The 72,089-nt window shown below is 34.9% G+C and overlaps 1 pseudogene; it reads left to right on the plus strand.

Annotated features, from left to right (window-relative positions):
* Window positions 1–17,670: 17,670 nt before the first annotated feature.
* On the plus strand, window positions 17,671–18,233 carry LOC123953324 (annotated as a pseudogene).
* Window positions 18,234–72,089: the final 53,856 nt, after the last annotated feature.

The following is a 72,089-nucleotide window of genomic DNA, read 5'->3' on the forward strand; positions in this document are numbered from 1 at the left end:
CCAAGGACTGAACTCTCAGCTCAGTGTTACCTTGAACTGGTCTCGGGCTGGGTGAGCTCGGAGCACGGCTAGAGGCTGGGGATACGGGAGTCATTGGGTGCTGTCCTCTGGGGGCGCACTGAGGAGTGGGACCCCGGGCTTTCGGCTCCTCCGGACCGGAGACTGGGAGGCCGCCATTTTCATTCCCGTCCTCCGGAACTCTACGGAAAGCATTCAGGGAACAAAAGCTCCCAAAAGCAATCCCGAGCAGATTACTTAGACTGGCCCCCGGTAAGGGCGGTGCAATCCCACCTTGGGCAAAGACACTTGAGAGTCACTACAACAGGCCCCTCCCCCAGAAGATCAACAAAATATCCAGCCAGGATGAAGTTCATCTATCAAGGAAAGCAGGTTCAATTCCTAAGACAGCAGTAGAATTCCAGAGGAGGAGAAAGCAAAGCATGGAACTCATGGCTTTCTCCCCATGATTCTTTAGTCTTGGGGTAAATTCAAATTTTTATTTCTTTCTTTTTTCTTCTTCTGCTAAATTTTTTAATACTTTTACCCTTTTCTTTTCTAACATTTTTGACTAGTTTATCTAAATATATATTTTTTCTTTCTTTTTTATATTTTTTCTTTGTTTTATTTTTTAAAGTTTTTTCCTTTCTTTTCTGAACCTCTTTTTATCCCCTTTGTACCCCCCACAATTTGGGGTCTCTTCTGATTGGGTTACAGCGCATTTTTCTGGGGTCTTTGTCACCCTTTTAGTATTTTATTTGATCCTTCATATCCTCTTAGCTGGACAAAATGACAAGGTGGAAAAAATCACCACAAACAAAAGAACAAGAGGCAGTACCAAAGGCTAGGGACATAATCAACACAGACATTGGTAATATGTCAGATCAAGAGTTCAGAATGATGATTCTGAAGGTTCTAGCCGGGCTCGAAAAAGGCATGGAAGATATTAGAGAAACCCTCTCTGGAGATATAAAAGCCCTTTCTGGAGCAATTAAAGAACTAAAATCTAACCAAGTAGAAATCAAAAAAGCTATTAATGAGGTGCAATCAAAAATGGAGGCTCTCACTGCTAGGATAAATGAGGCAGAAGAAAGAATTAGTGATATAGAAGACCAAATGACAGAGAATAAAGAAGCCGAGCAAAAGAGGGACAAACAGCTACTGGACCACGAGGGGAGAATTTGAGAGATAAGTGACACCATAAGACAAAACAACATTAGAATAATTGGGATTCCAGAAGAAGAAGAAAGAGAGAGGGGAGCAGAAGGTCTATTGGAAAGAATTATTGGAGAGAATTTCCCTAATATGGCAAAGGGAACAAGCATCAAAATCCAGGAGATGCAGAGAACCCCCCTCAAAGTCAACAAGAATAGGTCCACACCCCATCACCTAATAGTAAAATTTACAAGTCTTAGTGACAAAGAGAAAATCCTGAAAGCAGCCCGGGAAAAGTCTATAACATACAATGGTAAAAATTTTAGATTGGCAGCAGACTTATCCACAGAGACCTGGCAGGCCTGAAAGAGCTGGCATGATATATTCAGAGCACTAAATGAGAAAAAGAGCAGCCAAGAATACTCTGTCCAGCTAGGCTATCATTGAAAATAGAAGGAGAGATAAAAAGCTTCAGGACAAACAAAAACTGAAAGAATTTGCAATCAACAAACCAGCTCTACAGGAAATATTGAAAGGGGTCCTCTAAGCAAAGAGAGAGCCTAAAAGTAGTAGATCAGAAAGGTAGAGAGACAATACACAGTAACAGTCACCTTACAGGCTAATAATGGCACTAAATTCATATCTCTCAATAGTTACCCTGAATGTTAATGGGCTAAATGCCCCAATCAAAAGACACAGGGTATCAGAATGGATAAAAAAACAAAACCCATCAGTATGTTGCCTACAAGAAACTCATTTTAGATGTGAAGAAACCTCCAGATTTAAAGTGAGGGGGTGGAAAACAATTTACCATGCTAATGGGCATCAGAAGAAAGCTGGGGTGGCAATCCTTATATCAGATCAATTAGATTTTAAGCCAAAGACTATAATAAGAGATGAGGAAGGACACTATATCCTACTCAAAGGGTCTGTCCAACAAGAAGATCTAACAATTTTAAATATCTATGCCCCTAACGTGGGAGCAGCCAACTATATAAACCAATTAATAACAAAATCAAAGAAACACATCAATAATAATACAATAATAGTAGGGGACTTGAACACTCCCCTCACTGAAATGGACAGATCATTCAAGCAAAAGATCAACAAGGAAATAAAGGCCTTAAATGACACACTGGACCAGATGGACATCACAGATATATTCAGAACATTTCATCCCAAAGCAACAGAATACACATTCTTCTCTAGTGCACATGGAACATTCTCCAGAGTAGATCACATCCTGGGTCACAAATCAGGTCTCAACCGGTATCAAAAGATTAGGATCATTCCCTGCATATTTTCAGACCACAATGCTCTGAAGCTAGAACTCAATCACAAGAGGAAAGCTGGAAAGAACCCAAATACATGGAGTTTAAACAGCATCCTTCTAAAAAATGAATGGGTTAACCAGGAAATTAAAGAAGAATTGAAAAAATTCATGGAAACAAATGATAATGAAAACACAATGGTTCAAAATCTGTGAGACACAGCAAAGGCAGTCCTGAGAGGAAAATATATACTGGTACAAGCCTTTCTCAAGAAACAAGAAAGGTCTCAAGTACACAACCTAACCCTACACGTAAAGGAGATGGAGAAAGAACAAGAAAGAAACTCTAAACCCAGCAGGAGAAGAGAAATCATAACGATCAGAGCAGAAATCAATGAAATAGAAACCAAAAAAACAATAGAAAAAAATCAATGAAACTAGGAGCTGGTTCTTTGAAATAATCAATAAGATTGATAAATCCCTGGCCAGACTCATCAAAAAGAAAAGAGAAAGGACCCAAATAAATAAAATCATGAATGAAAGAGGAGAGATCACAACTAACATCAAAGAAATACAGACAATTATAAGAAGATACTATGAGCAACTCTACGCCAACAAATTTGACAATCTGGAAAAATGGATGCATTTCTAGAGACATATAAACTACCACAACTGAACCAGGAAGAAATAAAAAACCTGAACAGGCCCATAACCAGTAAGGAGATTGAAACAGTCATCAAAAATCTCTAAGCAAACAAAAGCCCAGGGCCAGATGGCTTCCCAGGGGAATTCTACGAAACATTTAAAGAAGAACTCATTCCTATTCTCCTGAAACTGTTCCAAAAAATAGAAATGGAAGGAAAACTTCCAAACTCATTTTAGGAGGCCAGCATCACCTTGATCCCAAAACCAGACAAGGATCCCACCAAAAAAGAGAACTACAGACCAATATCCTTGGTGAACACAGATGCAAAAATTCTCACCAAAATACTAGCCAATAGGATTCAACAGTACATGAAAAGGATTATTCACCACGATCAAGTAGGATTTATTCCAGGGCTGCAGGTTTGGTTCAACATCCACAAATCAATCAATGTGATAGAACACATTAATAAAAGAAAGAACAAGAACCATATGATACTCTCAATAGATGCTGAAAAAGCATTTGACAACGTAGAGCATCCCTTCCTGATCAAAACTCTTCAAAGTGTAGGGATAGAGGGCACATACCTCAATATTATCAAAGCCATCTATGAAAAACCCACCACAAATATCATTCTCAATGGAGAAAAACTGAAAGCTTTTCCGCTAAGGTCAGGAACACGGCAGGGATGTCCAATATCACCACTGCTATTCAACATAGAACTAGAAGTCCTAGCCTCAGCAATCAGACAACAAAAAGAAATTAAAGGCATCCAAATTGGTAAAGAAGAAGTCAAACTATCACTCTTCGCAGATGATATGATACTATATGTGGAAAACCCAAAAGACTCCACTCCAAAACTGCTAGAACTTGTACAGGAATTCAGTAAAGTGTCAGGATATAAAATCAATGCACATAAATCAGCTGCATTTCTGTACACCAACAACAAGACAGAAGAAAGAGAAATTAAGGAGTCAATCCCATTTACAATTACACCCAAAACCACAAGATACCTAGGAATAAGGCTAACCAAAGAGGCAAAGAATCTATACTCAGAAAACTATAAAGTACTCATGAAAGAAATTGAGGAAGACACAAAGAAATGGAAAAATGTTCCATGCTCCTGGATTGGAAGAATAAATATTGTGAAAATGTCTATGCTACCTAAAACAATCTACACATATAAGGCAATCCCTATCAAAATCCCATTCTTTTTTTTCAAAGAAATGGAACAAATAATCCTAAAATTTATATGGAACCATAAAAGACCTCGAATAGCCAAAGGAATATTGAAAAAGAAAGCCAAAGTGGGTGGCATCACAATTCCGGACTTCAAGCTCTATTACAAAGATGTCATCATCAAGACAGCACGGTACTGTCACAAAAACAGACACATAGATCAATGGAACAGAAGAGAGAGCCCAGAAATAGACCCTCAACTCTATGGTCAACTAATCTTCGACAAAGCAGGAAAGAATGTCCGATGGAAAAAAGAGAGCCTCTTCTATAAATGGTGCTAGGAAAATTGGACAGCCACATGCAGAAAAATGAAATTGGACCACTTCCTTACACCACACACGAAAATAGACTCAAAATGGATGAAGGACCTCAATGTGAGAAAGGAATCCATCAAAATCCTTGAGGAGAAGGCAGGCAGCAACCTCTTCGACCTCAGCCGTAGCAACATCTTCCTAGGAACATCGGCAAAGGCAAGGGAAGCAAGGGCAAAAATGACCTATTGGGATTTCATCAAGATCAAAAGCTTTTGCACAGCAAAGGAAACAGTTAACAAAACCAAAAGACAACTGACAGAATGGGAGAAGATATTTGCAAACGACATATCAGATAAAGGGCTAGTATCCAAAATTTATAATAAACTTAGCAAACTCTACATCCAAAGAACAAACAATCCAATCAAGAAACGGGCAGAGGACATGAACAGACATTTCTACAAAGAAGACATCCAGATGGCCAACAGACCCATGAAAAAGTGCTCCACGTCACTTGGCATCAGGGAAATACAAATCAAAACCACAATGAGCTATCAGCTCACACCAGTCAGAATGGCTAAAATTAACAAGTCAGGAAATGACAGATGCTGGCGAGGATTTGGAGAAAGGGGAACCCTCCTCCACTGTTGGTGGGAATGCAAGCTGGTACAACCACTCTGGAAAACAGCATGGAGGTTCCTCAAAATGTTGAAAATAGAACTATCCTATGACCCAGCAATTGCATTACTGGGTATTTACCCTAAAGATACAAATGCAGTGATCTGAAGGGGCACGTGTACCCAAATGTTTATAGCAGCAATGTCTACAATAGCCAAACTATGGAAAGAACCTAGATGTCCATCAACAGATGAATGGATAAAGAAGAGGTGGTATATATACACAATGGAATACTATGCAGCCATCAAAAGAAATGAAATTTTGCCATTTGAGACGATATGGATGGAACTAGAGGGTATCATGCTTAGTGAAATAAGTCAATCAGAGAAAGACAACTATCATATGATCTCCCTGATATGAGGATGTGGAGATGCAACATGGGGGGTTAGGGGGATAGGAGAAGAATAAATGAAACAAGATGGCATTGGGAGGGAGACAAACCATAAATGACCCTTTTTTTTTTTTAAGATTTTATTTATTCATTTGACAGAGGGAGAGATCACAAGTAGGCAGAGAGGCAGGCAGAGAGAGAGGAGGAAGCAGTCTCCCTGCAGAGCAGAGAGCCCGATGCGGGGCTCGATCCCAGGACCCTGAGAACATGACCTGAGCCGAAGGCAGCGGCTTAATCCACTGAGCCACCCAGGCGCCCCCATAAATGACTCTTAATCTCATAAAACAAACCGGGGGTTGCTGGGGGGAGTTGGGGGTGGGAGAGGGGGAGGGGGTTATGGACATTGGGGAGGGTATGTGCTATCGTGAGTGCTGTGAAGTGTGTAAACCTGGCGATTCACAGACCTGTACCCCTGGGGATAAAAATACATTATATGTTTATATAAAACAAAAAAATTGGAAGTGGAGGCAAACCATAAGAGACTATGGACTCTGAAAAACAACCTGAGGGTTTTGAAGGGTCGGGGGTGGGAGGTTGGGGAAACAGGTGGTGGGTAATAGGGAGGGCACGTATTGCATGGAGCACTGGGTGTTGTGCAAAAACAATGAATACTGTTACGCTGAATAAAAGAAATAAATTTAAAAAAATAAAAATAAATAAAAATAAAAATTTTTTAAAAAGGGATTTTATAAAAGCAAAATAGGTTTATTATTTATCCATGTTATTATCATTTCTGATGCTCTTCATTCCTTGTGTAGTTCCATATGTCCATCTGGTATCATTTACCTTGTGTCTGAAGGACAACTTTTGACATTTCTTCTACTGTTCTCTTTCCCTAATCCATTCTTTCAGCTACTGTATCTAACAAAGACTTTACCCACCTTTTTTTTATATATATATTTTTTTTCCTGTGCATCAAATTCAGGGTTGACACCATATTTCATATATTAAAGGTTTTGCTCTGCTGTCTTCTCTGAAGCACTGTTTCAGAAATGTGCTGTCACCTTTATCTTTGTTTCTCTTTACATAACATGTTTTTCTTCTTTGGCTGCTTTTAAGATTTTCTCTTAGTACTAGTTTAAAACAATTTGATAATATGTCTTGGTGTAATTTCTTCATTACACTTACACTTTAGGTTCTTGGAGTTTCTCAGATCTTGAAAATTTTTAATTATTATTTTTTCAAGAATTTTTTTCCTTCCTTCCCAATTTGAGGAGTCTGGTTACACTTATAATAGATTACTAATGTTGTTTCATGATTCACTGATACTTTGTGTATGTGTGTTTGTATACTTTATATAGTATCTTGTATTATACATCAAAATCATATATAAACAATATTTTCCTTTTGTTCTCTTTGTTTTGGATAACTTACATTTCTATCATTTCAAGTTCATTAATATTTTGTTTTATAATATTTAACCTCCTAATATTCCCATCTCATGTGTTTTTCTTATTATACTTTTCATCCCTAGGTGTGTGAATATTTATTTATAAGTTATAACTCTTTTAATATCTTTGTTGCTTAACTCTAAGATCTGCGTCAGTAGTGGGAAGGCATCTATTAATTAATTTGTCTTTCAATAATAGATCATATAGTCATGCTTCTTTGCATACCTGGCACTTTTTGATTGGATGCCATATTTACATTTTACCCTTTTGTATTCCTATATTTATTCTTGAACTTCGTCCTAGACACACTTGTATTACTAGGAATCACTTTGGTCCTTTGGGAATATTGCTTTAATGATTGTTCAAGCAGGACAAGTGCTATGTTTATTCTACTGTTAATTATTCCCTCTGAGTACTCTTCCCCATACTCTGTGAATTAATGGGTTTTCCAGCATGGTTAGTAAAATAAACACATAGAAATAGAAATAGAAATAAAACAAACATGGGATGATTTTTTTTTTTTTTAGGTTCTTAGTGAATATCAGGTACTGTTTCCTTGTATCCTTTATCATTTTCTGCATGGTCTCAAGTAGCTGCCTCATGATTATGTGTTGATCAATCTTCTTATCATTACTCTATGCAAATCTTTTGCATGTCTCCAGAGTTCTTGCACTCTGTGTAGCTTTCTTTTCTAGTACTTTGTTCTATAAACTCTAGCTGCTCTTTCTTTCATAGCTTCTCACATGCTCTTCCTAATTCAAGGTATCTGCTTGATCTGTCCATATTCCCTCATTGCATTGTGGCTTGAAAACTTTTAAGGCTGTAAACTGTGGCAGTCAGGCAGTCCTTCTAATTTTTTATTTCTTCTCATTTGGTTCCCATCTTGTAGATCACTATAATTTTATTTCATGATGTCCAGTGTCTTAATTTTTTTTCAAATATATAAATAAGTCCTATCTCTCTATTCCGACATGGTCAGAAGAAGGATTCTTTGAGCTCTTCTTGATTCCATACTAGATTCAACAGCTATGTTAACTGTCTCCCCTTCTCCAAAAGTTTAACATATCTCTGTGTCCTGCCTACTGAGTTTCAAGCTCACTTTATTGGTTGCTAATCTATGCTGCCCTGTAGGTATTCAAAAACGGTTTAGTAGAAAATCCAGTAACTTCTCATCACCACCTCTCACCTTTACATCTTAGAGATAGTGCTCTTGTCAAGAACATAGTTATAATAAATTGCTATGGGAACAGTGTGACTGACCTCTTCACACAGTTATTCCTGTATGAATAAAGATTTCCCTGAGATAATCAGAAATTCCACATTGCAAGGTTCCTGGACATTGTCATAGGATGTCTGCTTTTCGTCCTCTGATATGGGAAACAGTTTCACAATGCCTCTTTTGATCATTTTAAAGTGATTGCCTTTGCCATTTTACTTTGGGATGTTTTGCTATTTCAATTCTCTTCATATATATATATATATATATATATATATATATTTATTCTGTCAAATCTCACATCATATATATATACATATATATATAATGAGATTACTTTGTTCTGATTACTCAACTGGCAAAATAGATTAATATTTCTTTTATAGGAATATTTCAATAATGGTCTATAAGAACCACTGAATTCAGAGAATACTGAACATTTAGTTTTATGAAATAATTAAAACATAAGTGATTTGAAATAACTACTCCTGGTTTCAAACATAGATTTTTTACCAAGCTGGGTGAATTTGGAAGTGATTTAACCTTAGTAAGACTCAGTTTTTTCTTCCATTTAATGAGAACAATAATAATTGCTTCTTAGTTTTACTTTAGTAATACAAACAATCATGCAAACTCTTGCTAGGAATTAGTAGTAGGAATAATGACAATAATTATATTAGTATAATCATCATTATCAAGGTATTTAATGATATTATTATAATTTAATAATAAATAGAATAAAATTTCATCTCATACTTATATCCCTTCCTCATAGTAAGAAAATAGATGTAGGGTTTTGTAGTCTAACAAGGATACTTAAAATTAGGCTCAGTAGTGACTGGTGAATGATTCTTTGCTTTCCTTTAAATAACTTATTCTTGATACCGGACAGATGTGACAGATTATATTGGAAAACATACGTCATTAACCGGATAGTGAAGTTTCTTATAAAACTATTCAGGAAACCCCAGGTGAATTTCTCACTTTTCCACCACTTCCTGAGCTCACCATATATCTGCTAAATTAACAGCACCCTAATAGAATTTCTGATTTTCCCAAGGTGAATGGTGATAACTTACACTCCAATGTCTCAGTTTTTATCCTGAGCTGAAGGCAACACAGATCTTATTAAGATCAGAACTCCAAACTGGGAAAAAATAATCAAACCCTAGAACAAAAAAATATATACATATCTGACTTTCTAATCTCTTCTGTTTTGTTTTGGCTTCATGCATTCAACCTCATTCTGTCACTGGCACTGACTTTCATACTGAGTTCTGTCATAGCAGTGACCTCCAACTAAAATATGTTTGGTTAAGGTCACTGTGTGTGTGTGTGTGTGTGTGTGTGTGTGTGTGTGTGTTTCTTTAATACATCTGTTTGCCTATAGAGAGTATTTTAAAATTATCTTTGGAAAAATATTTATTCATATGGTGACCCTATTAAATACACTTCTCGTGCTTATCTTTTGAATAATTTATTTACCTGTTCAATTGATAAATGTCTTAAGAAATAATGCATCAGTTTGCTGAATGGTTTTGACTCTTATGTATTGAAACAAAAAAAAAGGCAGGTCTTTGGCATTCTACTATGGGAACATTCAGTATATTCTTTATATATGAAGTTCAAAATAATTTATTTCAAATAGATCTTAACAGTGTGGGGTGTGTTAAGATCCACCCCATTATATTTGCTGTACATGCATGCAGTTATAAAAATAAATCTATTGTTAGGAACCCCACTATTAAAAAAACAAGTTGGAGTCAAATCATGTTGATAAATATGTTATTTGAATTTGGTAAACTTATAATTTTCAATTTGTTTTTTCCAATGCATATGATTGATCTGCAGATCAGTAGGAAGAAACCACTTATGTGCATGCATTATGGCATGCATGCATTATGGCATGCATACATATACACTTTTGCACACACAACTCAACTTATTTCAACTCATTTCTTACTGCATAACAAACCACCTGAAAGCACAGAGAATTTCATTTTAATGGTAATTATTTCTTTGATCATGATTCCATTGGTTGATCTTTTGGATTGGGTCCAACTGAATCATTCTTCTGCTGATATCAACCGTGGTCACTCAGAAGTTCATAGTCATCTGACTGATCCCAAGATTATCCACTTATATATATAGCATTTGTGTTACTTGTAGGCTGACAACGTCTCTCTATAAGATTTCTCATCTTCATAGAAGTTAGCTTGAGTTTTTTTTTTTTCCCTTTTTTATTAATTTTTTCAGCGTAACAGTATTCATTCTTTTTGCACAACACCCAGTGCTCCATGCAAAACGTGCCCTCCCCATCACCCACCACCTGTTCCCCCAACCTCCCACCCCTGACCCTTGAGTTTCTTACATTTCAATTTTAGAACATCAAAATGAGTAGAGAAGAATCTGCAATATCTCTTGGACATTGCACATTGTCACATCTGCAAATCTTTTTAATAAAAGCAAAACAAGTACACAACCAATTCAGATTGGAGGGATGGAAAATAAATTCTACCTCTTAATTGAAATAGCATAAGCACATTGCAAAGATGCATCTGTACAAAGATAGAAAATATTATCACAGTGGCATTTGCAAACAGCCTACCATATCTGCTATAATTCTGTATTTGTTTATGCTTTAGCCAATGACATGGGAGTTAATTAAACCAAAGTAGGTTCAAGGTAGGATCATTACTATTCCCAGCTTTTCTTTTTAGATGACTGCTTAAGGACTATGATTGTGTATTCTCACAGTTAAATTAGGAAGATCATGCATTTATGCTAGGCCTCCACCTCCCCTGCCCCAAGGTTACATCAACATTCTGTTAGAACCTACCTTAACAAATTACATTCTTCTGTTTAAGAAAATATTTCCAGATGTCCATTTTCTTAACTTAACTTGTTTGATTTTCCCAAAGTAAGAAACCAAAGGGAGAAAGAATAGTCAGTACCCAGGTGTACCTAAATCATGTGACACCACGTTCCCCATGTCCAGAATTCCGTAATCTTGCAGTCCAAAATTTTAACTTGGATTATGAGAAGCATTACTTTTTTGCTGTCCTGATTTTCATGATTTTTTTTTTAGATATATATACCAATTAAGTATGAATCATTTGTTTTCAGGATTACAACTATATGAAATACTTCAATGATTCTATTACAGATGTTTTTTTTCTGGACTTAATTTTTACTAGACTCAATTAAATTTTACAAAGATATAGCATATATTAAAAAATATTGTTTGTCTTTTCTCAATGTTAATGTTAAGATCTGTACTTCAATCTGTGACTAGAATTCAACACAATTTTAACAAACTTTGTTCTTCAATAAATAAATCATCATTAAAAAATAAATTTTAACTCTCCAGGGTTGTGGACATTGGGGAGTGTATGTGATATGGTGAGTGTCGTGAAACATGTAAGCCTGATGATTCATAGACCTGTACCCCTGGGGCAAATAATACATTAAATGTTAATAAAAATATAAAGAATAAACCATGAAACCTTCTATTAGGGAAAGAATATTGAGCCAAAGGATTCAACACAGAAGGGTAGATACTGGAAGATTCTACTTATTGCAAGATCAAATACAGGCAAAGGTAATCAATGGTGATAGAAGGTCAGAATAGTGATTACCTCTGACAAGAGGTATGGAGGGATAAGTGGGCGGGGCATGGAGGATATTGACTGGGAAGGGATAAATTTGGGGGTTGTTGGCAGTGTTCTATATCTTTAGGTGGGTGATGGTTAAAAAGATATATACAAACATAAAATATGCATATACATTAGATAAATCCATATAGAAAAGATAATTGAGCTTTACATTAACAATGAGTGTATTTTACTATATGTATGTCAATGAAATTCTTAAGGTATTTAAAAACCATAAAATGGATATTACCAATTTGAAAAAAAAAGTAGATACATTTTTAAAATTTTGAAAAAATGAATTTTAATTTTTATTAAAATTGTACATACTGGTATATTCATTAGACTATATGATTAAATAACAATACATATGAAAAGGGACGACTTATTTTTGTATCACTTTTATTTGAATGCTAAAGTAAGAGTAAGCTTTATTGCTGAATGTTAAAATACCACTATTTACCAAAACAATGTGTTTGATTTCCTTATCTAGACATACCCTTTGCTATATTTAGTAATAAGCCACGTTTTCAACATAAGTGTTTGAAAATGGAAATGGAAATAGATTTCAATGAAGAAGCCATAATATAAAATGTCGTTTGGATTTCAGGAGGTCCACAAAAAGTCATGTTATCCACAATGTGGCTTAAATATACTCTAGGAATTAATGAATTTCTTCACTATTTTATTCAGCAGATTCTAGCTAAAAAACTACAGTGTGCCAAAACTCTTCTTGCTTTGACCTAAAACTATGAAAGAGACAGGCAAGATGGTAGCAAGATATTCAGTAGTGGGTTAGAGTAATGATCAAACTTTGTGATTCTGACCCTGAATATTTTGCCATTTCGTTTGTAGATACTGATACAGGGCCCAAGTCAAATGTTTTTCAGAATTGCTTATGATAAAGAAGTATCAAAATTTCAATCTGCTTATGTAAACTTAACTATTAGTATAATTTAGAGGCATCACATATTTTTTATAATTTTTTCCTAAAGACATATAAAACATTATATCCAAGAAGTTATTCAGAGATTCAGAGATGTCATCTAGCTTCCATTATTCTTATGAAGATAGTGATACACAAAGTAACTATTACAGAGTGGAAATTTTTGCAAAGTAGGTTGTGGAAGACTGAATTTTTTAAAAAGTTTTTTTAAAGATTTTATTTATTTATTTTATTTATTTGACAGAGAGAGAGGGCACAAGTAGGAGGAACAGTGCCACAGGGAGAGGGAGAGGCTGACTTCCTGCTGAGCATAGAGCCCAATGTAGGGTTCCATCCCAGGACCCTAGGATCATGACAGAAGGCAGATGTTTAAACAACTGAGCCATCCAGGCATCCCTAGGACCCTAAATTCTAATTTCCAGTTTTGTTTTATTTTGAAGATAGTATAGGAATGGCTATCAGCTCATGAGTATATATTATGCACCATACCCTCTGCTTTATTTTTTACCTTTATTATTTTACTTATTATAGCAACCATATGTTTGAATAGCTTTATCCTGAATTTATAGATAAGAAAACTAGATTCAATGAAGTTATTTAATACTTATGAAACTTCAAAAAGAAAATCTAAGTCTTTCAGACACTAAAGTTCAGCCCTTAATCACTTGACTACACTGCCTGATAGGTCATTCTGCCTGATTTTCTGAGAGAAAAGAGGAACAACAAGGCAGTTTAAGTTTCAGTCATCGTGAAGTTGATATTTTCTTCTCCTTGTATTCTACTCTAGACAGGACACTTTAAAATATCTGTTCTAGAATTTAAGACTGTACTATCACATTTCTACTTATTCTGCTTTGTTTTTGGAAATACATAGCAAAATATGTATCTTTGCTCTAATAATGCTGGTCATTTTTCTTCCCTGAACAAAAATAAATATCAGTCTAAGTTGATGATTTAGATTGTACCTAGAATTTGCTTCCTACATTTCCTTTGATAATGTAAGCCCACATTTCATTGAAAATATCAAATTTCCTTCTTATAAGCTTAGTATTTTTTTCCTCTAACATTGAGGTACCTTTTAAAAGAAATATTACCTTGAAATTCTTACTCATTTCAAATAATATAAATCTTATTGCCCTAAATGCTTTTATATAACAGAGGATCTAAATTTTAAATATGAGTCTTTTATCTTATTTTTTAATTTCAATCCATTACCAGTTAAATATACTTTCTTATTTGAGATACAAATGCTTTTAACTGTGTAGGATAGTGAGAAATAGCTGTATTTCACTTCCAAGGCCAAGGTAGACGAGGCAGGGACTGCCCACAGGAGCAGCACAGTGTAATGGTTGTTTTGGGGTTTGAAGCATTTTGTCATGTTACAGAAAGTGTTCACCAAGAAATGTGTACTACCAAAGAGGTCGGGTGCACATACACTCATATAGGAAACCACTACCCTAAGTCCTTTCTGAAAAAATGAGAGCACTGGATGGGGCGCCTGGGTGGCTCAGTGGATTAAGCCGCTGCCTTCGGCTCAGGTCATGATCTCAGGGTCCTGGGATCGAGCCCCGCATTGGGCTCTCTGCTCTGCAGGGAGCCTGCTTCCTCCTCTCTCTCTGCCTCCCTCTCTGCCTACTTGTGACCTCTCTCTCTGTCAAATAAATAAATAAAATCTTTAAAAAAAAAAAATGAGAGCACTGGAATTCATTAGGTCATAGATGATTGGTACAGGATTGGGTTCTTTAGCCATCGACCGCTTGCTTTAGAGTGTCCAGGAAACTATGAAGTACCTGAAATGACAGTACTACCTGTGAGTCTTTTGAAATGGATAATGAAAAACTAAATGAACGGGAAATGAGAATGAGTTAGTTATTGGTAGTGGGAGCAATGGATAAATGCCATCCATAGAGGGGGCAGCATTTAGAACTCTAGTGTAAGCAGGAATCTGGAGTCCATGGCAGGTGTCATAGAAGATCTCAGAGGAGCTGCATTATCAACTTGTACACTAGAATAGGGAAAAACATAGTATATCCTGCTGGACCAACCTAACCAACAAGGAGTATTGCCAAAACTGCTTTAGATTTTGTATTCTTCCTTTCTGACAAGCCTAACCCTGAGGTAACTGCAACTGTCTTCATTCCTTTTTAGATTTTTCAATTCACAAAACCCTACCATAAATCCAGGTAATTACCATCTGAGCAAACTAAAAGTGCTTGTTTAGCATCAGAGCCAATAAAGACTAGATTAGGAGTCAAGGGAAAGGGATGAATATTAACACTGCAAGGTCTGCAGTTAAATGGAGTTTGAGAGAGGGCATTTGAGCATAAGTTTCAAAATAAGTGTACAAATGATCAATTCAGCAGCGCCAAATACACAATATTAATTTTATGTTGAATACCATAGCCTCTTGGGGTGGGGGATAGTTTTTAAAATCATGTAAAATTCTAGACAATTGTTAGCTTGATCATTGATCAATTATATTTAAATTATCCTTTAAACATTTTTTATCAAATTTAATTCTAAAAAAGGGACTTACCAATATTTATTTTAGAAATTTAGAAAGTAATTATTACAATCTGTCTGTTCATATTTATAATCAAAATAGTGTATTTAAATTCAGAAATATCACATAATGCATCTTAAACTTGATATGTAACAGTTAATCCTATATTTCTCTAATAAATAGAAATCTTTCTGCATATTTAATTTTAATATAATGCATAAAAATTGCTAAATGGCAAAACAAATGAATAAGGTAGTTTTAAATTACTTATTTGAATTGTCATGTAAAGTCTGTGAAATAATATTGTCTATTTCACCTACCATGTGCCAGAAAAAGTAATTACATTTTTGAAAAGGTCCTCAGTTCATGTTACATATTCATAATGTGGACAACTATGGAAAAACTGATAGTTCAACATGTAAATTTCAATGTCATTCACATGTGAATTTCTGTAAAATGAAGAATAAATGTCATTGAAGCACTAGAGTAATACTGCATAAATCAACTTCTTTATCTTAACTCTTGTTGCAATATAGGCTTAACAGAGAAGCCAGTTTTCAAGGTAATATAGAACTCTGCAAATACCAACATATTCTCTTTGATTTATATATTCCATGTTTTACTAGTGATTCAGAAAAGTATGTTAGTATGGGTTATCAAATGAATATATGTAATTAAATTGATTTTAATAGAGTAAGAATAAAGCAAAAATGAAACCTTTTTCTGAAAGCCCACTGTTAACAATAACAGTAAGTCATATTAAATAATAAAAGAATCTCAAAATCAAGGTTTGGGCTAGAGGTTACTAATTTTTAAAATCATTAAAGACAAAAGGGGTCCTTGAAGCTGAAAGGGTACAGGGTGAGATGACCCAAAATGTGCCACTTTGGCATAAAGATTATTTCAAAGCTAAAAGTAATAATAATAAAAAACAAAAACAAAAAAAAAGAAAAAAAACAGATGCAGGAAAAGCTCTCTGCCTCCTCCTATCTAAATTTACATTGGAAAGGAGAACCTGTACAAGGAAAAGAAATATTAACTATTAACAGACCAACTTTACAAAATGAACTTACCTGCATGACAGAGCAATCTTGTCTTTCTCCAAAGACCACTTTTCACCTTCTTGCTAATGAGTTTTCTCCCTTAATGTCCTCAGGCCCCCAGCCCTCAGCTCAGATAAGCTTCAAATTGCCTCACTGTCTTTGGAGTTTCATGCTTATATTGATTCACCATATTTTCTCCTGTTAATCTGTCTCATGTCAATTTGATTGTAAGACCAGCTGTAGGGACCATAGGGCAGAGGACAGTCTTCCTCCCCAACAAAGCCATACACATTGATGTCATTCTTTAAGAAGATTAAATGCACTGAAGAGAGCAAATATCCTGAGTTGGAGCCTGAGGGGCACTGATATGCAGGAAAATTAATCTATAAATACTGATCACCTCAAGTGAGTGGAAGAATCCCAAAATACAATACCCCTTACAAATGTCAAAACAGAAAAGTCCTTCCAGGAGGGAATAGTCAACAGTGTCATTTACTGGAAAAAGATTAAATAACATGATGATGAAGAATACTTAGAAATCTAATGTATAATACTCTATGTCAACTATACTTCCATTAGAAATACTTAAAACTTTGGAAATCAGTTGTGATCTCAGTTATAGACAAATTATTTTAGATTGACAGATAAGTGGAAACTCTGTGAGGGGAGAAGCAGGCATTTGGCATTAAAACAAACAAATACAATGAAAAAATGAAAAACAAACAAATACAAAGAAAAGGAAGCCCTGAGGAAAAAAAAGAAGCAAACTCAATGATACACAGAGAGACATATGACCTCTTCCTCTTCACTTATGAAATTATGCTGTTTTAGAACTCTGAGCACTACCTTCTTAGGTGAACAGATATTCGCATATGGTTAGTGGCTAAGCAATAAACTCTAAAGTGACACATACGGATGTGGAAATGTTGGGGATCAGAGCTGACAGCCAGGAAATAATTCTTGAAATATTTTCAGTGTAAAAATGTGGTTTTATTAAAGCATGGGGACAGGACCCATGAGCAGAAATAGCTGCACTGGGGTTGTGACTATATACTTTCAACTTGGGAGAGGGTTAGGGACAGCACAAGCCTCCAAGATATTTTGGAAACAAGATTTCCAGGATCCTGAGGGGGCTAGCCATTGTTAGGAAAAGGTCATTTATTATTGCTTAGTAAAATCTCAGTCAAGATACTTCAGATGTATATCATTGGGCCATATGCTTGGAGGATGATTGCTAACATATAGGTTGGGGGATAGAGATAAAGGAAGTTTCCAGAGGAATTTTTACGTTTAAAGTAAACTTACTCTTTCCGGTAGCGGAGTCTGGAGAAGACACGCAGAAATGGCACCTCGCAAGGGGAAGGAAAAGAAGGAAGAACAGGTCATCAGTCTTGGACCTCAGGTAGCAGAAGGAGAAAATGTATTTGGTGTCTGCCACATCTTTGCATCCTTCAATGACACTTTTGTCCATGTCACCGATCTTTCTGGCAAGGAAACCATCTGCCGAGTGACTGGTGGAATGAAGGTGAAGGCTGATAGAGATGAGTCCTCTCCCTACGCTGCTATGTTGGCTGCCCAGGATGTAGCCCAGAGGTGTAAGGAGCTGGGCATCACTGCCCTTCACATCAAACTACGGGCCACAGGAGGAAATAGAACCAAGACCCCTGGACCGGGGCCCAATCAGCCCTCAGAGCCCTTGCCCTCTCAGGAATGAAGATTGGGCGCATTGAGGATGTCAGCCCCATCCCCTCTGATAGCACCCGCAGGAAGAGGGGTCGCCGTGGTCGCCGTCTGTGAACAGGATTCCTCAAATTACTGTTTTCTGTTAATAAATTGCCTTTGTGTAAGCTAAAAATAAAATAAAATAAAGTAAACTTACTAAGGATCCTGGGGAGTGGGGCTAAAACTGCCTTTTGCCGTTAGCAAAGTGTCAATATTGAGGCAGCTGAGTTTCTAAAGGAAGTTCACTCTACCAGTTTGTCAATAGGCTGTAACCAGTAAGGATTTTTTGTTGTTGTTCTCTTGCCTTTGTTTTCCACATCACATGCCATATTTGTTTTTTCACTGCTGTATCACAAATAATTTACCTAATTTGAGGCCTATATTATATTTTTAGTATGGCTGAGTAAATTAATTTCCTTAACCTAGCTTATGGCTTCTCTATTAAGTATTACTTCACCTTAGTAGAAACAATACTTAATTTACTGTACTAATAATTTCGTATCAGATGCAAATTTGCTCAAGTCCTGGTAACAGAGATCCAAAATTAATACTACCTACTATGGTAGGGGGTTATATTTTTCTTACATTAAAAACAAAAAAGCACAAGAAATATAAACCAGGTTTGCAGCTCAGAGATAATATTCATGTTTCTGATAAAAAATAGTATAGAATTGTTTTTCATAGAAGGTATATCAGTAATCACAACCCCTCTTTAGTTAAGATACATTTCTGCCCATTTGCTCCCCTTCTTTTACATTTTTGATGCCACCATTTACTGAGTTTTAGATTGTATATTCATTAACAAATTATAACAGCTGTAGTTTTGTAGTACTTTCCCTTTTATATAAAGGGATATACTGTTGACACAATCATCAAATTACAAAATTAGAGTTTTATAAATCTGAGTGTTTATTTACCTTTACTAGTGTTTTTGATTTTGACAGTGTTGCTATAATTTTATAAATGTTATAATGTTACATATCTATGCCATATTTTCACAATGGTGCTAAGTCAGTTAATGAGAAGAGTCTGTTGAAAACACAGTGCTGGGAAAACTGGATATACACTTGCAAAAGACTGAAGTGTATACCTTTATCAAACACTATATGTAAAAAAAAATTCAAAATGGAGCAAATAGGGAAATTTAAGAACTAAAGTAATAAAAGTCATCAAGAAAACATGGGGTGAATATTCACAACCTTTTGAGAGTGCCTTCTTAAATATAATCCCAATAACACAAACTAATAAAATAACTGCTAAATTTGAGTCCACCAAAATTGAATGGTGGATAATGATATTTTAAAATTATATTACATAATGTAAATTGGTATACATTTCAGATCTACAGAATCCCTACATATCGATACAGCACAGTAGACTTGCTGTCTCTTAATCTTCTTGTACAAAATACTGAATTTTACATGTTTTTCATGTTTAAGTTGTTGTTTGTTTATTTTTTAATTTGAAAAATATGTACATGTCTTTAGGAACATTCTAGATTTAGAAAATCAATCCAGTGGTTCCCCGCCAAATCACACACTAAGATGACCAAAACTTTGTTCCATTCAATCTATCTTCTCAAGGGAACAAAATGTATATAGTTATTTCTGCTGCCTTTCTATGCTTCTTATTGTTATTTATGTGATTCTTTGGAAAATGATGCCTATATATAATAACAAAAACTTTAAACCCTGTTTTGTATGTAATACTTGAAAATAATTGTGTTTATTCCATGATTAACAAGCTGAGAAGAGACACAGAATATTTAAAAAATGATCATTTTAATACATTTGCCAGTGCTGACTGCTTCTTTATTTCAATATTACCCAGTGGCAGATTAACAGGGATTAGAAATGAACACATTGGTTCTCAGGATACGATGAATGACAAGGGCATGCTCTCAGAACTACACGAAATAATCTCTACATGAATTTCATGCTTGAAAAATGGAAAGTTTGATGGAAAGTCATAGCTTTTAAGCAAATTTTTAAAAATTAGAAGATAATCTTCAGAGGAATTAGAACAAGTCATTTAGAAAGGCTGCTGGGCAATTATGAATATATGTGCAACTACAATGCTTTGGCATCTGTTTGGAAAACAGATTCCTTACTTGGCATCCAGGCCTTCTGTTGTCAAGCATGCCTAATATTATAAATCCTCATTTGTGAGTATGGCTATTTAAAGAGGTTAAAATATGGAAATGACTTGAAAATCACCATTTAGGTCCTGCTTTGCAGAAGAATTAAAATTATAAACATGGCCACATTAGTGTTTTCTGTCTCATTGTTTGGTTTTAAAACAAAGTATGTGTTGTAGGGACATGTGGGCAATATGTAAAAGATTAAGCTATAAAAAGATACTGATTAGAGATACTTTTTTTGTAAAGGTGATTTAAATATTACTAATGCTACTCTGAAAGCTGTTAAAAATTAACATAGGATATTTATTTGCCAATCAATGGGTCACATTAAAATTATATAGTGAGGCGATGATAGTAAAGATTGCTGCTATACTAATAATGTAAGGGATGGCCAGTTAGGAAAATAGAGAGAGAGAGAGAGAAAGAGAGAGAGTCATTCAAAGAAATAAACCCAAAGTAACTATTTCCCATCATTTTTGTAAATTAAATCTGTAACTTCTGATCATTTAGTCTCAGTGGTTCAAAAATCGTCTTGTTTTGGCTCATTTTTATTAGCTGGTTCATCAATATCAGCTACTCTTGTTTTACACCATACTATTATGTAAAACAGTGGACATGGATAGACCTACTTTTATTATGTTTATTAAGATTGAATGCCACTAGACAGGTATGAGGCCTTCAGTTAATTTTTTTTTTTTAAGTTTTGAATCAAGTAAGGTAACTTTGTAAATAAGACATTGAAAATAAGACCAACTAACTACTGATAACTAAATTACTAAACTAACCATTTAAAAATGTTTAATTATGTTGAATAAAAATAGCTTCCTCACTTTATGGGTGGTTTCTCCCACCTGTTATTCTTGGGGTCTTCATTTTCATAGTAAGACTGGTGGTTCAAGGCATTTCATACACAAGTAAAGTTAGGCACATTGGTGCATTGCTTCAGATGTCATGTCTTCACATATGTGTGTTCTAAGTTGGAAGGAAGAGGGTAGCACTAAAAGTTTTGTTTCATTTGTTTTTCCCCTCTCTTATATTGTCAAAAATTTTTACTGAAGGAAATGTTAATTGGAAAAAAAAAATATATAGACCTTTTCTTTTCACTCAATGGCCAAGCTTAATCCCATCACTGGCAAAATATATGTGTGTTGGGAAATGTGTAAATAACTCTAAGCTGTTCCTGAAGATCATCTAGCAGTTCCATCAAACCCAGAATGTCACTTATCTATCACCTCAGTATTCTAGTTATAGCATTCAATAGAGCAAACTTGAATTCTTCAAATTTAAAGCCATGTTTTCTTCATTGTTTTATCTCAAGCACTTGGCATACTGCTGCCTTATAAACTATAAACATAAATATGTGTATGCATGCATGTATACACACAATTATACTAAATAAACATTAATAGGTATATACACATGCATAGAGGAAATATATATTAATAAATATAATGTACAAACACTCCATCTTTGTTGTTGTGCTTCAGTATTATGTAGGCTAATTTAGGCCTTTTGCTTGTAAGCTTTACAATCAGTTTGTCAGTACCTCCAAAATAGCTTGATTGCACTTTCATTGTAAAGAATCAGTTACTTTTAACTATTATGTGAAACCTATAAAATTGCTGAAATTTGGTTGACAAAAATGTAATGTTATTGTAGTTCATCTTAATGGAATTTAAAACTTCCTAATCTTAAGATATAAGTTGTGCAGTCAGTACATTTTAAAATGGAAATTGAAGAAAAAGAAGTAGAGTTACCTATAGAAGACTTTGAAACAAATTGTTAGTATGCCCTAACTTGAACCTAATCTATTCACTGCTAACTCAGCACTTCCACAAAATTAATCTTCTCAACCACCAGTCTATCCACTTTTTGAACAAAGAGGATTGGCTGTTTATCCTTTATTAAGTTTTGATACCTTAGAGTTACAATGATAAATAATAAATGTCTTTATGAATCTCACAATATAATATTCTGCCATATGGTTAATACATTGCTCTTGTAAAGAAGAGACTCAAAAGATCCTGCCTACTGAAAACTAATGTATTCTTTTTACCACTTTTGTACTCACTTCTTGTCTTTATTTAAAAAAAAAATGAATTTTTCAGAAAATGTATGTTGAAAACCTAAAGTCCATATTCATATCTTGAATAAGAGTATCCCTTTTATGAATATCAGTAAGCTGATTTTTTTAGAAATAACATTACATTCTTTATCCTGTTTCATAAAAGCTACATTTTTAGTGGTGTTATGTTAGCTTTTGCTTTCTTTTCATTTTATTGTTTTTAAGACTGAGATTCTCATTATCTGCTAGTTCATCTGACTCTATAGATTATTAAGGGATTTCCTAACATCCTTGAATTAAAATCCTAATTTTACATTGTATTAAAATCTCTCTAGAATTTCATGCAGACATGACTGGAAATTTTTCTAATTCTTAGAAAAATAAGCTAGTTCTAATAATATCACATGTAACTATTTTTCCACTTATTTTCCTTTGTTCTTATTATTTTGTGAAGAAATATATGCCTAAGCATATTAACTAGTATCTTTTTGTTCTTAGAAAAGACAGTGTTTTTCAACATTTGCATGAAGTAACTTTATATAAATTGCTCATAACATGATAGGGAAAAAGGTATTTTCATTAAGTTTTATTTGTACAACAGGTTTATTCACATTTTGTCTTATAATTTATCTTGCTTGGGAACAGCATAATTGTCTTATTATTGCTTAATTTGAGAATCAACTGGAATTTAACTTTTATCTTATTTATATACATGCAAAGCATATTACAGTAGGAATCTACTGTAATATGCTTTGCATGTATATAATATCTATAGTCACATTGGCCTGAAAATCCTCTTGTCCCAAATAATAGAACATCTATTTGTTTAATAATGATTTATATGTATCATGTTTAATTTCCTTAAGTTTAATGCATTAAAGAAGTGATGGAAATAATATGATTGTTGTGACATCTAACATGACAAAATATCAAATGATATCCTGCCAAAACAGGTGCAATATAAGAAAGCTTAAAGTCCAAACTCAGGCAATTTAAGATATGGATGTTATTAAGAAGGAAAAAAAAGAAAGAAAGAAAGAAAGAAAGAAAGAAAGAAAGAAAGAAAAGAAAAGAAAAGAAAAGAAAAGAAAAGAAAAGAAAAGAAAAGGTGGGAGGGAAGGGAGGGGGAAAAAGGAGCATTATTTCACTTCCAAATAGTGATTTCTTGTCAATTTAGTTGAGGAATCAGGACATATAATTCCTATCAGTATTTAAGTACTTCTTTTGGATATCTCTGTAGTAAAATTAAAAAAAAAAAAAAACCTTGGGATTTAACACACATATGTACACAGACACATGCACATACCACATATACACACATATCCTAGCATTTAAAATAAGTTTAGTGAAATCTATTACATTATCAATAAGTATATATACCACCAAAGGATAATTAGTTTATCCTAATACTAATTGTATAGTATTCTAAACAAATCTCCACTTTAAGTTAGTTTATTCTGTGTTTAGAGTATTTCTCAGATTTTTTTTCTCTTGTTTTTCACCATTAAAAAAAAAATTGATTTTCAAGATGGTGGCAGAGTAGAAGTACCCAAGCCTCCTCTCATCCAAAGAGCACAAGTAAGTAACTATCAAATCATCCTAACTACCTCAGAAATAGACATAAAGACTGACAGAACAAACTCTACAACTAAAGCAAAAGAAAAGGTCACATTGAAGATGGTAGGATGCATGGAGATGTAGTTAGGGGAGAAATGGATGTCAGGTGCTACAGAGGGGAGGGAGCCACGGTCATAAAAGAAAGTGAGAAAGAGAAGATCACACAAGGGAACAAACAAGGAGATCATTTCCCAAAAACCATTGGCTTGGAAAGTAAGAGGGATTGAATTTCATGAATTCTTACAACCAGTGGAGTAAGCCTGGAGTTTTAATGGTCAGTAGGCTTGGGCAAATGGATTCGGGAGGGCACTATGCAGCTCTTGGGGAGGTAAGGCAACCCAAAGGCAGACAGCATGGAAACAGTGATCTGAAAAAACACCTGGGGCACATAGAAAAGAGATTATTCACTAACCCAGGCAGCATTCATGGAGATGCCTCCCCAGGAACCTAGGAGCAGGCTGGTCCTATTTCCCTCCCATGCCTCTTAGCATAACACAGGGCCATCTAAGGGAAACAGCTTAGCACAGACACTGGGTTATTGACTTGCTTATACCAAATCCCACTTCCCTGAGCTCCCAAGGAACTGATCTGAGTCAAGGTTGCCTCAGTCCCAGTATGGCGGACACCTCCCCGAGAAGACCAGCACAGACTCTTGTCCACACCATGTCTCCTGACCAGAGAGTTCTGTAGGGCCTTAGGTTTGGTAGAGTTGGTGTCAGGTCTCATATCATAAGCAGACCAGAGCATATCTAGCTAAATTAACCAGATTCAGGCCAGGGGCTCAACACTGCCCACAACTGACAAGAAGAGCCTTTACAGATAACTGATCTGAAGGCTAGAGCAGCCAAAACATAGTAGCAGAGCACACACAGCATGTGCCAGAGATGATTCCTGAAGTGCCAGGCCCTAGGCACTACAAGGCCTTTCTTAATTAGACTATTACTTTCCAGAGCAGGTGATATAACTGGGTTTACTAACACAAAGAAGAAGGCAGAGATTTAGACAAAATGGCAAGATGGAGGATTTTATTACATATGAAAGAATAAGATAAGGCCACAACCAGATGGTTAAGCAAAGCATATATAAGTAACATCCCTGATGGAGAATTTAAAGCAACGATCATAAGGATACTCACTGGGCTTGAGAAAAGAATAGAAGACATCAATGAGATCATTACCACAGAGATAAAAGAATTAAAAAAAAAAAGAATCAGAGACAAAGAAGGCAGTAAATGAGACTGGAAACAGGCTTGAAGCAATGAACAGCAGGTTGGAAGAAGCAGAACAAATTAGTACCATGGAACACAAAATAATGGGAAATAATGAAGCTGAACAAAAGAAGGAAAAAATTATGCAATATGAGAATATACTTAGGGAACTCAGTGACTTCATCAAAGGTAATAAAATTTATATTGTAGATGTCCCAGAAGAAGAGAGAGAAAGGAAGCAGAAATTTTGTTTCAAAAAATAGCAGAAAACATCCTTAACCTGGGGAAGGAAAAAAAAGGATTTTCCAATCCAGGAAACAAGGAAAACCCCCATCAAAATCCGTGAAAGCAGACCAACCTTAGGGCTTTTGGGTGGGTCATTCGGTTAAGCATCTGACTTTGGATTAGGTTATAACCTGAGGGTCCTGGGGTTGAGCCTCACATTATACTTCACACTCAGTGAGGAGTCTGCTTCTTCCTCTCCCTCTGCTTCTCCCTCCACTCATGCTTTCTCTTTCTCTCTCAGATAAATAAATAAAAATCTTTTTTCTTTTTTAAAGACCAAACTCAATACATATTGTAATTACAATCACATAATATAATAATAAAAAATCTTGGGGCACTTGGGTGGCTCAATGGGTTAAGCCTCTGCTTTCGGCTCAGGTCATGATCTCATGAGATCTCATGGGATCTCATGGGATCGAGCCCCGCATCAGGCTCTCTGCTCAATGGGGAGCCTGCTTCTCCCTCTCTCTGCCTGCCTCTCTGCCTACTTGTGATCTCTCACTCTCTGTTAAATAAATAAATAAATAAATAAATAAATAAATAAATAAATAATTTTTAAAAAATCTGGAAAACTGCAAGGCAAAAGACATTCTTATCTTACAAGGGAAAGCCCATAAATCTAGTTGGAGATGTTTCAATGGAAATTTGGCAAACTGGGAGAGATGGTATGATATATTCAAAGTACTGAATTTGAAAAATCTGCAACCAATAATACTCTATCCAGCAAGGCTCTCATTCAGAATGGAAGAGATAAAGTATTTCCCAGACAAACAAAAACTAAAGGAGTTGTAACCACTAAGCCAGCCCTGTAAGAGACACTCAAGGAGACTCTTTGAATGGAAAGGAAGGACCAATATTGACAAAGGGAAGAAGAGATTAGAGAAAATCTCCAGAAATGATGACAAAACAAGTAGTAAAATGGCAATAAATGTGTCTATCAATAATTACTTTGAATGTATCTGGATTAAATATTCCAATCAAAAGACACAGGTTGTCAGAATGGATGAAAAACAGGACCCATCTATATTCTGCCTATGAGAAACTCATTTTAGACCTAAAGACCTAGATTAGAAAATGAGGTAGTGAAGAAACATTTTTCATACAAATGGAAGTAAAAAAAAAAAGCTGGAATAGCAATACTTATAGCAGACAAGCTAGATTTCAAAACAAAAACTATAATAAGAAGCAAAGAAAACCATTATATAATTATGCAGGGGACAATCCAAAAAGAAGATATAGTAATTATAATTATTTATGCACCAAACATGGGAGTAACCATATACATAAGAGAATTAATAACAAATATAAAGGACTAATTGATAAAAACACAATAACAGTAGGGGACGTTACCACCTCATTTATATCAATGGCAAATCAGTCTAAGCAGAAAATAAATTAGCAAACGATGGCTTTAAGAGATGCACTGGGCCTGATGGACTTAACGATATATGCAAAACATTCCATCCTAAACACCAGAAGACATGGTTTTTTTCAAGTACCCATGGGACATTCTCCAGAACAGATTACATAATGGGTCACAAATGACGCCTCAACAAATACAAAGAGATTGAGATCATCCCTTGACTCATTTCAGGCCATAATACTATGAAACTTGAAGTCAGCCACAAGAACAAATTTTGAAAGACCACAAATACATGGAAGTTAAACATGCTACTAAAGAATGAATGTGTCAACTAGGAAATCAAAGGAAAATTTAAAAAAACAAATAAACAAACAAAAAACAGCAAACATGGAAACAAATGAAAATGAAAACACAATGATCCAAAACCTCAGGCATACAGTAAAAGTGGTCAAAAGAGGGAAATTTTTAACAATGCAGATCTACCTTAAGAAGCAAGAAAATTTTTAAATTAACAACCTAACCTTACAACTAAAGGAGTTAGGAAAACAAACAAACAAAACCCAAAGACAACAGAAGAAAGGGGGAAAAAAATAAAGCAGAAATAAATAATATAAAAACTAAAAGTAAAAACAAAAAACCCCACAAAAGAACAGATCAGTGAAACCAGGAGTTGTTTTTTTAAAAAAAATTAAACTGATAAACCCCTAAGCAGACTTATCAAAAAGAAAAGTAAAGGACCCAAATTAAAAAATCACAAATGAAAGAGTAGAAATAATAACCAACACCACAGAAATACAAACAATTACAATAGAATATTATGAGAAAACTATATGTCAACAAACTGGACAACCTGGAAGAAATTAATAAATTCCTAGAAACATATAAACTACCAAAACTGAACCAAGAAGAAATAGAAAACTTGAACAGACCAAAAACCAGCAAAGAAATTGAATCAGTTATCAGAAAATTCACAAGAAACAAAATTCTAGGGCAGATGGCTTCACAGGTGAATTCTACCACATATTTAAATAAATTGCCACCTTCTTTTTCTTTTTTCTCAAACTATTCCAGAAAATACAAGAGGAAAGAAAACTTCCAAACTTATTTGATGAGGCCAGGATTTCCCTGATACCAAAACCTGACAAAGACTCCTCCAAAAAGGAATTCTATAGGCCAATGTCTTTGATGAACATGAATGCAAAAACTTTCAGTAAAATACGAGCAAACTGAATCCAATGATACATTAAAAAATAATTCACCATAATCAGGTGAGATTCATTCCTGGGTTGCCTGGGTAGTTCGATATTTGTACTTCAGTCAATGTAATACATCACATTTTAAAAGAAAGAATAAGAATCATATAATCATTTCAATAGATGTTAAAAAGCATTTGAAAAGGTACAATATCCATTCATGATTAAAACCCTCAACAAATGTGGTTGGAGAGAAAAATATCACAACATAATAAAGGTCATATATGAAGAACCCACAGCTAATATAATCCTCAAAGCGGGAAAACTGAGAGATTTTTCTCTGTGGTCAAGAACAAGGCAGGGATATCCATTCTCACCACTTTTATTCAACATAGTATTGGAAATCCTAACCACAACAAGGAGACAACAAAAATAAATAAAAGCCATCCAAATCAGTAAGGGAGAAGTAAACTTTCATTATTTTCAGATGACATGATGTTCTGTATAGAAAACCTGAAAGCCTCCACCAAAAACCTGCCAGAACTGATAAATGAATTCAGTAAAGTTGCAAGATAAAAATCAATGTATAGAAATCTATTGCATTTCTATATACCAATAATGAAACAGCAGAAAGAGAAATTAAGAAATCCATACCACTTGCAAATGCACCAAAAACCAATAAGATACTTAGGAATAAACCTAACCAAAGAGGTAATAAATCTGTACTCTAAAAATTATAAAACACTGATAAAACAAATTGAAGATGACACAAAGAAATGGAAAGACATTCCACGCTCATGCATGGAAAAACAAATATTGTTAAAAATACCTAAACAATTGGGGCACCTGGGTGGCTCAGTGGGTTAAAGCCTCTGCCTTTGGCTCAGGTCATGATCCCAGGGTCCTGGGATAGAGCCCCACTTCAGGCTCTCTGCTCAGCAGGGAGCCTGCTTCCCTTCCTCTCTCTCTGGCTGCCTCTCTGCCTACCTGTGATCTCTATCTGTCAAATAAATAAATAAAATCTTTAAAAAAAAATACCTAAACAACCAAAAGCACTCCACAAATTTAATGCAGTATTTATCAAAATAGCAACATCAGTTTTCACAGGGCTAGAACAATCAATCTTCAAATTTGTATGGAAACACAGAAGATTGTGAAGAGTCAAAATGATCTTGATAAAGAAAAGCAAAGCTGGAAGGATCACAATTTTTGACTTCAAGTTACATTACAAAGATGAAGTGATCAAGATATTATGTGAGTGGCACACGAATAGACACATATATCAATGGAACAGAATAGAAAACCCAGAAGTAAACCCACACCTATATGGTCAATTAATCTTTGGCAGAGCAGGAAAGAATGTCCAATGGAAAAAGACAAATGGTATTGGGAAAACTGGACATCAATGTGTAAAAGAATAAAATGGGATCCCTTTCTTAGACCATACACAAAAATAAATTCAAAATGGATGAAAGACCTAAATGTGAGACAAGAAACCATTAAAGTCTTAGACAAGAACATAGGCAGTGACGTCTCTGATATTGGATATAGCAACTTCCTTGTAGATATGTCTCCTGAGGCAACAGAAATAAAACCAAAAATAAACTCCTGGGGCTTCATCAAAATAAAAGCATTCTGTACAATGAAGGAAACAATCGACAAAATTAAAAGGCAACTGATGGAAAGGGAGAATATATTTGCAAATGATAGATATAAAAAAGGGTTAGTATCCAAAATACATAAAGAACTTATAAAACTCAACACCCAAAAAACAAGCCAATTAAAAGATGGGCAGAAGACATGAATAGACATTTTTCCAAATAAAACATACAGATGGCCAACACACACAAGAAGAGATGCTCAATGTCACTGACTATTAGAATAATGCAAACCAAAAGTACATTGAGATATCATCTTACACTTGTCAGAGTGGCTAAAATAAAAAACACAAGAAACAAAGTGTGTTGGTGAGGATGTGGAGAAAAAGGAACACTCTTGCACTGTTGGTGAGAATGCAAACTGTTTAAGCCACTCTGGAAAACAGTATGCAGGTTCCTCATAAAGTTAAAAACAGAACTACCCTAAGACTCAGCAATGGCATTACTATGTATTTACCCCCAAAATACAAAAATGCTAATTCAAAGGGGTATATGCACCCCTATGTTTATAGTAGCATTATCAACAATAGCCAAATTATGGAAAGAGTCCAAATGTCCATCAACTGATGAATGTATAAGAAGTGGTATTTACATGCAATGGAATAACACTCAACCATAAAAAAGGAATAAAATCTTGCCATTTGTGATAACATGGGTAGTGCTAGAAAGGATTATGATAAGTTAGTCAGAGAAAGACAAGTAAATCAGTCAGATAAAGACAAATGCCATGTGATTTCACTCATGTGGAACTTAAGGAACAAAACAAACTTGCAAAGGGGGAAAAAGATAAACCAAGAAATAGATTCTTTTTCTTTTTTTTTTTTTTTAAGATTTTTTTTTTAATTTATTTGACAGAGAGAGATCACAAGTAGGCAGAGAGGCAGGCAGAGAGAGAGAGAGGGAAGCAGGCTCCCTGCTGAGCAGAGAGCCCGATGCAGGACTCGATCCCAGGACCCTGAGATCATGACCCAAGCCGAAGGCAGCGGCTTAAACCACTGAGCCACCCAGGCGCCCCAAGAAATAGATTCTTAACTACAGAGAACAAACTGATGGCTATCAGAGGGGAGATAGGTAGATAATGGTTTAAATAGGTGATGGGGAGAGATGCCTGAGTAGCTCAGTCAGTAAAGCATTTGCCTTTGGTTCAGGTCACAATCCCAGAGTCCTGGGATCAAGTCCCTCATCTAGCTCCTTGCTCATCAGGGGGCCTGCTTCTCCCTTTGCCCACTGCTTCCCATGCTTGTGTTCTCTCTCTCTGACAAATAAATAAATAAATAGTATTAAGGAGTGCATTCATGAGGAGCATCACGTGATATATGGAATTGCTGAATCACTGTATTATATACCTGAAAATATTATTACGCTATATGTTAACTAACTGGGATTTAAACAAAAACTTTAAAGAAAATACAAATAAAAACCAGGAGGTCCTGGGTGGACCCAGGTCAGATGTTTAACCTACTGAGCTCAGTGGCTCAGTAGGTTAAACATCTGACTCTTCATTTCAATTCAGGTCAAGATCTCAAGATCATGAAGTCAAGCCCCACTCTAGGTTCCATGAAACCTGCTAAAGATTCTGTCTCTTCCTCTGCTCCCCACCCACCCCCCACTCACTTTCTCTCTCTTTCTAAGATAATAAAAATCTTGAAAATAAAGAAATTAAAAAAAAAGTTTTAGGTTCAAAGCAGAATTAAAAGAAAATTGTAGAGATTTCCTGTATGCATTTGGTGCTGTCAGTGTTCTGGATTTCAGCCATTCTCAGGTATATATAGTGATATCTCATTGTTTTAATTTGCATTTCTTTGAAGTGCAACACCTTTAATATTTTTATTTGCAATTCATATATCCTATTTGGTGAGGTCTCTGTTAATGTTTATGGCACAAAGAAATTTGTGTAGATTCAGGCATAGGAAATCTCTACAACTGTATGTATTCCCTCACATATGCATAGCCTCCCCTCATCCACTACGAGAGAGGTACATTGCTACAATTAATATTGTCACATTATAATTAGTCAAATTCCATAGCTTACATTACAGCTAATACTTGGTATTGTACACTGTATGGGTTTGGAGAAATGTCTAAGAACATGTTTCCATCATTATGGTATTATACCAAGTAGCTTCACTGCCCTAAATAGGTATCCCACCAATTCATCTATCCCCACACCTACCCCTGGCAACCACTTACCTTTTTGTTATCTCCAGAGTTTTGCCTTTTTCAGAATTTCCTATAGTTGTAATGATACCCCATGTAGCCTTTTCTGATTGGCTTCTTTTACTTAGTAATATGTATTTTTTAAAATCTCAACAATGCCAAATTTCTGTCAAAGGTCTTAAAGGCTTCCTCTCAATTCCATACCTTTCTTAGTATGAGATAGTGACAAACATAACATGGGATGTCATCAGTTCACATATCACACTTTAACTAAAATTGTGTAGATTATTTAGTTGTTGAGATTAAAAAAAAAAAAAACTTCATCTGTGGAGTCATTCCATTTAACAGTGTATATTTCAGTTCAAATGATGTTGTTGAAGGGTTGCAGGGTTCTACCAATCTCTCCGTACCTACCTCCACCTGTCCATTACTCAATGTCAAAGTTGGGCGACTTGTCACATGTGGTATGATCTGTGGACAAATCATGTGCAAAAGTACCATGTATTAGTCTGGATGGATTAGAAATAAAATAAGAGAAAAAGAAAACTAGCCCTAAATATAAATATTATGAGAAGCATTGACTTCCTAGATCAAATCAGGGAAGAGCTGCTTATTTATAAGCAAGGACAATTAAAATGGCTTTGTGTGTATGCAACTGTACTTTAGGAAAAGTAGTATTATATTCAAAGAAGATATAAAGCATGAAGCATGAGGCAAGGCTTGGAGTGGGAGGAAATAACTAGTAGAAATAGTGTTTAGTCTATATTAAAAATACATATATTGATTTGATAAAAAATAAATTAAAAACTATATAATAAAAAGACCAAATTACATGAAAATATGTATTACAGAGCTAAGGAAATAAATTGAACATCAAAAAAGCATTTTTTTTCTCATTTTATTTTTTTTTTTTTTTTTTTTTTTTTTTTTTAAAGATTTTATTTATTTATTTGACACAGAGAGATCACAAGTAGGCAGAGAGGCAGGCAGAGAGAGAGAGGAGGAAGCAGGGTCCCCGCGGAGCAGAGAGCCCGACGCGGGGCTCGATCCCAGGACCCCGAGATCATGACCTGAGCCGAAGGCAGCGGCTCAATCCACTGAGCCACCCAGGCGCCTTTTTTCAGTGTAACAGTATTCATTCTTTTTGCACAACACCCAGTGCTCCATGCAAAACGTGCCCTCCCCATTACCCACCACCTGTTCCCCCAACCTCCCACCCCTGACCCTTCAAAACCCTCAGGTTGTTTTTCAGAGTACATAGTCTCTTATGGTTCGCCTCCCCTCCCCAATGTCCATAGCCCACTCCCCCTCTCCCAATCCCACCTCCCCCCAGCAACCCCCAGTTTGTTTTGTGAGATTAAGAGTCATTTATGGTTTGTCTCCCTCCCAATCCCTCAAAAAAGCATTTTAAAAATAATTTTTAAATCAAAAGCAAAAAACTTGAAAAGATGGAAAACTTATAACTTAATAAAGATGAAAGATTAAGTACAATCATAATGAATACAGAGGAAAATTACTAAGAGCAATTGCTAAGCAATTACAAAGTATTTAAAGGTATGGATGGAAGAGGTAAGATAATATTTTAGAACAAAAGTGATTAATCAGTATCTTCCAATAAAATATACCTTAGATCCTCTTGGGGGTTAGAAAACAAACAAATAACTTTGATTATGAGTTCAGTCAAAATTTTTAAAAAGTAAATAAATAAACATGCTCTTACTATGTGAGACAGCAGTCAGACTCATTGATGTTTGGCCAAAGGAATTGAAAACCTGTCTACATGAAAACCTGTCTACATAAAAACCTGTACACCAGCATTTATAGCAGCTCTGTTTATAATTACCAAAACTTTCCAGCAACCAAGTTGTCCTTTGGTAGGTGAATGGATAAATACACCAGCACACCCAGACAACTGTCATTTATTGGTAAAAGAAATGAGGTGCCCAGCCACAAAAGACGTAGAAGAACCTCAACATATATTACTAAGTGAAGGAAACCAATCTGAAAGGGTAAACAGGGTATGTTCTCAATTATATGACATTCTGGAAAAAGCAAACCTCTGGAGACTATAAAAGATAGGGGTGAAGACAGATGAATAAGTGAAGTACAGAAGATATTTAGGGCAGGGAAGCTACTCTGTATGACACCATAATGATAGATACATGTCCTTATACATTTCTCCAAACCCGTAAAATGTACGCTAGAGGTGAACAATAATGTAAACAAAGGACTTTAAGTGATAATGATGTGTCAATATAGGTTTATCGGTTATAACAAATGTACCACTCTGGTGGGGATGTTGAGATTATATTTGTACAAGGAAAGGAATATATGCAAAATATGTTCTTTCTGCTTAATTTTGCTGTGAACTTATATCTTTTCTAAAATGAAACTCTATTTTAAAAAATCCAGCTAATTAAAAGGATTCAAATTAAATAACTTAGTAATGAATATAAAATGTTATAAAGTTCGAGGGTGAATATTCAAGTCATTTAAACTTAGAACCAAGATTAAATAATTCTGGGAAAAATTTATATGAGTATTATAATTTTAAATAAATTATATATTATAATTACAAGACATAAAAATAATGTAACTATATACTGAGTGTAAGAAAGTGAAATAATGCTAAACTTGTCATCCTCTGTATCAGTGATTTGAAATACTATTTAAAATTTATATATGCAATTATAACTATTTGTCCGTTGTAAACATTTTCATGACCTTAGTGCAACTTTTCTCAATTTTGACATTATTGCATTTTGATAATTCTTTGTCCAGAAGACCACCGCTGTCCTCTGCCCACTAGAAACCAGTAGTATTTTCTCTTATACCCTTGTTTCAACAACCAAAAAGTCTCCAGATAATGCCAAATGTTCCTAGAGAAACAACACCTCTTAAGAAACACTGCCTTACCTAGTATCAGAAATCTGTAAATAACTCAAAACCCAAAGAACAAATATTCAATCAAGAAATGGCAGAACACATGAAACAGACATTTCTTCAAAGAAGACATACAAATGGCCAACAGACACGTAAAGAGATGCTCAGCATCACTCAGCATCAGGGAAATATAAATCAAAACCACAATGAGATATCATCTCACACCAGTCAGAATGGCTAAAATTAACAAGTCAGGAAACAACAGATGTTGGCGAGGATGCAGAGAAAGGAAAAACCTCTTACACTGTTGGTGGGAATGCAAGCTAGCACAGTCACTATGGAAAACAGTATGTAGGTTCCTCAAAAAGTTGAAAATAAAGCTACCCTACAACCAGCAATTGCACTACTGTGTATTTATTCCAATGATACAAATGTAATGACCTTGAAAGGGCACCTGCACCCCAATGTTTATAGCAACAATGTTCACAATAGCTAAACTATGGAAAGAGACTAGATGTCCATCAACAGATAAATGGATAAAGAAGATGTGGTATATATATATATATATATATATATATATATATATATATATATACAATGGAATACTACTCAGCCATCAAAAGAAATGAAATCTTGCCATTTGCAATGATGTGGATGCAACTAGGGGGCATTATGCTAAACAAAATAAGTCAAACAGATTAAAAATAATTATCATATGATCTCACACATATGTGAAATTTAAGAAACAAGACAGGATCATAAGGGAAGAGAGGAAAAAAATAAAACAAGACAAAATCAGAGAGGGAGACAAACCGTAAGAGACTCTTAATCTCAGGAAACAAACTGAGGGTGGCTGGAGGGGAGAAGGTTGGGAGGATAGGTTAGCTGGGTGATGGGTGTTAAGAAGGGCACATGATGTAATGAGAACTTGGTATTATTTAGGACTGAGGAATCACTAACCACTACCTCTGAAACTAATAACATGTTATATGTTAATTAACTGAATTAAAATAAAAAGAATTAAAAAGAAAAGAAAACAAAAAAGAGCTACTTCCTTACAAGAATCATTTAAGAACTGTTTCTTTTATTTGGAAAAATAAATTATCTAAAATAAAGCATTTCTCTGATTCATTTTTTATTATCTCCTACATTTATATATAATTATATTTAGTAATTTTTATTACTAATTATGTTTTTCTTTTGTTCCCCTTTTCCAATTTGGTATCAATAATTACCAAAATCGACAGTGGGAAGAGAATAGTACTCAGGATTTTTTACTATATGTGTTCTGCAAATGAATATATTTATTGCTGAGCATTTAGGATGATAATAAAAGCAGAAAATATGAATATAACTAGCTACATAAATCTCATCTTAATAAGGGAGCAAAGGGTATTTATAATTTTCTCAAGAGACTTAAGCATCAATTAGCTAAAATTAGAATTCATGTAAAACAAGCCATTATTTCATATTAACTTACCAGTCAGTTTTAGGTAATTTTGGCAAATAGAGTTTTAAAAACTTTGCCTTAGAATGGGCAACCTGTCTTGGTCCTAAGTTTTATTGATTCAGCCTCAAAATATTTAGCACTGATTACTGTTCTTATATATACCAGAAGCTGTTCTTTAGACACTATAGACTAGTTGCTTGATAAACTGAAGTTTATTTACTCTGAATTTGCTCACTGACCTAACCAACCATTATAGGCACAAAGTAAATGCTTAATAAATGTACATGTGGAAGTCATCACCTACTTGAGCTGCATTATTTTATTTTACCTCTAAATTATCCATTCAATTCTAAGTTTTCTATCACACAGCAATTGATTACTAATGACTTTCTAACAATTCTGAGAAATGTTAAGCATTGAGTCATTGAAAACAGTCTTGATTAGGTGATTTCCTTTACTTTTCTGTGCAAAGAAGCACATATGCTTAAACGTCACTATTTTATTCTCAAGTCCTGGGAATTCATCCAAATGTAAAATGGCATATTAAGCTGTACCTACAAAAGGATAAAGTAATCCTTTAAAATTTTATGAGAAATTTTTGAAACATTTTCTTTCTGCCTCATACCCTCTTTTTCTCCCTCATTGATGTAACACATGGAATTGTGTCCAATGTGGGAAACCCCCCATCTCTGCAAACTGAAATCCATATTTAATTCAATATTTTTTCATTTGGAACTTGAGATTACAAACTTCTCAAACAATGAAGCTGTGCCATAGTATGGGATAGAGCTCCTCTTCTGGGTTTTGGGCCAGGTTTATAATGTTTTCTTAATATGATATTGCTTTTAGAATCATTTCAGGCATTACAACTGATCATGTTTATGAATACCCAGGGACTTTTAAGGATGCAAATTATGTAGCTGACACATATACAGACTAATTAAATTTTACTAAATATAGAGCTATCATTATGAAGAACTAGTTTATAGTATTTTACTATGCATATCCAAAACATATATTTTATGAATTTTATTAATTATATTTTATTACAATAATATTAACTTGTTTTATAAGGTGACTTTTTAAAAGCAAAGCTTTCCCACTGTGTTTTATGTGATAAACAAAAACTGTTTCTTTTAGTCTTTATTATTTCTCCATTTGTAATTACAGGTTTCTTTGCATTTTATTAGCATTTTTCTTATAGTTACAAACTCTGAGGTAGTCTCTTGCTCTAAGAAGATCCATTTACATTTACAACATTTATATAAATTCACAGAAAATACCTGTTAGTTCATGAAAAAGAGTGTAAAATGCAATTTTAGTCTATTTTTGCATTAAAATAATGCCTCTTCACTGTGGATGAAAATACAGATGCAACGATTGGTTGGGTGAGGAGGAGAAAATGTTCACTCTCATTAGAAAAAGAGAGCCCAGTTTTGAATTCTGTATGTCACTCTGTATGTTCATCATTTTGCCTCAAGTTAGAATCCAAGAAATATACAGGATGGTGCTGGCAAGGTTTTTGTAATCTTGAAGTGACATACCAATTACATGTTATTATTAATTGTTTTAGGTATTTTAAAAACTGCTATTTAAGCCTAAGATTATTAATGCTTGAAAAAAAATCTGTGTGGCTCAATTCAGGTGTCACATTACTGGATCTTGTGATTTTCTTATCATAGTTAAGGATATAACTTCTTTCTCATTTCTTACCTCAACTTCCTTTTGTTTTTAACCCTTAATGTTATTTACATTACAGTTTTAATTAATGTGAGAGTCAATATTCTTATTATGATTATGTAAAATAATGTTACTGTTAAGATCTGTAGTGTAGTATGATTACATTTCTTTTCTCATATAAATATTTAATTTCCTACAGTTAAAAATTATTTAACTGTGTTTTTGGTTAGTCTTTTTTTATGTACCTGTTTCTATATTGGTAAAAAGTGCAAACAGAATTGTTGCATACTTATAAATAATATTTCAAAATAGAAATCATTTTAAATTTGCTCTGTTACAGTTTTATTTTTTTCTTGGGAAAATATTATTTTCACATTTGTCCCATGACTTTAATCTATTTGTACTGCTCTGTAGGCAAACTGCACAATAGTAGCCAGGAATTTCTTGTCTTTGTTCTCCTAGATTGAATCACTTCCTTCCTAGATTTCATGTCCCCTTTCTTACATGTTAATGCATATATTACATTAACTCATCAAGTAAATTAGGAAGTAAATGTAAACTTACCCTTATTTGCCTAAAGTTAATGGAAGGTAAACTGGTCAAGGTGCTGAAGCTCTGAAAATATCTTTACTCCCTCTTCACAATTGATGTGTTAGTTTAACTTTGTATATAATGCAAGGGAAATATAATTTCAAGAAAAATAATTTTCCTCTCTGTTTTGAGTTCTTTATTCCAGTTTATTATTACTTTCAAGGGTTGTTGAGAAGTCTGATGACGTTCATATTTCAATGCACTTGTAAGTGATCACTAAATATTAGTATTTGGGCGATTATACTGGACTTTATCTTTTTCTCCAAAGAATTATTATTAGGGTGGCTGGGTGGCTCAGTGGTTTAAGCCGCTGCCTTCCGCTCAGGTCATGATCTCAGGGTCCTGGGATCGAGTCCCGCATCGGGCTCTCTGCTCGGCAGTGAGCCTGCTTCCCTCTCTCTCTCTCTGCCTGCCTCTCTGCCTACTTGTGATCTCTCTCTGTCAAATAAATAAATAAAATCTTTAAAAAAAAATTATTATTAGATTTCCTATTTCTGTGTTATAACTGTGACTCAAGGACTTTTGGAGCAGGTACTGGAAGGGTCTTATGACTCAGTAGGAGACTTCAAGTTAGTCTTTCTTTTTTTTTTTTTTTTTTTTTTTTTTTTTTTTTTTTTTTTTTTTTTTTTTTTATTTTTTTTCCCCTTTTTATTTATTTATTTCTTTTTCAGCGTAACAGTATTCATTCTTTTTGCACAACACCCAGTGCTCCATGCAAAACGTGCCAAGTTAGTCTTTCTTTTTCATTTTATTTCTACTATCCTCTGCTTAGTAATCCCAGTTTTCTGCCTTTCACCTTCAGTGAGGTGAGTATAGATATTATTTTGTTCTTCTAGGAGTGGTTGAATGAAAGCGGGAGGTCTATACAACATGAGGATATAGGGTTTCCACCTCTTTTCAATTAGCTGACAAATTTAAGATAATGCATAGCAATTTCCCAATTGTAAGATTTTTACCTATATTTTTGCCTAAAAATGGAATTTAGTCTAATGACTTATTGAAATTTAGTAATTTATAACATTTAATTCATGGATTAATATTAAGATTTCTTTCTTCCTTTTAAGAAATTCTATTTCAGTACATATAGAAATCAATTTAATTTAAACACAAAGAATCATTTTTAAAATTGGAATACATCTGTATATCCCTAAAAATGGAAATGGATAATTATAATTTGGCATCTTTACCAGATGGAAATAAATGTTAACAAGAAACCATATACTTCTCTCAGGTTGTACTTCTTTGGTTGTATATGGGATGATTATGTAATGATTTATACAGAATAATAATTGAAAGCAGTATGCCTGGCTACTTTAATTATATTTGGATTATGGGTAACTTCTAATTGTTTCTATTTTTTTCTTCCCCCCCAATGACTATATATTAGTTTTATTTTTTATGTATTAGTTTTATAACCAAGAAAATAAACTGATTTAAAAATATTTGCGTAGGCAGTACGACTTTGTGTAATTCAAAATAACTGTTAAACAAGTTATGACAAGTAATTCCATTTATTGGCCTATAAAAGTATTTTAAATCTACTAATGTATTTTAGGCCAAAATATTAATCATGATCTAAAAGGCCCTTTTAAGGTTAGGCTACTTGCTGACAGAAACAATGAGTAGGAAAGACCAAAAAGAAAAGGAGAAAATGTGTTAATATGTTGTATTTCTGAGACATATTTAAATGGCTTATCCCTTTCTGCGTATTTCCATCCTCTTTTAGTCCTCTTGATTAACAGTGAATTATATTTTTGATCCAAAATTTCTATTTACAGAGGGGAAAAAAAAAGCAGAAGAGCAGTAAACTCATAAATGAAGAAAAGGGGACTAACTGGGCATAAAAATTGAATTTTTGAGTATTTTCATTCTTATTCTTATAACCAATTTCCAATTTTTATTTAGTACGTAATATTACTAGCCTTAGAACACTTTGGGTAAGTCTTTTCTCTGTCACTCTCTCTCTCTCTTTTTTTTTAAGATTTTATTTATTTATTTGACAGAGAGAGATCACAAGAAGGCAGAGAGGCAGGCAGAGAGGGAAGCAGGCTCCCCGCTGAGCAGAAAGCCTGATCCGGGACTCGATCCCAGGACCCTGAGATCATGACCTGTGCGGAAGGCAACAGCTTAACCCACTGAGCCACCCAGGCACCCTCTCTGTCACTTTCTAACTCTGCAACTATGAATCTTATTTTTAAAATAAAAATATTAATATTAATCCTGCCAATCTTACAAAAGCTAGTGGCTTTTTTTTTCTTAAATAAGTGAACTAGTAAATGTGAGAAATTGTATAAATTAAAGATATTAGAGTAAGTGATATTCTTCCTTTTTGGATTTCATTCAAGAATAAAATATCTAAAGCTTTTCAAAGTTATCACAAATGTGGCACCTGGCTAGGTCAGTTGGTGGAGCATGTGACTTTTGGTCTCCTGGTTGTGGGTTTGAGTCCCACACTGGATGTAGAGATAACTTCAAAAAAATAAAATTTTATAAAAATAAAGTACCAACAAATAAATCAAAAACCATGTATTGACTAAGAATTGAAATTTTAACTATGAACAACTGTTTCTCTTTGACAATGTCATATTTATTGTGGTATAATTCTGTACTTTTCATAAACAATTCCTCAAAGCTTTCAAGGATTAATTTTACTTCTTGTGACAGTTTGCATACAAAAGGAAGAATATGGGGGCACCTCAGTGGCTCAGTGGGTTAAAGCCCCTGCTTTTGGCTCAGGTCATGTTCTTAGGGTCCTGGAATCGAGCCCCACATCGGGCTGTCTGCTCAGTGGGGATCCTGCTACCTACCCCCTCTCTCTCTGCCTGCCACTCTGCCTACTTACGATCTTTCTCTCTGTCAAATGAATAAATAAAATCTTTTAAAAAAGGAAGAATATGGAAAGAAACATTTTAATGATATCTAGCTGTATAGTATATCAGAAATCCTGAAGAAACATTTTTACCTAAATATTCTAATGTAGAAGGTATGATGAACACAGGCATTGTTTACAGAAGCAACATAAAAACCAGGGAGCTTTTCCTTTCTTTAGAGTGATTAAAAAGTATCTCAGTAATCTCTGTTCATCCATAAGTGACAGGATTTACAGAGACCTTAAAGATCACGTAATTCAACTCTTTCATTTTAGGAATGAAGAAGCTAAGGAATAGAAAGAGATGAATGGTTTCTCCATCATGACCCCATGAGATTCTGGAGTAATTTGAGTGGGAGAGCCAAGATGCCTGAAAGACTAAAATCTTCCACTGCACCCCAAACTGCTAAGCCTTCTCTTAATGATTGTGGCATAAGAAATCTGTGTGCGGTCATTTAGGAGTGGGCTTTTGGCTCAAAATTATTACACACCATACAAATATATATAGGCTGAAGTATATTAAAATACATATTTTTGAACTCAGAAAATTAGCTAACCACTTTAAATAAAATTTGCAAAAGTCTTACCTCATATTTAGAACTTCATTTTGAATGTTTCTGGCATTACCAATAAATAGTCACAAAGATGTGCTATTCTAGAAGAAAATGATGGTGTTTTTAATACCAGTGTATATCATGCATAGGAAAATACAAATCCCAGGAGGCAGCATGAGTTAACCATTTTACAAGGCTCATTCAACTCTGGACATATTGCTAACTATATAGCATCTCTCTTACAAATCAAAATTATATCCATTAGTTCATGTTCCTCTATTAAATGTCTTTCCATTTACTCTGGCTTTCAAAGAGTCAAGTGTTCATCACACTATAGAAGGTATGGAAGAACAAATGGACTTCACAGAGGATTGCCCAATTTTATGTGGCTTTACATCCTTTAAATTATCACTTTTGTTTTTATTACACTTGGTGATATAGGAGAATGAAAAAAAATTAATCTTGTGTTTCTTATGGTCCCCACTTCTCATTTAATCATATTACTATGCTCCTTATGGTAAAGTGTAGGAAATTCTGCTGTTATCTGACAGTAATTTGCATATCCAATCTATACTAGTTATTAAGCCTTCATTTGGGAATAAAGTCAAGAAAATCACTGCCAGGTCATTCTGGGTAGATTGATAAAATTGACATTTGATGTTACTCTGAGTTTGTTTCCCCAAGTATCCTTAGGGCTGAAAAATAATAATAATCACAAAGTCATCTATTGGATATATTGAACTTCCCTATAACATAGTATATAATTAATTACTGTATATGCTTATCTCTAATTTTTATAGAATTGTAAGGAATACAGTGTGCAAATTGGTATTACCATCAGCCTCTTTGTTTAGATCAGGAAGCTGAAACACAAGATCATACATGATACAAAGAGCAGAGCTAGGAATCATTTCCATCTCTTCCAGACTCTAAAGCCTGCATTTTTCTACTGTAATCCTCATAGAAATAAAAGCTGTTGAGTCAGCCTTTATAAGTCTCTGTTAAACATCTAAGTGTTTATTCTATTTTTAAATCTGTGGAGAAAATTTGATTTAGCAAGTATATATCTGGAATTTACAATGTTACCAGTCTTAGACACATAAGGCAATAAAATTTACCAGTGAATATTTTCAGGAAGATTTTTATTTTTGGCTTTACTGTGAGACAAATCTTTTATAACCTAATCTAAATCCACAATTTTGTATGTGTGCAAGCACATATACTCATATACAAATTGTATTTGTATTTTTTTTAATTCTAAACACAATATATGTTTGTGTAGTAGATATGCATTATAGCTTGGTGTGGCATATTTGGAGTGTATAGTATGACCTTTCATATATATTGACTCCCCAGATTTTTTTATCTACCAAATAATCATTCAAATTAAGTTCTTCCTACAAAGATTCAACTTGTCACATCTTAGTTATGCCCTAATGAGAATTCTACTTTGGTCTCACATGTTCCAGTTTGTTACAGAAATTAAATTAGTCAACCATAATTCATTTTTCACAAATCAGTACTGATAACTATACTCAACTGACAATTATATTTATTCACAGTTGATTTATATTTTTTAAATCAATATATTGTCTAGATAAGTAAACGAGGTTGGCTGACAATGCTTATTTTCCTGTACTCCATATTCATGAAAATTAAGAGAAAATGAAGTGTATCATTTCTCCTATTCTATTCTTAGCCATTTCATTCGTTTTTTATGAGGTTCTATAGAACTGGCTAGACAGTCAGAGGGCACTCAGACCCAGAGGCTTATGCAGTAATTACTGGTTTAGAAATGTGAAAAGGGAAGATTTTGCTGGCAAGTATTTATTGTCAGATGATAATCTGCAGACACTTTACAGGGATAATCCAGGATCAATACATTTGGGGAATGAATGAATAAATAGAGGAGTAGTACTCTTGAATGTTTATTGACCTGTCATCTTAGTTAAACTCTGTTATGGAAATCTGTAAAAAAAGGAAACTGAAAATAAAATAACTTCTATGAAAAATGAAGTAAAGTAATTCTCTTAAGTCATTATCTATTTAATAAAGCACTATATAATAACGTTTCTCAATAGTGTCATAAGTGCCCTGTTCTTTTCCACACCTACATTCAGAGGAAAGAGAAGAGTACAAAGAGTAACAAGACAGATGTATATCAAAATGTTACTTTTATAATAGGTGTGGCTACATGCCCCCAAAGGACTTACTTATATGTCCCCCATGCCTGGAATTAGATTTATTTTCCAAGACAGGATGTTGAGCCCACAGGGGCATAGCCAACCAAACTAGGCTACCATTTACTAACCAAAAAGTACTATCCCAGAATTGGGAATAAAATATGAGGGATTGGGGCTGGGAGGGATGAGCTATGCATCCCACTCCCTACTACCAAATTCACCAACAGAATAAGGCCAGGAGTAATATTGGTTGGAGAATTACTCAAAAACTACTCCTTACACTCTACTATAAGACACTTGAGGTCTATTTTGTTCATTGCTGCTTCTACGGACCTATGACAATCTGATACAGAAAAAAAATCAGTATTTGTTGAATGTTAATTACAGTGAATGAATGAAAGTTTTCATAAGAAGGTTGGGGTACAACCACTTCTATCTTATGAAATCACTACACATTAAATCAGAAATGATGTATAGCAGAATCTTCATTTCAAACCAAGATCTGATGTAGATAATTAAGTACTGCCTCCTTTTCAAAGTCCTGAAAGAATGCAACTTTTTACTTCATTAATTCTATTACTATTAATGCATTCTTATAATCTGTGCAAGATACAGTGACATATGATTACCAAAAGTAAAACTCCTTAATAAATGGAATTCTAGGGTGCTTGGGTGATTCAGATTGTTGGGCATCTGCCTTTGGCTCAGGTCATGATCCCAGGGTCCTGGGATTCAGTCCCTGCATCAAGCTCCCTGCTCAGTGGAGAGTCTGTTTCTCCCTTTCTCCATGCCTCTTCCTGTACTTCTGCTCTCTATCTCTCTCTCACATGAATAAATAAAATCTTTTAAAATAAAAATAAATGACATTCTATCATCCCACACATATTATTATGTTTTATTTTACTTAATGACATTTGGAATATTTTTTATGTATATATACATCTGCCTTGGTATTTTAAATGGATTCATGTAAATGTAACACATTATTTTATTGATCCATTTTCAGTTTATTTTCTAATTATTTTGTGATAATTCAATCAATCATGTGTATGACATTTAAGAAACATAGGAAAGAATTTCTCTAGAAGAGATACCCAGAAGCTAAACTGCTATTTCAGTTTTGGAAATTTTCCCTCAAAATAGTATGAAGCTGCTATGTGATTTTGCTGAATATCTTCACTACTTTGGCCAATGTAATGGATGAAAACATATTTATTGATGATTTATTTGACATATTCTGAATTATCAGGGAATTTTTATCATGTATAAATGTGCTTATTTGTAACTTGTAGCTCTTAGTCTATAAATTGACTAAACAGTCTGGACTCTGATGCAGAAGAGGATTCTTCAGCATGTTTCCTTCCAGCTAATAACATTTCCATCAGCAATCTTTCCTCTGATCATCCCCCTGAAATTTATCAGTGAGTTTTCTGAGTCCAATCTCAAGTTTTGCTTTGCTCCCAGGGCCTTATATCTACCATCCCTAAAAGCCTCCCCTCACCAGATTATTTTGATTATTGATATTCTTGGATTCATCAAAAGCATTAGATGAAGGACAAATTGGCCAAGTTCCTAAAAATGTAGTTGTAATAAATTACTCTGTTAGTTTTTCCAACACCTTCCCTTTGTTACTTGCTTACACTGAACTGAGTTTCTTTAGACCACTTAGAGAATTTTTGTCTTATATATGTGTCCTTGGTTATGGCTTACTTTCATCTTTTTAGTGTAATTTGATCAAATTATACCTTCTAGATATTTATCACACTTATTAGTTTGCCCATGGTACCTCATCTTGTTTTTCATACTGATAAGCTCATTTATATTTTCTATGATTTTTAAGAGATTTGGAGATAGAGGTAAAGATTTTACTTAACCTACCATCTCTACACAATTTCCAAAATAAAATTTCTGAGAGAGAATAAGAGAGAGATGGAGAGATTATATAGAGATCATCAAGATTGATTCATTTTCTAACCCACTGAGCCACCCAGTGCCCCAAGATTGATTTATTTTTAACTTGAGGTTATGGGAAAAGGGAATAACCAATAGAGGACTCACAACTGTTGTGGTGCAGTCATATTAGAGTCATTGACAGCTTCTGGGGAAAAAAAAATGAATATGACATGTTGTAGAAAGCTCTTTTGACCCAGATCAGGAGAAACAGGCAAAGATTACTAAGATGCTATGACCAGAATAAAACAATAGTGCTTGCAAACATGAATCATGTATCAGACATCAAGAGTACAGATGTTTTGAATTATACATGTTAATTTTTCAATCCACCTGAATCTGAGTAAGTGCTTATAGTGCACTTTGGGATGAGAAAGAATTAAGATTTATTTATTTAATGATGATTAATGATTTATGAATAATTCTTTCCAACAAACACTTGGGAAGACAACCAAATGCAAACTAGTATTAAACAATAAAAATAATATTAACACAGGAGTCAAGATGCGGAGAAGTAGCAGGCTGAGACGACATCAGGTAGCAGGAGATCAGCTAGATAGCTTATCTAAACATTGCGAACACATATAAATCCAATGGGAAATTGAAGAAAAGAGCAACAATTCTAGAAACAGAAAATCTACCGCCTTCTGAAAGGTAAGACCTGCGGAGAAGTGAGTCCAAACCTAAGGGAAGATAGACCGTGGGGGGAGGGGCCGACTCCCGGCAAGTGGCGGAGCAATGGAGCACAACATCAGGACTTTTAAAACTCTGCTCCACTGAGGGACATCGCTCCAGAGGCTAAACCGGGTGAAGCCCACGCGGGGTCAGCGTAACCCCAGGTCCTGAGAGATCACAGAAGGACCAGGGGTGTCTGAGTGTCTCAGAGCTCGCAGGTATTAGAATGCGGAAGCCAGCTATAGCGACAAAGCCAAGGAGTGAGCTCTCAGTTCAGGGTTACCTTGAACTGGTCACAGGCTGGGTGAGCTCAGAGCACCGCCACAAGGCCACAGGGAAGGAAGCAACTGAGCGCTTTTCTCCAGGCACGAGCAAATGAGCACGTTTCTCAAGGCGCAAGCCGGGTCCTTTTCTCCAGGCACGAGCGACTGGGCACTTTTCTCCAAACACGACCAGAGGCCAGGGAAACGGGAGCAATTGGGTGCTTTTCTCTGAGGGCTCACTGAGGAGTGGGACCCCGAGCTCTTGGCTCCTCCCGGCCGGAGAACGGGAGGCCACCATTAGCATTCCCATCCTTCGGAACCCTACGGAAAGTGTTCAGGGAACAAAAGCTCCCGAAAGCTAACCCTAGGGGATTACTTAGCTTGGCTCCTGATAAAGGCGGGGCAATTCCACCTGGGCAAAGACACTTGAGAATCACTACAACAGGCCCCTCCCTGAGAAGATCAACAAGAAACCCAGCCAAGACCAGCTTCAATTACCAAGGAGGACCCCGGAATTCCAGAGGAAGAGAAAGCAAAGCAAGGAATTCATGGCATTCTCCCCATGACTCTTTAGTCTTGAAGTTAATAATTTTTTCTTTGCTTTTTCCTTCTGCTATTTTTTTTAACTTTTACCCGTTCCTCTTTTAATTTTTTTTTCTTTTTTAACCAGTTTATCTTAAAAATACCTTACCAAAAACAAATAATAATAATAATCTTTATTCGAACCTTCATTATTATAGTCATATTTTATTCTCCATTGTATCTAACTGTATTTATTGTATATACATATATTTTCTTTTTTAAATATTTTTTCCTTATTTGTTTTCTTTTCTTATTTTTTTTCTTTCTTTCTTTTTTTCCCCCTTGTTTATCCCCTTTCTCCCTCCCACGATTTGGGGTCTCTTCTGATTTGGTTAAAGCATATTTACCTGGGGTCATTGCCACCCTTTTAACATTTTATTTGCTCCTTTATATATTCTTATCTGGACAAAATAACAAGGTGGAAAAACTCACCACAAAAACAACAAGAAGCAGTACTGAAGGCTAGGGACCTAATCAATACGGGCATTGGTAATATGACAGATCTAGAGTTCAGAATGACGATTCTCAAGGTTCTAGCTGGACTCGAAAAAGGCATGGAAGATATTAGAGAAACCCTCTCCGGAGAGATAAAAGCCCTTTCTGGAGAAATAAAGGAACTAAAATCTAACCAAATTGAAATAAAAAAAAGCTATTAATGAGGTGGAATCAAAAATGGAAGCTCTTACTGCTTGGATAAAGGAGGCAGAAGAATTAGTGACATAGAAGACCAAATAACAGAGAATAAAGAAGCTGAACAAAAGAGGGACAAACAAATACCAGACCACGAGGAGAGAATTCGAGAGATAAGTGATACCATAAGACAACACAACATTAGAATAATTGGGATTCCAGAAGAAGAAGAAAGAGAGAGGGGAGCAGAAGGTATATTGGAGAGAATTATTGGAGAGAATTTCCCTAATATGGCAAAGGGAACAAGCATCAAACTCCAGGAGATGCAAAGAACACATCTCAATATCAATAAAAATAGGTCCACACCCCATCACCTGATAGTACAATTTACAAGTCTTAGTGACAAAGAGAAAATCCTGAAAGCAGCCTGGGAAAAGAACTCTGTAACATACAAGGGTAAAAACAGATTGGCAGCAGACTTATCCACAGAGAACTGGCAGACCAGAAAGAACTGGCATGATATATTCAGAATACTAAATGAGAAAAAACATGCAGCCAAGAAAACTATATCCAGCTGGCTATCACTGAAAATAGAAGGAGAGATAAAAAGCTTCCAGGACAAACAAAAACTGAAAAAATTTGTAAACAACAAACCAGCTCTACAGGAAATATTGAAAGGGGTCCTCTAAGGAAAGAGGGATGCTAAAAGTAGTAGATCAGAAAGGAATAGAGACAATATACAGTAACAGTCACCTTCCACGCAATACAATGGCACTAAATTCATATATTTCAATAGTTACCCTGAATGTTAATGGGCTAAATGCTGCCAATCAAAAGACACGGAGTATCATAATGGATAAAAAAAAAAAAGGACCCATCAATATGTTCCCTACAAGAAACTCATTTTAGACCTGAAGACACCTCCAGATTTAAAGTGAGGGGGTAGAAAACAATGTACCATGCTAACAGACATCAGAAGAAAGCTGGGGTGGCAATCCTTCTATCAGATCAATTAGATTTTAAGCCAAAGACTATAATAAGAGATGAGGAAGGGCACTATATCATACTAAGGGTCTTTCCAACAAGAAAACCTAACAATTTTAAATATCTGTGCCCCTAACATGGGAACAGCCAACTATATAAACCAATTAATGGCAAAATCAAAGAAAAACATTGACAAAAATACAATAATAGTAGGGGACTTTAACAATCCCCTCACTGAAATGGATGGATCATCCAAGCAAAAGATCAACAGGGAAATAAAGGCCTTGAATTACACACTGGACAAGATGGACATCACAGATATATTCAGAACATTCCATCCCAAGGCAACAGAATACACAGTCTTCTCTAGGGCACATGGAACATTCTCCAGAATAGACCACATCCTGGGTCATAAATCAGGTCTCAACTGGTATCAAAAGATTGGGATCATTCCCTGCATATTTTCAGACCACAATGCTCTGAAGCTAGAACTTAATCACAAGAGGGAATTTGGAAAGAATCCAAAACATGGAGACTAAACACCATACTTCAAAAAAATGAATGGGTCAGCCAGGAAATTAAAGAAGAATTGAAAAAATTCATGGAAACAAATGATAATGAAAACACAATGGTCCAAAATCTGTGGGACACAACAAAGGCAGTCCTGAGAGGAAAATATATAGCGGTACACACATTTCTCAAGAAACAACTAAGGTCTCAAGTACACAACCTAACCCTACACCTAAAGGAGCTGGAGAAAGAACAAGAATGAAACTCTAAACGCAGCAGGAGAAGAGAAATCATAAAGATGAGAGGAGAAATCAATGGCATAGAAACTTAAAAAAAAATAGAACAAATCAATGAAACTAGGAGCTGATTCTTGGAAAGAATTAATAAAATTGAAAAACCCCTGGCCAGACTTATCAAAAAGAAAAGAGAAAGGACCCAAATAAATAAAATCATGAAGGAAAGAGGAGTGATCACAACCAACTACAAATAAATACAAACAATTATAAAAACATACTTTGAGCAACTCTACACCAACAAATTCGACAATCTGGAAGAAATGGATACATTTCTAGAAACACATAAACTACCACAACTGAACCAGGAAGAAATAGAAAACCTGAACAGGCCCATAACCAGTAAGGAGATTGAAACAGTCATCAAAAATCTCCAAACAAACAAAAGCCCAGGACCAGACAGCTTCCCAAGGGAATTCTATCAAACATTTAAAGAAGAACTAATTCCTATTCTCCTAAAACTGTTCCAAAAAGTAGAAATGGAAGGAAAACTTCCAAACTCATTTTATGAGGCCAGAATCACCTTGATCCCAAAACCAGACAAGGATCCCACCAAAAAAGAGAATTACAGGCCAATATCCTTGATTAACACAGATGCGAAAATTCTCACCAAAATACTAGCCAATAGGATCCAACAGTACATTAAAAGGATTATTCACCACGACCTAGTGGGATTTATTCCAGGGCTGAAAGTTTGGTTCAACATCCCCAAATCAATCAATGTGATACAATACATTAATAAAAGAAAGAACAAGAACCATATGATACACTCAATAGATGCTGAAAAAGCATTTGACAAAATGCAGCATCCCTTCCTGATCAAAACTCTTCAAAGTGCAGAGTTAGAGGGCACATACCTCAATATTATCAAAGCCATCTATGAAAAACCCACAGCGAATATCATTCTCAATGTGGAAAAACTTAGGGCTTTTCCCCTAAGGTCAGGAACATGGCAGGGATGTCCATTATCACCATTGTTATTCAACATAGTACTAGAAGTCCTAGCCTCAGCAATCAGACAACAAAAAGAAATTAAAGGCATCCAAATCAGCAAAGAAGAAGTCAAACTATCACTCTTCGCAGATGATATGATACTATATGTGGAAAACCCAAATGACTCCACCCCAAAACTGCTAGAACTTGTATAGGAATTCAGTAAAGTGTCAGGATATAAAACCAATGCACAGAAATCAGTTGCATTTCTCTACACCAACAACAAGAGAAGGAGAAAGAGAAATCAAGGAATCAATCCTATTTACAATTGCACCCAAAACAACAAGATACCTAGGAATAAAACTAACCAAAGAGGCAAAGAATCTATACTCAGAAAACTATAAAGTACTCATGAAAGAAACTGAGGAAGACACAGAGAAATGGAAAAATGTTCCATGCTCACGGAGTGGAAGAACAAATATTGTGAAAATGTCTATTCTACCTAAAGCAATCTACACATTTAATGCAATCCCTACCAAAACCCATCCATTTTTTTTCAAAGAAATAGAACAAATAATTTTAAAATTTATATGGAACCAGAAAAGATCTCGAATAGCCAAAGGTATATTGAAAAAGAAAGCCAAAGTGGGTGGCATCACAATTCCGGACTTCAAGCTCTATTACAAAGCTGTCATCATCAAGACAGCATGGTACTGGCACAAAAACAGACACATCAATTAATGGAACAGAATAAAGAGCCCAGAAATAGACCCTCAACTCTATGGTCAACTATACTTTGACAAAGTAGGAAAGAATGCCCAATGGAAAAAAGACAGCCTCTTCAACAAATGGTGCTGGGAAAATTGGACAGCCACATGCAGAAAAATGAAATTGGACCACTTCCTTACACCACACATGAAAATAGACTCAAAATGGATGAAGGACCTCAATGTGAGAAAGGAATCCATCAAAATCCTTGAGGAGAACACAGGCAGCAACCTCTTCGACCTCAGCCGCAGCAACATCTTCCTAGGAACATCGGCAAAGGCAAGGGCAGCAAGAGCAAAAATGAACTATTGGGATTTCATCAAGATCAAAACCTTTTGCATAGCAAAGGAAACAGTTAACAAAACCAAAAGACAACTGGAAGAATGGGAGAAGATATTTGCAAAAGACATATCAGATAAAGGGCTAGTATCCAAAATCTATAAGGAACTTAGCAAACTCAACACCCAAAGAACAAATAATCCAATCAAGAAATGGGCAGAGAACATGAACAGACATTTCTGCAAAGAAGACATCCAGATGGCCAACAGACACATGCAAGAGTGCTCCACATCACTCGGCATCAGGGAAATACAAATCAAAACCACAATGAGATACCACCTCACACCAGTCAGAATGGCTAAAATGAACAAGTCAGGAAATGACAGATGCTACCGAGGATGTGGAGAAAGGGGAACCCTCCTACACTGCTGGTGGTAATGCAAGCTGGTGCAGCCACTCTGGAAAACAGTGTGGATGTTCCTCAAAAAACTGAAAATAGAGCTACCCTATGACCCAGCAATTGCACTGCTGGGTATATATCCTAAAGATACAAATGTGGTGCTCTTAAGAGGCACGTGCACCCAAATGTTTATGGCAGCAATATCCACAATAGCCGAACTATGGAAAGAATCTAGATGTCCATCAACAGATGAACGGATAAAGAAAATATGGTGTATATATACAATGGAATACTATGCGGCCATCAAAAGAAATGAAATCTTGCCATTTGCAACGATGTGGATGGAACTAGAGGGTATTATGCTTAGCGAAGTGAGTCAGTCAGAGAAAGACACCTCTCATATGATCTCCCTGATATGAAGAAGTGGAGATGCAACATGGGGGGTTTGGGGAGTAGGAAAAGAAAAAAATGAAAGAAAATGGGATCGGGAGGGAGACAAACCATAAAAGACTCAATCTCAAAAAACAGACTGAGGTTTGCTGGGGGGGAGTGGGGGCGGGATAAGGTGGTGGGGATATGGACATTGGGAAGGGTATGTGCTATGATGAGTACTGTGAAATGTGTAAACCTGGCGAGTCACAGACCTGTACCCCTGGGGATAAAAACACATTACATGTTCATTTAAAAATTTAAAAATTAAAATTAAAAAAAAGAATAATATTAACAGAAACATTACTAATAATAGTATTCACTAAGTGGTTGCTAACAGCCAGATGCCTTAGTCCATTAAGCTTGCTCTAACAAAGCCATAGACTTGGTGATCTATAAACAATAGAGATTTATTTCTTACAGTTATGGAGGTTTTGAAATCTGAGATCAAAGTGCAAACAGTTTTGGTATCTGATGATTGCCCACTTCCTGGTTCATAAATGTCTGTCTTTTTGCTGTGCCTTCACATAGCAGAGGGTTGAGTTTTCTAGAGTCTCTTTTATAAGGACACTAAACCCATTCAGGAGGGCTCCACCCTTTTGACTAATCACTTCCCCAAAGCACACTTCCTATACTATCACAGTGGGCATTAAGTATCAACCTAAGAATTTTGCAGGGGACACAAATATTCAGATCATAGCATCAGACATTTCAATGTTTACTATTTTTAATATAATTCTTTATTTTTTTAAGATTTTATTTTTAAGTAATCTTTACACCCAATGTGGGACTTGAACTCATAACCCCAAAATCAAGTCACATGCTCTCCCAACTGAGCCAGCCAGGTGCCCCCTGTTATCTCATATAATTCTATAAGAGACAAGAAATCCTATAGTTTGATCCCGCAAAAGGGAAAAAAAAAAATGAGGCTTAAAGAGACTATAAAGATCCATCACAAACAAAGCAAGTTCTCAAGATATTTAATGTGTCATCAGAAGGATAAACCATGTCAGTAAAAAACACATAGTAGACTTTAAGTATGTACAGTAGCTTTCTGTGATAAAAGGTCAGTAATATTGCTTTCAACTTTACTAAAACACACATTTAATACATATTCCCTGTGAAGTTGGTGTATTGGAGTAATCACTGATATAGCATTGACATATGGATATGATTTTATTACTTTTATTTGTTTATTGAGATTTTATTTATTATTTTGAGAGAGACAACACGAGTTGGGTAAAGGACATAGTGAGAGGGATAAAATATCAGCAGCTCCATGTTGAGCATGAAGCGTGATGTGGGGGCTCAATCTCACAACCCTGAGAGATCTGACCTGAGGGGAAACCAGGAGTTAGATGCTTAACCATCTGAGTCACCCAGGTGCCCCTGATTTTACTACTTTCTAATAGATATGATATAATAGTAATTTTGGAGAAGTGATGAGAACAAAATTCATGAAAAATGGTCTCAATTAGAAATTTAACACTTTTATTTGGTGATAGAAGAAAAGTAAGGATTTTTAAATTTTATAGTTTATCTAATAAAAAATATTTACTAAACAGAATAGGAGATATCAAAGTTGATAGATGTTTGGATCTCTTATAAGAGCAAATCCTCTATTAACAATAAAAACACACAGAAATGTGTATAGTAAAATAAAATATTTGTAGATATTTATAGGAATTGGAAATGCTGCTTTTGAGGTTTTTCAATTTTTATATTTACTTTTGAAATTCGAATATTAAAACCTGTGGAATATTTTAAGTCTGTGAGCTTTAGAGTTCAAGTGTAATTGTATTATATTTTCAGCAAATTTAGCTGGCTAGCATTGAAATCTATTGGTGAAAATTTTAGTTAGGATTCAATCTAGCTATAATTTTTTAAAAATTTTAATTATTATCAAGATTAACAAAGTTTTCAGCCTGATTTACAATACTGACTTTAAACTCTGTTATTCATGAAAACTGCCATGTATTTCTGTACTTGGTAATCTCTACACCCAATGGTTATTTAAGGTTTTTCTGTACTTGGTAATCTCTAAACCCAATGGTTATTTAAGGTTATTTAGTACTTTCTGAAAATTTCCTAGAAATTAGTTAACAATTTGTTTTCAGTTAAATATTAATACCTCTATCTACTATGTTTCCTAAGTAGAGAATAGAAAACTTTGAAATACAAATTTAAAAGCATAGTTTTGTGCATTTCTAACAAATACCAGATATAGGACTGATGTTATCTAAATAGTACCAAAGTAATCAATACAGCTGAAGAAAAGTAGTTTAAATAGTGAATGGAATTATTTTTCAGTAAGGATCAAAATACCTAAGTTCCTAATTCAACCCACCTAAATTCTAAGGCCTTCTAGAATTGAACTTATTGTTCATGTGACAATTAACAAAATATTTTATTAAAACATTAAGAGCATATAAAGAAAATAATAATACTGTCTAACAGAGCAATTAAGGAGATATATATTTTGTGTTACATATTACAGACTATTTAGGAAAAACTATTTTACACAAAACACACAAACTCTAACTGAGGTGGGAACTTACTAAACCCTGAAATTTTTATATTTGTAGACTGTATATCCAATGGTATTTTTACTCTGAAGCTCATTTTTAATTCATGTACTTTAGATAAAAATGACCAGGATTTCAATTATCTCCTGGCAAGCAGAAAATCTACAAAAGATTAAATAGAAAAAATAGACTTGGGGAACACCTAGGTGACTCAGTAGGGTGAGAGTCTGACTTTTGGTTTTGGCTCAGGTCATGATCTCCTGGGTCATGGGATAGACCTCCACAACCAACTGGTCCCATATTCAGCAAGGAGTCTGCTTGAGATTCTTTCCCCTGCTCCTCCTCTCACTCATGCTCTCTCTTTCTCTCTCTGAAATAAATAAATAAATAAAGCTTAAAAAAAAGAAGAAGAGGAAGAGGAAATAGACTTTGGAACAAAACAGACCTTTTTGGAACTGGTCCACATAACTTGACCCAAAATTACATAGAAATTTAATCTCTGAGTCTAATGACTGTGGTTTCACTTTAGATATGTGGCCTGTAATCTGAAAAGGTTTAAGTCCATGGAATTTTTTAAACGTTCTTGTTATATAATTGTATTTTACTCATAGTTCACATCTTTTAAAATTGAGTTTTCTAAATCCCAAATTCTGGGAACCAATTTATGTTTTGCTATGCCATATCCTCAGGGAAGTATTTTCTTACTTTTTGATTATTTATTTATTTACTTACTTGTAATTCCATCGATAGATGAATGGATAAAGATATATAGATATAGATATATAGGTATAAGTACACACACACATTGAAACATAGCTCAGTCATAAAATAATGGTCTTCTCAGTTGCAATGACTGGCAAGACTGGATGGAGCTAGAGAGTATAATGCTAAGTGAAATAAGTCAGTCAGAGGAAGACAAATGCTGGGTAATTTCAGTTGTGTGTGGAATTTAAGTTTTAATATTTTTATAATTTTATAGCATGTTTTAAAAATTTTGTAATACATTTTAATGAGTCACTTAATCTTTAATTTTTTAAAGATTTTACTTATTTATTTGACACAGAGAGAGAGATCACAGGTAGGCAGAGGGGCAGGCAGAGAGGGGAAAGCAGGCTCCCTGCTGAGCAGAGAACCTGATGTGGGGCTTGATCCCAGGACCCTGAGATCATGACCTGAGCTGAAGGCAGAGGCTTAACCCACTGAGCCACCCAGGCGCCCCTAATCTTTAATTTTTATCTTACTCTTCACTATAAAGTGGACATGCAATTAGAAGAAAACATTTTGCAAATATATAGAGTTGATAAAACCAAGGAAAATAAGCATTAGGATAAGCCAGTCATTTTATATGATTTTCCCAAATCTTGGAGTTCTAATGCATTTTTTAAGAATTTCAGCATTTTCTAGTTACAGAGTTGTAGTTGAAGTGTTTTATAATGTATTATATTTATCCTTATGAAAGAGTCACTATTAACCTTAAATGTCATTAGTGAACCCCTCAAAACCATAGGATTATTAAAATATATTTTAATTATTTATTATGGAAGTTTTATTTTATATGTTATATTAATAATCTTAGAAGTTTAGGGCAATTTCAAAATAGGTCTAAAGCATGAAAATAAACCTCAAGATAATAGAAGCAAAGTGAGATATGTGGAAGAATTATTTATTTGGTGGACAAAACAAAATAATTTTATAATCATGTATATAGGTAATCTTGGTTGTACATGTGAAATCACATAAAACAAAATACTTATTAGAATTTAAAAAGCAGGGGGAGGAGTCAAGATGGCAAAAGAGAAGCAGGCTGAGATGACATCAGGTAGCAGGAGATCAGCTAGATAGTTTATCAAACCATTCCGAACACCTACAAATCCAACAAGAGATTAAAGAGAAGAAGAGCAGCAATTCCAGAAACAAAAAAATCAACCATTTTCTGAAAGGTAGGATCTGTGGAGAAGTGAATCCAAAGCAACAAGAAATAGGCTGCAGAAGAAGGGGTCAGCTCCTGGCAAGTGGAGGAGCAACAGAGCACAAAATCTGAACATTTCAGTCTGCTCCACTGAGGGACATAACTCCAGAGGCTAAGCAGGGCTGGAGCCCTCACAGGGACAGTGTGGTCTCAGGTCCTGCAGGGCCACCAAAGGATTGGGGGCGTCTGAGTATAGCAGAGCTCACAGGTATTAGAGCAGGGAAGCTGGCTACAGAGATAGAGCCAAGGAATGAGGTCTTAGCTTGGGGTTACCTTAAACTGTGATCCGTGGCACAAAGAGCAGTCAGGTCACTGCTCTTTGAGCAGGGACCCCACAAAAGGCAGATCCAGGAAGACCTCCCTGGAAGAGCAGGAGTGATCTGCTGGATTTGAAGACTCCAGGTAAGGCTGTGTGCCAGAGACAGAGATGCTTGGTCACAGGCCAGGTGAGGTGCACAGCTGGAGGCCAGGGAGACAGGAGTGATTGTTTTTCTCCAAGGGTGCACTGAGGAGTGGGGCCTCAAGCTCTCTGCTCCTCTGGGCTGGAGGTTGGGAGTCCACCATTTTCATTCCTGTCCTCCAGAATTCTATGGAAAGCAATCAGTGAACAAAAGCTCCTGAGAGTGAATCCAAGCAGATTACTTAGCGCAGCCCTGACAAAGGCAGTGCAATTCCAGCCTGGGCAAAGACACCTGAGAATCACTACAACAGGCCCCTCCCCCAGAAGATCAGCAAGAAATCCAAATAAGACCAAGCTCACTTATCAAAGAGAACAGCAGAATTCTGAGGAGGAGAAAGCAAAGCATGGAATTGCTGGTTTTACACCATGATTCTTTTGTCTTGCAGTTATTTTATTTATTTACTTTTTTCTTGTTCTACTTTTTTTAACTTTTACACTAACCTCTTTTAAGGTTTTTTAACCTTTACCTTAACAACACCTTTCATTTAAAAAAAATCTTTTTGAACCTTCATTATTATAGTCATATTTTATCCTTCATTGTATCTAACTTTATTTTTTGTATACATATACGGTTTTACTTCTAAAAATTTTCAGGTACAACTTCTTCTAATAGATCAAAATATACCCTAAATCTACCAAAGGGCTTTGTTCTAGTCTCCAGCCTGAGCAAATTGTTTCCACTTTCTTTTTCATTCTTTTCCCAACCAACTTATCAACTCCTTTTTTAGAATTTTTTTTAATTTTCATCTTTACAGTCATATTCCATCCCTTCATTGTGTGTACCCTTATTTTATATATATATATAATATATATAAATATATATATTTATAGTGATAAATATATATTTATAGTGACATATAGTGATATTTATATATCATATATGTGTAAATATATGATATATATATATATATATTACGTGTGTGTGTGTGTATGTATATATATATATATACACGTGATCCCATTTTTCTTTCTTTAAAATTTTGGGAAGTAGTTTCTCCTAAGAGACCAAAGAACTACCAAAATTAAGTAGGTGGCTCTATTCCATTCACCAGTTCAACATCTATATTTTCATTTATCTTTCTTTTTTTTTTAATTTTTTTGGAACTTATTTTTACCCTCTTTATTCCCCCCCATGATTTCAGGTCTGTTCTGATTTGGTTAACACACATTTTTCTGGGTTCTTTGCCGCCCTTTTAGTATTTTTTCTCTCCTTCATATATTCTTATTTGGGTAAAATGACAAGGTGGAAAAACTCACCACCAAAAAAAAAAAAAAAAAAAAAAGAACAAGAGATAGTACTGAAGGCTAGGGACCTAATCAATACAGACTTTGGTAATATGTCAGATCTAGAGTTCAGAATGACGATTCTCAAGGTGCTAGATGGGCTCAAAAAGGGCGTGGAAAATATTAGAGAAACCTTGTCTGGAGAAATAAAAGTCCTTTATGGAGAAATAAAAGAACTAAAATCTAACCAAGCAGAAATCAAAAAAGCTATTAATGACGTGCAATTAAAAAATGGAGGGTTTACTGCTAGGATAAATGAGGCGGAAGAGAGAATTAGTGATATACAAGACCAAATGACAAAGAATAAAGAAGCTGAGCAAAAGAGAGACAAACAACTACTGGATCATGAGGGGAGAATTCGAGAGATAAGTGATTCCATAAGACAAAACAATATTGAAATACTTGGGATCCAGAAGAAGAAAGAGAGAGGGGAGTAGAAGGTGTACTGGAGCAAATTATTGTAGAGAATTTCCCTAATATGGCAAAGGGAACAAGCATCAAAATCCAGGAGGCACAGAGAACCCCCCTCAAAATCAATAAGAATATGTCCACACCCCATCACTTAATAGTAAATCTTACAAGTCTTAGTGACAAAGAGAAAATCCTGAAAGCAGCCCGGGAAGTCTATAACATGCAATGGTAAAAATATTAAATTGGCAGCAGACTTATCCACAGAGACCTGGCAGACCAGAAAGAACTGGCATGATATATTCAGAGCACTAAATGAGAAACATATGCAGCCAAAATTACTATATCCAGCTAGGCTACCACTGAAAATAGAAGGAGAGATAAAAAGCTTCCAGGACAAACAAAAACTAAAAGAATTTGTAAACAATAAACTAGCTCTACAGGAAATATTGAAAGAGAGCCTAAAGGTAGTAGACCAGAAAGGAACAGAGACAATATACAGTAACAGTCACCTTACAGGTAATACACTGGCACTAAATTCATATCTCTCAATAGTTACCCTGAAAGTAAATGGGCTAAATGCTGCCAATCAAAAGACACAGGGTATCAGAATGTATTAAAAAAAAAAAAGGAAACCCCATCAATATGCTGTCTACCAGAAATTCATTTTAGACCCAAAGACACCTCCAGATTTCAAGTGAGGGGTGGAAAACAATTTACCATGCTAATGGAGATTAAAAGAAAGCTGGAGTGGCAATCCTTATATCAGATCAATTAGATTTTAAGCCAAAGACTATAATAAGAGATGGGCACTATATCATACTCAAAAGATCTGTCCAAAAAGAAGATCTAACAATTATAATTAGCTGTGTCCCTAACATGGGAGCAGCCAAGTACATAAGCCAATTAATAACAAAATCAAAGAAACACATGAACAATAATACAATAGTAGTAGGGGACTTTAACACTCCCCTCACTGAAATGGACTGATCATTCAAGCAAAAGATCAACAAAAAATAAAGGCCTAAATGACATACTGGACCAGATGGACATCACAGATATATTCAGAACATTTCATCCCAAAGCAACAGAATACACATTCTTCTCTAGTGCCCACAGAACATTCTCCAGAATAAATCACATCCTGGGTCACAAATCAGGTTTCAACCAGTACCAAAAGATTAGGATCATTCACTGCATATTTTCAGACCAAAATGCTCTGAACTAGAACTCAATCACAAAAGAAAAGTTGGAAATAATTCAAGTACATGGAAGCTAAAGAGCATCCTACTAAAAAATAAATGGGTAAACCAGGAAATTAAGTAAGAATTGGAAAAAAATCATGTAAATAAGTGAAAATGAAAGCACAACTGTCCAAAAATCTGTGGGACACAGCAAAGGCGGTCCTGAGAGGAAAATATAGAATGATACAAGCCTTTCTAAAGAAACAAGAAAGGTCTCAAATACACAACCTAACCCTACACCTAAAGGAGCTTGAGAAAGAACAAAGAAACAACAAAGAAAGCCTAAACCCAGCAGGAGAAGAGAAATCATAAAGATCAGAGCAGAAATCAATGAAATAGAAACAACAAAAAAAAAAAAAAATAGAAAAAATCAACGAAACTAGGAGCTGGTTCTTTGAAAGAATCAATAAGATTGATAAACCCCTGGCCAGACTTATCAAAAAGAAGAGAAAGGACCCAAATCAATAAAATCATGAATGAAAGATGAGAGATCACAACTAACACCAAAGAAATACAGACAATTATAAGAACATACTATGAGCAGCTCTATGCCAAGAGATTTGACAATCTGGAAGAAATGGATGCATTCCTAGAGACATATAAACTACCACAACTGAACGAGGAAGAAATAGAAAACCTGAACAGGCCCATAACCAGTAAGGAGATTGAATCAGTCATCAAAAATCTCCAAACAAACAAAAGCCCAGGGCCAGACGGCTTCCCAGGGGAATTCTACCAAACATTTAAAGAAGAACTAATTCCTATTCTCCTGAAACTGTTCCAAAAAACAGAAATGGAAGGAAAACTTCCAAACTCATTTTATGAGGCCAGGATTACCTTGATCCCAAAAACATAAAAAAAGAGAATTACAGACTAATATCCTTGATGAACACAGATGCGAAAATTCTCAGCAAAATACTAGCCAATAGGATCCAACAGTACATTAAAAGGATCATTTACCATGACCAAGTGGGATCTATTCCTGGGTTTCAAGGTTGGTTCAACATACACAAATCAATCAGTGTGATAGAATACATTAATAAAAGAAAGAACAAGAACCATATGACATCTCAATAAATGCTGAACAAGCATTTGACGAAATACGGCATCCTTTCTCAATCAAAGCTCTTCAAAGTGAAGGGATAGAGGGTACATACCTTAATTTCATCAAAGCCATCTATGAAAAACCCACAGCGAATATCATTCTCAATGTGGAAAAACTTAGGGCTTTTCCCCTAAGGTCAGGAACATGGCAGGGATGTCCAATATCACCACTGCTATTCAACATAGTACTAGAAGTACTAGCCTTAGCAATCAGATGACCAAAAGAAATTAAAGACATCAAAATCAGCAAAGAAGTCAAACTATCACTTTTGCAGGTGATATGATACTTTGTGTGGAAAACCCAAAAGACTCCACTTCAAATCTTCTAGAACTTGTACTGGAATTCAGTAAAGTGTCAGGATATAAAATCAATGCACAGAAGTCAGTTGCATGTCTATACACCAACAAGACAGAAGAAAGAGAAATTAAGCATTTACAGTTGCACCCAAAACCGTAAGATACCTAGGAATAAACCTAACCAAAGAGGCAAAGAATCTATACTCAGAAAACTATAAAGTACTCATGAAAGAAATTGAGGAAGACACAAAGAAATAGAAAAATGTTCCATGCTCATGGATTGGAAGAACAAATATTGTGAAAATGTCTATGCTACCTAAAGTAATATACACGTTCAATGCAATCCCTATCAAAATACCATCCTTTTTTTTTTTTCCCCAAAGAAATGGAACAAATAATCCTAAAATTTATATGGAACAAGAAAATATCTCAAATAGCTAGAGGAATGTTGAAAAAGAAAGCCAAAGTCGTGGCATCACAGTTCCAGACTTCAAGATCTATCACAAAGCTGTCCTCATCAAGACAGTATGGTACTGGCATAAAAACAGGCACATAGATCAATGGAACATAATAGAGAGCCCAGAAATCGACCCTCAACTCTATGGTCAACTAATCTTTGACAAAGCAGGAAAGAATGTCCAATGGAAAAAAGACAGCCTCTTCAACAAATGGTGTTGGGAAAATTGGACAGACACATGCAGAAAAATGAAACTGGACCATTTCCTTACACCACACATGAAAATAGACTCAAAATGGATGAAGGACCTCAGTGTGAGAAAGTAATCCATCAAAATACTTGAGGAGAACACAGGCAGCTTTTGCACAACAAAAGGAAACAGTCAACAAAACCAAAAGACAACTGACAGAATGGGAGAAGATATTTGCAAATGACATATCAGATAAAGGGCTAGTATCCAAAATCTATAAAGAACTTATCAAGTTCAACACCCAAATAACAAATAATCCAATCAAGAAATGGACAGAGGACATGAACAGACATTTCTGCAAGGAAGACATCCAGATGGCCAACAGACACATGAAAGAGTGCTCCACATCACTCGGCATCAGGGAAATACAAATCAAAACCACAATGAGATACCATCTCATACCAGTCAGAATGACTAAAATTTAACAAGTCAGGGAATGACAGATGCTGGTGAGGATGCAGAGAAAGGGGAACCCTCTACGCTATTGGTGTAAATGCAAGCTGGTGAAGCCACTCTGGAAAACAGCATGGAGTTTCCTCAAAAAGATGAAAAGAGAGCTACTCTATGACCCAGCAATGGCAATACTGGGTATTTACCTCAAAAATACAAATGTAGTGACCGAAAGGGTATGTGTACCTGAATGTTTATAGCAGCAATATCCACAATAGCCAAACCATTTAAATAACTAATCCATCAACAGATGAATGGATAAAGAAGATGCAATACATGTACAATGAAATACTATGCAGCCATCAAAAGAAATGAAATCTTACCATTTGTGATGACATGGATGGAACTAGAGGGCATTATCCTTATATTTTCCTTATAATATCCAAATAAATCAATCAGAGAAAGACAATTATCATATGATCTCCCTGATACGAGGAAGTTGAGAGGCAACCTGGGGAGCTTGGGGGTAGGAAAGGAATAAATGAAACAAGATGGGATTGGGAGGGATACAAACTGTAAGAGACTCTTCATCTCACAAAACAAACTGAGGTTTGCTGGGGGTAGGGGGGTAGGGAGAGGGTCGTTGGGTTATGGACATTGGGGAGGGTATGTACTATGTGAGTGCAGTGAAATGTGTAAACCTGGAGATTCACAGACCTGTACCCTTGGGGCTAATAATATATTGTATGTTAATAAAAAATTAAAATAATTTTTAAAAAGGAATTTAAAAAGCAGAAATTTTTATGAGTTTTGTTAATGAGTTTTGTTCCTAATGTTAATACACTGTCAGGTACCTGACAAGTGCTCTATAATGGTTAATTTCAATAATTAAAATTATTTTTTCAATTGAATGATTGATGAATTTAAGATATATCACTTTGGGGAGGAATAATATTAACATATCAATGTATTGTTTAGCATTATGCCATAAGGAACAATATCATTTTAGTTAGTTGTAAATGAAGGGATATCCTATTGGGTGCCAAATAGCTTATGAAGTTATTGGGAATACTGAGAAATTGGCTTTAGGTTAATCTTTCAGGGAAAGACTTTGAAATTTGTGTTTCAGAACCAGGCAACCAAGAAATCTGCTTCCTCAATGAAAACCATCATGCCTGGGGTGCCTGTGTTGCTCAGTCAGTTAAACCTCCAACTCGATCTCAGCTCAGGTCAAGATCTCAGAATCCTGAGATTGAACCTCATATGCAGCTCTGCTCTGGGCATGGAGCCTGCTTAAGATTCTCTCTCCCTCTCCCTCTGCCACCACCCACCCCCCCAGTCACATGAACTCTTTCTCTCTCTAAAAGAAAGAAGGAAAGAAGTAATGAAAGGAAGGAAGGAAGGAAGGGAGGGAGGGAGGGAGGAAGGAAGGAAGGAAGGAAGGAGTAAGAGGGAAAAAAAGAAAGAAAGAAAAAAAGAAAGAGAAAGAAAGAAAGAAAGAAAACCAATATTCCTACAAAATCTCACAATCAGTTAATGATTATAAGGATGCCACCACAAAAACCATACACACAATGACATTTACCATCAGAAATGGGCAGAAGTGTGCCCTCTTTCTCACTTCTGCCAAGCAAATCTGTTAAAAGGAAAGCAAAAATAACTCATTTGAAAAGTTCAATATCTTGAAGTTTAAGAAATGTCATTTTCTACATCTGAAAGTTGATCACTTGGGTTTGGGAATAAAATATCAAAATTTCCATATGTTTATTTTTTATTATTTTGTGATATCTCTGCATAATTTATAAATTTCAATATTTTTTTAAAAAAATTTCATATTCATTTAAGAAAAAGACGAGAGAGAGAGAGAGAGAGCAAGATGAAGGGGCAGATGGAGAGAGAGTGTTAGGCAGACTCCATACTGACCGTGGAGCCTACTGTGGAGCTCAATCTTATCTGAAGTCACCACCTGAGCTGAAACCAAAAGTCAGATACTCATTAAACTGTGCCGCCCAGATGCCCCTGAATTTCACTTTATAGTAGCAAGTTACTTTGCATACATATAATAGATCAAAAATAAATAACATTATCGGGGGTGTATGCTAGAAATGTTTTAGCACTAGACATGCAAGATCAAGAGTTTATATATAATCTGCCTAGAGAAGAGAGAAAAATACCAAAATCATGAGAAAGAACTGTGTTCTTATAGGGCAGTTTAGATAAATTAGATATCTCCAATATCATACATATTTATTTCTTGTAGAATATAGTTCATGAATGTAGAGAACTCATCTAATTCTGACTAGGAGACATAATATGTACCCATTTTATGTTATTAATGAATGCTTGAATTTGAAGATCTGTCATGCAGGAGGAGGAGTAGAATTGTTTTGCTTTGCTCCAATGTATAGTACAAGGAAGATTACTTGGCGATTAGAGGATGAACATACGAAGTGGAATTTTCTAACTATTAGTGCTATTCAAAAGTGAAATAGATTGCCAGCCACAAAAGTAGCAGTTCAGTGGAAAATAGGTGACCATCTGTTTATCAGAGATATTGCAAAAAAGATTCTGTTTAGGTGAGTAAACTAGATGAACAACTTTAAATTCTATAGACTGTATAATTTTTCTGATCTTTTGATTATAAAATTATTTTTGAAAAAAGCCCAAGCATGGAAGGGACAGTTTTTAAAAAATCTGAATGTCAACTCAGCAATTTTAGATAAAATTAGTTTAGGTTGAAGTCTAGGATACAATGGATGTGAAGAATAAAATGAAATAAAGCTGAAAAATACATGCTGGCTCTGGATGTTAAAATATTCATAGGAGGGTACCTGGCTGGCTCGGTCATTAAGAGCCTGCCTTCACTCAGGTCATGATCCCAGCCTCCTGGGATCAGAGCTCCATGGTGGGCTCCCTTCTCTGCAGGAAGCCAGCTTCTCCCTCTCCCACTCCCCCGTTTGTATTCCCTCTCTCACTGTGTCTTTCTCTGTCAAACTAATAAATAAAATCTTTAAAAAAAAAAAAGATGTTCATAGGAATATATGGCTACATTCTATTCTGGGGACTTCCACATTGAAGTCTTTAAAAATTCAAGAATGTATCACTGTTCTACTTAAACCTCAAAATATCACATTCAAGATATGCCTCTTTGCAACAAATAAACTGTGGAGTTCATTTCACTTAAGAAAATATCAGACACATGAAGGATGTGACTCATGTCTCCCTTCAAAATTACATGTGGAAAGTTTATAGAAAGAAAGATTATATCTGTCTCAAGTTCTGAGACATTTTAAATTAGTAATTGCCATACTTTATACCTATGCAAATGACAAGACCTTGACGTGGTGCATAATCCATTTGTCTTTTCTCAAAGAGACAGATAATAACTCAAAGTAACTTATCAAACATCCTGCCATGACAGTCATAGACAGAGCAAATACACCTGTCTTACTTATCTGTCATTAGTTGAGTTTGAGTTCATAGTACACCTATCAACCCTTGACAGATCTTGCTTTATTTCCAATAGGCACATAAGAGAGCTTTTTACCTTTCATATGATGCACACTTTAATTGAGGAAATACAGTCATTGTTTTAAGAGAATATTGAAACACTTATACAATCTGAAGAAATTTTTAACCTCTTTATAGATGAAATAATGAAACTCAGTTATATGTTAATACTAATGTTCACAAGCTTAGCAGGGTAAAAATAACAGAAATTAGGAGTTCTGTTACAATCTTATTATGGGTGGTCCCATAATAAGATTGATGATTTGATACATTGCTTCCATGTCTACCTCTGTCATGTTAGGGCTGGAAGCAGAGATAGTGTTCTCTCTCATTCTCCTACTTTCACTCTAATTGTATATATTTTCTTGCTACAAATCTAACAAGCTTATTTTTTTGAGGAATCCTTTAACTCTTAGAAGTGTCCCTTTAATTAATGTTTTAAAATCTCTCCCTTTTAATAAATACCTATTGTAGCAGAAATTGGTAATTTTACTGAAACCATGTGGGAAATAAAACATGGGAATATATTTCCTACTTCTCTTTGCAGGATTGGCATAAAGGGTCAGCAGAGTGTGGCCTAGAAAAGTAGCGCTCCTTATGGTACCAGGGTGCCACAAGAAGAATGTTTGCTGGAGGTTGTGAAGGTAAACATATTGGGATATATAATCAGAATTAAAATAAAGTGGAACTGAAAAGCTATCCAGTTATAAATAAATGGAGTGATAGCATTGGCCCAAAATCAAGTGTGAGGATATGTTAAAGAAGCAATTCAGAACTAAGGTTGTGAGCAAAATATGTGTGTTAAATCTCTCTAACATTGCTCTGTGCTTAGTACTCACTGGAGTGGGTGGCTATGAGAATGGGGTGGACATATACAATGTTTAATTTTGAACAATTCAAAGTACAGTATTGGGGATCCTAACTTCACATATATAAAATCTACTGACCAACTTGGCCATTAAGAAAGAATACTCTTGGGGTGCCTCGGTGGCTCAGTGGGTTAAAGCCTCTGCCTTCCACTCAGTCATGATCCCAGGGTCCTAGGATTGAGCCCCACCTCAGGCTCTCTGCTCAGCAGGGAGCCTGCTGCCCCACCCCCAACCACCACACCTCTCTCTCTGCCTGCCTCTCTGCCTGCTTGTGATCTCTGTCAAATAAATAAATAAAGTCTTTAAAAAAAAGAAGAAAGAATACTCTTATTTTAACCAGACATTTTATATTTAATGACTTGAGATGTCTACATCACCTTTCCTTTTCTGAGGTTCTGTTCTGTTCAACACACTGGTTTTTATCACTTATTATATTCCTGTACTTTAAATTAGTTATTTATTATTATTAATTTCTTATTAACTTAAAGATCTTAATACTGTTGGTTAGTAGTTGTTATAGTCATTCACCTAATCTAATTTCCTGGTGTACTGACCTCTAGTAGGGTCCCCAGTAATATAATACTATATATATGCTTATAAATATATTATATATGTATATATAATATAAATATGTTTATAAAATACTATACTTCCTCTGATTTAACAGGATACAGGAAGGTAAAATACATTGAGTCCCTGCTATGTGCCAAAATTACCTTATGTAGAGGTACTATCATTATATGTAATTTGTACAGACATCTCATTTAATTCTAAGTACACTTTTCTAAGTCTGGCATCATTTTCCTTTATTTTTTTTTATTTAGGTATAATTAACATACAGCATTATATTAGTATCAGGTGTATACTGTAATGATTCAACATTATAATGATGTACATTACTCAGTGCTCATCAAAATGAGTGTATGCTTTTTATTTTAAGTTTTCATTTTAATTCCAGTTAACATAACATGTTATATTAGTTTGGGGTGCACAATATAGTCATTCAACAATTCCATACATCTCACACACACATAACACAACCCATCCCTGAACCCACCTCCCCTCTGATAACCATCAGTTTGTTCTCAACAGTTAAAAGTCTGTTTCTTAGTTTCTCTCTTTTCCCTTTGCTTGTGTGTTGTTTCTTAAATCCCACATATGAGTGAAATCATATGGTATTTATCTTTCTGTGACAATACTCTTAATCCTCTTCACCTAATTCCCCTACCAACACACCCATCTCTCCTCTGGCAAATACCATTTATTCTCTGGATTTAAGAATCTGGTGTGTGTATGTGTGTGTTTGTTTTGTTTCTTAAATTCTACATGTGAGTGAAATTTTATGACATTTGTCTTTCTCAGTATGACTTATATCACTTAGCAATATATCCTTCTGATCCATTCATGCTGTTACAAATGGCAAGATGTCATTTTATTTTATGGCTGAATACTATTCCATTGTGTGTGAATGTGTATACATATACATATGCAGATGTGAAAAAAATATATATATTCACATCACATCTTCTTTATCCATTCGTGTTGATGGATACTTGCTCTGCTTCTATAGTTTGGCTATTGTAAATAATGCTGCAATAAACATAGGGGTACATACTTTTTTGGATTAATGTTTTCATATTCCTTAGGTGAATACCAATTAGTGGAACTTCCAGATCATATGGCAATTCTATTTTAATATTTTGAGAAACTTCCATATTGTTGTTTTCCATAGTGGTTGCACCAGTTTGCATTCCCATCAAAAGTGCTGATAAGTGTTTCTTTTCCTATACATCCTTTCCAACTCTTGTAGGTTTTTTTTTTATTATTATTTTTTTATTTTAGCCATTCTAGTACGTGTGAGATGATATCTCATTGTGGTTTTGATTTCCATTTTGCTGATGATGAATGATGTTGAGCATCTTTTCATGTGTCTGTTGGCCATCTGTATGCCCTCTCTGGAGAAAGTTCTAGTCATGACTTCTGGCTAGTTTTAATTGGATTGTTTGATTTTATTGTATTGAGTTGTATTAATTATTTATATATTTTGGATATTAACCCCTTATGGGATATATCATATGCAAATATCTACTCCCATTCTGTGGGATGTCTTTTAGTTTTGTTGATGGTTTCCTTTGTTGTCCAGGAGGTCTTTACATTGGAGTAGTGCCAATAGTTTAATGTTGTTTTTGGTTGTCTTGCCAAAGGACATCTATCTACAAAAGTGTTTATATGGCCAGTGTCAAAGAGATTACTGTCTTTGTTTTCTTCTAGGAATTTTATTGTTTCAGGTCTCACACTGAGGTCTTTAATCCATTTTTAGTTTATTTTTGGGTATGGTATAAGGAAGTGGTCCAGTTTCATTCTTTCCCCAAAACTATGGGTTGAAGACAAGGCCTTTTTTTCCCATTGTGTATCCTTACCTACTTTGTTGTAGATCAATTAACCATAAAAGTATGGGTTTATTTCTGGACTCTCTAAACTTTTCCATTGATCTATGTATCTATTTTTGTGCTAGCACCATACTGTGTTTTTATTACCACAGTTTTGAGTATATCTTGAAATTTAGAATTGTGATACCTCCAATTTTGTTCTTCTTTTTCAAGATTGTTATGGTTATTCAGGTTCCTTAATGGTTCCATGCAAAAGTCGGGATTATTTGTTCATTTCTGTGAAAAATGCATTTGGTATTTTGGCAGAGTTGCAATGAATCTATGGATTGCTTCAGTTAGTATGGAATTTTAACAATCATGAGTCTCTCAGTCCATGAGCATGGGATATCTTTCCATTTGTGTCATCTTTGATTTCTTTAATCAATGTTTTATGGTTTTTGGTGTACATGTCTTTCATCTCCTTACGTTTATTCTTAGGTATATTATTATTTTGTGTGCATTGTAAGTGGGATTTTCTTTTTCTCAATTTCCCTTTTTGCTTTATTATTTGTGTATAGAAATTCAGCAGATTCTGTATATTAATATTGCACCCTCCAACTTTACCCAATTCATTTACTAGTTCTAGCAATTTTGGGGTGGAGTCCTTAGGATTTTCTGTATATAGGATCATGTCATCTGTAAATAGTGAAAGTTTTACTTCTTTCTTACTAGTTTATGTCTTTTGTGTATGTGTGTAGTTTCTGTGGCTAGGAATTGCAGTACTTTGTTGAATAAAAGCGGTGAGAATGGACCTTCCTGTCTTGTTCCTGATCTTAGAAGAAAAGCTCTGTTTTTTCCCCATTGGGTATATTAGCTGTGTAGTTTTTATTATATTGAGATGTGTTCCCTCTAAATCTATTTTGTTGAGAGTTTTTACCATGAAAATATGTGCTTTGTCAAGTGCTTTTTCTGCATCTATTGAAATGATCATGTGGTTTTTATCATTTCTCATTAATGTGATGTGTCACGTTGATTGATTTGCAAATATTGAACAATACCTGTATCCCTAGAATAAATCTTATTCGATCATAGTGAAAAAATTTTTAATTAAGTTTTTAAATTTAAGTTTAAATTAAGTTTAAACTTAATTGCATTAAGTTAAATTAGTTTAAGTTTTGTTTTGCTTTTAATTCCTGTATAGTTAATATACAGTGTTACTTTAGTTTCAGGTGTACAATATGGTGATTCAACAATTGTATACATTACTCAGTGCTTATCATAAGTGTATTCTTTAATCCTAATTGCCTCTTTCACAGATCCCACCACCTACCTCCTCTTCATTAAACACCAGTTTATTCTCTACAGTTAAGAGTCTATTTCTTGGTTTGTCTCTCTCTCTCTTCTTTTTTTTTCCCTTGATTCATTTTTTTGCTTGTTTGTTTCTTAATTTCCACATATAAGTGAAATCATATGGCATTTGTCTTTCTCTGACTCACTTATTTCAATTAGCATTATACTTTTTAGCTCCATTGATATTTTTGCAAATGGCAAGATTTTTTTTTATGGTTGAATTATATTCCATTGTATATATATACACACAATCTTCCTTATCCATTCATGTATTGATGGTGGACACTTGTGCTGCTTTTATAACTGGCTGTTGTAAATAATACATCAATAAACATAGGGGTGCATGTATTCCCTTGAATTAGTGTTTTTATATATTTGGGGTAAATACCTAGTGGTGCAATTACTGGATTGTAAGAAACATTTTTAACTTTTTGAGGCATCTCCATACTAATTTCCACAATGCACCCATTTGCACTGACACCAAGAAGCAGTGCAAGAGGGCTCCCCTTACTCCACATCCTGCCCAACTCTTGTTTCTCATGTTTCTGACTTTAGTCATTCTGACAGGTGTTAGGTGATATCTCATTATGACTTTGATTTGCATTTTGCTGATGATGAGTGATGTTGAGCATCTTTTCCTGTGTCTGCTCACCATCTGAATGTCTTTTATGGAGCAATGTCTGCTCATGACTTCTGCCCATTTTTAATTGGATTATTTTTTTTTTCTTAAATGCTGAGTTGTATAATTTTAATATATTTTAGATACTAATATTTTATCATAGATGTCATTTGCAAATATCTTCTGTGATTCAGTAGGTAGTCCTTTATTTTTGTTAAAAATTTCCTTTATTCTACTGTAGATTTTCATTTTGATGTAGTCCCAATAGTTTATTTTTGCTTTTGTTTCACTTGCTACA

Source organism: Meles meles, chromosome 11 (assembly GCF_922984935.1).
Source record: "Meles meles chromosome 11, mMelMel3.1 paternal haplotype, whole genome shotgun sequence".
Classification (NCBI taxonomy): Eukaryota; Metazoa; Chordata; class Mammalia; order Carnivora; family Mustelidae; genus Meles; species Meles meles.